Source organism: Microtus oregoni, unplaced genomic scaffold (assembly GCF_018167655.1).
Source record: "Microtus oregoni isolate MIOR12 unplaced genomic scaffold, Mior012 000036F_ref0000092, whole genome shotgun sequence".
Lineage (NCBI taxonomy): Eukaryota > Metazoa > Chordata > Mammalia > Rodentia > Cricetidae > Microtus > Microtus oregoni.
Window position 1 is genome coordinate 24,334,878 of NW_024543095.1, and position 60,948 is coordinate 24,395,825.

General features: G+C 43.5%; 1 protein-coding gene across 6 annotated transcripts; it reads left to right on the forward strand.

The window, feature by feature from the left end:
• The first annotated feature begins 7,463 nt into the window (after positions 1–7,463).
• Osmr (oncostatin M receptor) lies at positions 7,464–58,331 on the forward strand. 6 transcript variants are annotated; one of them, XM_041631330.1, is made up of 19 exons: positions 7,464–7,552; positions 16,036–16,205; positions 18,592–18,676; positions 25,088–25,257; positions 29,885–30,056; positions 32,719–32,997; positions 34,332–34,467; positions 35,148–35,299; positions 36,942–37,084; positions 37,629–37,782; positions 41,225–41,301; positions 42,478–42,700; positions 45,275–45,454; positions 46,459–46,563; positions 48,400–48,573; positions 49,978–50,145; positions 55,082–55,163; positions 55,598–55,670; positions 56,453–58,331. In XM_041631330.1, the coding sequence occupies exons 3-19, from the start codon at positions 18,604–18,606 to the stop codon at positions 57,008–57,010; spliced, it is 2,919 nt and encodes a 972-aa protein (XP_041487264.1). In that variant the 5' UTR covers positions 7,464–7,552; positions 16,036–16,205; positions 18,592–18,603; the 3' UTR covers positions 57,011–58,331. The 6 variants fall into 6 exon arrangements, with proteins under 6 accessions (XP_041487264.1, XP_041487268.1, XP_041487263.1 ...); XM_041631334.1 differs by lacking the exon at positions 16,036–16,205 and having other exon boundaries at positions 7,504–7,552; positions 56,453–56,579; positions 56,700–58,331; XM_041631329.1 differs by lacking the exon at positions 16,036–16,205 and having other exon boundaries at positions 7,504–7,552.
• Positions 58,332–60,948: the final 2,617 nt, after the last annotated feature.

Here is a 60,948-nt window from a genome sequence, read left to right on the forward strand (position 1 = left end):
ACAGACACCTTTGAAGTTGCCCTCCATAAGTCCTTAATCCAAGGAGAGATAAAAAGTTCAAATAGGACAATTTAGACTGAGAGCACTCACTGGATTATGCATCAATTCCCTTAAAACAGCCTATCTGGAAGAGAAATCTTGAACTCCTTCTTTGGAGAAACTAAGGGGACTTCCATGGGCAGTGATGGAATTACCCAGTCTCGGGGAGGGGGGGCTGGAAAGATGGCTACAATAGTTTAGTGTCTTTCTGCTACTGTAGAAGACCTGACTTTGGTTCCTGGCCCCCACTTCTGTGGTCTCACAAATGACTGTTACTCCAGCTTCAGGGGACTCAGTGCCCTCTTCTGGTCCCCACAGGTACCAGCCCCCATGTGGACATAGACACACATGGACACATAAATAAATAAAAAAAAAAACTTCTCAAATTGTTGGCTTTTAAAAACAGCAAAAACCAAAATGTTGCTTGAGAAGAAAGCTTATTCACTGCCCTCTCACCACCCCCCACAATACCTGGATTATTTAGCCAGGCTTGGGTTTGCCTCCCCCAGTAAACTCTGCTTCCATGAATTTGGCTTTTTCTCCAGGCCTGGAAAGGCTGCCCCTCTGGCTAAGAGTCAAAGAGAATTCTTCAAGTCTTCCATGGCTCTCAACAGCTGTGTGTTCCCCCACAACCCGCAACTATGGTTTGAGGTTCTATTACAAACACTGTTGTTCTGAGAACCCCCTGTGTGCGTGGGAAAACTGCGGTTTGGTGAGCATGAATGCTGTATGCCTAAAGCTCCAGTCACCTAAACAAATCTTTAGTTTTGTTCCCGAGAACAAGGACCATATTCAGAAGAAAACTATGCTTTTTGGAAACATTTATGTCTTATTTTCCAGGCTCATGCTTCAGTAGTTTCTAGGAAGACTTGTTCTTACTGTTAACAGGGAATTGGTGCTCCACTTTGTGGGTTCATGATCTCATAAATCAAAGAATTTAAAAACAGACTCAGAAGGAAGTTTGAGGGCCATTTTATTAGCAGTTGAGAGAGAAGCCACAGGACAAGCAAGCTATAAATCTCTGCAACTACTGGAAGGGGTATGGGTAAGAAGAGAAAAAGTTTCCTGAATATCAGCCAGCCAAGGTTATCAAGTCGAAGCTAGACTATGCACCTCTTCTTTTAGTAAGGCTGGATGAGGCAATCCAGTAGGGGGAATGGGTTCCAAAAGCAGACATCAGATCAGAGACAGCCCCTGGTCTCATGTTAGAAGTCTCATGAGAAGACCAAGTTACTCAAATGTAACATGTATGCAGAGGACCTAGGTCAGTCCCATGCAGACTCCATGGTTGTTGGTTCAGTCTCTATTTGCCTCTGTGAGCACAGGTTGTTGTGTTCTAGACCCCTCTGGTTCCTACAAGCTGCAGGAGGCCTGCCTGTATCTGAAGAGAAACAGTAGAGGTGGGGTTGAGGAGAGGTGGGATGGGGAGGAGTTGGGAGGAGGGAAACTTTGTTTGATATATATATATATATATCCATTCAATGGAAGAAGAAAAAGAAGGAGATGACAAAGAGGAAGAAGAAGAAGAAGAAGAAGAAGAAGAAGAAGAAGAAGGAGGAGGAGGAGGAGGAGGAGGAGGAGGAGGAGGAGGAGGAAGAAGAAGAAGAAGAAGAAGAAGAAGAAGAAGAAGAAGAAGAAGAAGAAGAAAGTTATACTGTTTTCAATTCAGATCCAAGGAAGACAGTTTCAGCAATGGAGGATGGAGGTCAACAAGAAGGGAGAAAGTACCTGGGTGGACTTTGGAGAAAGAGTGAGAATCTTGAGTGTAAGCATATGCAGGACTTCGTCTTGTGACCAAGAAGAAGGAGAAAGGGGTCAAAGGAAGACTTGCCCTTTTTGAGCTAGACCGCAGAGCAGGCAGCCTTACTGAAGATTGTGAGCAGCTGTATTGAAGGGGGAGTTTTAGGGTTGAAAGTAGGTTATCAAGTTCAGGGGATAACTATTCCTCACTTCCTTAGCATGTCTTCAGGTGAATGAGCTTCCCTGAGTGGTGGTCTCGGGTCAAGTGATTGACAGCCCCATTTGGATTAACTCTTAAGAGAGGGGATATAACTCTCTTGAGAGAGTTCAAAATGCTATTCCTCTTCCCAGGGCCAGAGGCAGAATTCAGAATACTTTTTCTTTTGATGAAGTAGCTTTCCCTTAAGGAGCCTCAAGGAAGCCTGATGTCTCCACTTTTTCATTTGGCCTCTGAAATCTCAAGGATGGGCAAAACTGATTACTAGGGAATGGGTCTACCTGCCATGCCCCCACCCCTAACTTCCTTCACTATGATTCCTTCAGTTTGCAAGAGCTAAGAAAATGGATGGCTTGACATTCCTCTTTCTTGGGTGTGTGCCTTTTTAGCCAGTTCCACACTAAATTCTAACCCTTCTCTCCAGCAGGTTTCCCACACACATCCCCTGAGAGTATGCAAATTACTCGAGGTCACACAGAGTTAAAAGCATCATCCCATGGCCATATTCCGTCCGCAGTGGACAAGAGTTGCTGCTGCACTCACATCATCATTCATGCTGATCAGCGCAGCAGAGAGGGGAGTAGCCTCAGAACGTTTGCATAGCAGCATACTTAGCTCAACCATAAGAATCACAAGGATCAGGTGTAGCTCGTTACTGCCTGAACACTGTTTAGCACTCGCACGGCGTTCAGTGGGGAAAGAAGGAACATGCTTGACTCCCCCCTTTCTTGTTTAAAGTACTTACCTTGTAGTGCTGTGCTAATAATGTTTATTCATCTTCCTTGTGGTGGGTTGTTTAGTCGTAATACACTGAACTTTATGTGATTTCAGCAGATTTTTTTTAAAATGTGGTTTGCTCTGATATACTTCCATGTTAAAGAAGAAGGTAAATATACTCTACTGTTTGAGAAAGAAAGTGAAAACTAGGCTTTTATTTCCTGCTACCATTTGGATATTGAATGCCGCCATGAATCATCAAGGCTCGAGTCCCACATTATCGGGGGTAGTGCTTCATAGAAACCTTTAGTTCATTGGGAACATGACCTTGAAGGGGTAGTGGGACTCTGTCCCCCCCGTCTCTCTCCAGAGAGATTTGTGCATTCCCACTGGAACTCGTGGCTTTGACACAGGCCTATCACCAATCAAGCTCAATGATGCTAAAATAAAGCAGCCAAATTATTTCTCTTTATAAGTTGACTATCTCAGATTTTTGTTACAGCAATAGGAAGCTAAGTCATACACACACACACACACACACACACACACACAACTGTTTTAGAGGAAAATCTAACCTAGAAGTGGAAAGAGCTAGAACTTCCTACTGAAAGATGCTTAGCAGGTCAAATTGCACATGTAGGGAGGGACACCCCAGTCACAGCTGAACGGCTCTGTTAAACTGACCATCCTATCATGGGTATACCCAGAAGCGTGGGAATGGGGGAGAGCCGAGATCTGATACTGCCCCTCACCTGGCCAGAGGAGAGTCAGCTGTGGTGGCTTGGATGCAGAAAAGCTGGCAGGCTGATCAACCGCAACTACCACCCAGGCCAAGATTCAGGGCTTTGAGGTGGCGCTCCCCAACATTTTCCCCATCTTGGAGCTGCTAGAGCACGGGAAGGGACTGGCTCTTCGGATCCATAGCTGCAGGATTCCCAGTTCTCAGGGCAACAGCAGGATATCTGAGAGTCTCTAACCTAACTCAGGTGGTGAGGGTTGGCATCAAGCCAAGCATCTTTACCCACTGAGCCATTTTATCTACCTCCTTCATTTTCTTTAAAAACTTACCCTGCTGTTTTATCTTGTCTGTAGATGTAACACACTTTATAGCTATGGTGTAAAGAAAATAGGCTATGAATAAATGCATTTATTTATATAGTACTTGCAATACTGTGTAAAGCACACAGTGAACATAAAGACTATATGTTTTAATCTGTAGAGAAAAAATAACATGATGTAGCAAGGCATATTGAAAAAGTTAAAGTGGAATTCTAAAAGAAAAAAATATTTTAATTCAAAATCTAAGAGAAGAAAAAAGGAAAGGATAGAAAAACAAAACTAGAGTGAGCCAAACAAATGAAAAAAAAATCAAAGAAGAGAAACACAATAGCAGGCACAATATAAGTGTACCTACAATGGCCTTAAATATGAGTAATAAAATCCTTATCAAATTAAATTGCTGGGTTATTAATAGATGTTTGTGAAAGCCCCAACTTCATGCTGTCTATAAGAGAAACAGACTCCAAAACTTCAGGTGTAGACCCGTTTCTGTTGCTGGTACAAAAATACCCGAGATGAACGACTCAAAAGAGAGAAACATTAATTTTGGTTCAAGACTTCAGAGGGATCAGTCATGAATTGGCCCTGTTAGTCTCGGGGCTCTGATGGCAACAGTGCATCATGTTACTGTGGTAACACATGGTGGAGAAGGTCAATGTCCATCTCACAGTGAAGCTGAGAGAGGAGAGAACTGAGCCTGGTTCCAATAGTCGAGGTGAGGGTGTGCACCAGTGACTTCATTTTCTTCAACTGATTCCAACTTCTAAAGCTTCCACTGTCTCTCCGTAGCCTAACTGGTGGGTAAGGGTCTTCAACACATGTTCTTTGGGGAATGATTAAGGTCAAAACCATAGCAGGGCATTTTTTTGATCAATTACAAATAACTTTCAAAAGTCCCCAAGTTCCCATCTAATTCTCTCAGAAGTGCTTCTTTCTGAGTGCCAGTGACCTGTCTTCCAGCTCTATAACTGAATCCAAGTTTAAGCCCCATAATCAAAGGGCTAGTGCATAGAAGCAGCCGCCTAAGCAAACATACAGTTGACATTTTTCTAAAGATCATGGGAGAAGAAAAGAAATAGATATCCAAAACAAGATATCATTCTCCATATGATCTTGTTTCCAGTGATCTCTAAAATAAGACGTAAGTGTGGTTACAACAGGAACTCTCTGAGAATTACAAAACGATGTTCTCCCTCATGTCAATTCACCTCTTCTCTGCTCAGCCCTCAGATGTGGTCCTCTGGGTTTCTGCAGGGAAGTTTTGGAAGAAGAACTAAAAGGTTCCATGTGGCCCTTTCCGATCCAACAGCTTCCCTAGTCGTGTGGAGTTCTTCTTTTAGGTATTTAGAAGGCTTAGATGTCCCTTAGCTAAAGCTTATGCCATATATTAAGATTTAAAAATTTGGAGAAAGCCTATTTTTTTCACTGTAAATTTTTTTACATTGATAAAATCATAATTTAAGTTACATTAAGTTTTATTATAAAAAAGTCAAGATCATCACTTATCATAATTTTAGATGCTTGCTTCACTGAAGGCCTAACGTGTGGAAGGACACTTAAAAGAAATCCCATACTAGCTCAGAATTGAGAAACAGATGGTTATTTGTTTAGGGGTAAATTCACAAATCAGAATCCTTGAACGGAAAACAGAAACCGAATTCAGGAGGCGGGGAGTCTGATTCCACGTGGGCGCCAAATGTGAAAGGAGGCTTAAAAAGAAATTCCACACCAGCTCAAAATTAAAAATTATATGGTTATTTATTTAGGGGTAAGCTCACAAATAAAAATCCTTTGCTTAAACGGAAAACAGAGAGCGAATCCAGCAACTAAAAAGAGCAGTCAAAAAGAGAGCGGATGCAGGCTCTGCATCAGCATATATAGTATAAGAGGCCTCGCCCCAGTAGGCGGGTAACCGCAAGCTGTAAGACTTCCTACGGCACTAAAGACAATCTATGTGAAATCTATGGCAAATATGAAAACAAAAAATTCTTATAGATGAAGGTAATTATCAAATGCTACCCATTGCTGAGTTATAAGTGTACTTTCTTCAGGAAAATCTCAGTTCCTTCCAATTTATCAGTGTGGTGATGCATCATCCAATGTGAAATTATAGCTATTTGCAGCAGTTGAAAAAATCATAGCTGTATTTTACATTTTACATGAAATTTCTCTATTATATCTTCATATTATATATGTATATATAAAAAGAAATACGCCTGGGTATATTATGATTTGTTAGTAGTGCATCCACTTTCCCTCTGAGAAGTTGAATATGGTAGCAGTCCATTCCACGCATGCGCTTCCCTTATAAAAGTTCCTCAGCCGTGACTCTCAACTCTCAACTCTTCCTGCGAAAGGAGATGCTGATACACTCACACACCGTTTGTATGCTTAGTGAAATAGATCAGAAAGCCTCTCCAGAGGGTGAGACTTGGCTCGAAGATATTCCTAAGGCTGTTCACGCGGCCACACTAATGGACTCTTTAAAGCTAAGGAATAAAAGGTGTGGCAAAGGACCACGCATTTATTCACTAGAATTGATGTAGTTTTTCCTAATTGTCTTCAAATATTTACTGTGCACGCCAGTCTTCGGGGCACCATTGGGTATTAGGTATTGAGAGGACTGGAATCTTTTCTTTAAAAAAAAATTTAAAAAAAACCGCTTCCCTGAAATGTCATTAGGAAAGATGAAAAAACATGCACAGACACGAAAGCGAAGATTTTTGCAATAACTAATTTTTCTGACATTGTTTTAAGGTGTCCCATTAACTCAATTTCAGATTCTAAGGCCTCATTCGTCGTCCGCACGTCCTGATCTATCACAATTCCCCCTCAGTTCCCTTCCCTTAGTGACTTTTAGGTGGTTTCCCAATGTGAACTGAACTTGGGTTTGCTGGCGGGGAGCAAGGTGTAACGTGCAGGTGGGCGGTTCTCCCAGCTTCTGGGCCTGGGCAGAAGGGAACGCGTTACAAAGCTTCATGCCAGTTCCTAAAGTCGGTTTGGCTAAGGGCATTCCGTCATAGAACCACAAAGAGAGGTCAAAAATGTCTTTCAAACGCCTGAGCACTAAAGACCAGACTGCATTTTAAGAAGAGAACGCAAATCGGCTCTCCGTGGACGAAGCAATCCGGTCTGAAGCGGCAGGAGGCGTGGTCAGACAGGGCGTTTCCAGGTTGTTCTGGAGAAACACGCAGGATAGACGACTGTTCCAACACGTTTGTCTTGCTCTCAAAGCCGAAAGTTAACACGATCATAAGTTTGACCCAAGAGTCTGTCCTTTGAAGCAACTTTCTGACAGAGCCCGCTGGGTTGGGTCTCCCAGACATCACAGGTGACTCCGTGCAGGAGTACCTGGCCCAGGGCACAGGGTCCTGGCTCCTCCCCTGTCCTTAGCAGAGTAGCGGGATGCTACTCTCTGGGCACAGCTTTTCCTTTCCAGGCCTCTCCCACTTCCCTTCCCACCGGTCCCGCCCGCCCTGTCCCGGGAACAGCGCCCTGTTGCAGGGTCCCGATCGTCCCCCCCTGGGACCAGAAGGCAAATTCCTGCGGGTCCCAGGAGTGCCAAAAGTGCTCAGCGAGACGGGAAATTGCAACAGTGCTGGCCCCTCGGGCCCCCCCTCCCCGAAGAAGCCTTCCCGTAACTCCCGCCCCTGGACTCCTGCCCCGCAGCTGATTCATAGCCGGGGCGCGGGGCCGCCTCCACACGCCGGGACAGACGTCCGCACCCGCGCCCCTGCCAGGCCGAAGAGCGGCCGGGCTCCGGAGCCGCTCGCCAGACTGGTGAGTACCGGAGCCCCGCACCCTCGCGGACCGTGCGCCGCCTCCTTCCGCTTCCCCGATGGGAGAGCTCCGCGCTTGGGTGCTCCGCAGACTCCTGGCTCTGCTCTGTCCCGCTTTGGTTTCGCCAACTCTCAAGCCACAAGAGGTGTGCCAGACAAGTGCCGCCTACCTAGTGGGTAATTCTAAAAGACCAGATCTTCTCGTAGTGCAAGTCGCTGGGGTATCTCGGAGTTCAGGCCTGCTTTGAGGATCGCCATTCTTTGAGTTCTCTTCAGTGGTTTGGGAAATGTTTACGGAGTTAGGATTTCCACTTGGGTCACATTGGCTCCTCTCTCAAAATAGCCTGTGGGAGTTGATGACTGCCCCATCCTCTTGCATCCAACCCTTCACTCCTACACAGCCCTGGTATTTCCTCTGGGAATGGGTGCTTCCCTTTCCAAGTAGAGAAGAGCACCCGGCTGAGATAGCGTGGGAGCAGCGCTTTTGCACAGGTGGAGAGAGCTGGTACCTCTTCTCAAGCTGCCTGGATGAAAGTGGTGCCCTTCACAGTCAACGATGCCCAGCTATACGCCCGGGTCGGTGTCCCTGAGGTAGCAGTGGGTGCCGAAATCAGAACGTGAGAACAGCGATTCCCTTTATCAGTTCTGCACTGGCCACTGGCCCACTCACTCATTCATGGATGCTTCCACCTGTCCTGCCGCAAGTAAGTGACCAGAAGAGAGGCACAGGGACAGGGATTGCTTTCAGACACCATTAAAAGAGGAACCTAGGCACCCACACACTGAGACAATGGGGATGTTCTATCGGGAACTCACCAAGGCCAGCTGGCCTGGGTCTGAAAAAGCCTGGGATAAATCCGGACTAGCTGAACATAGCGGACAATGAGGACTACTGAGAACTCAAGAACAATCGCAGTGGGTTTTTGATCCTACTGCACATACTGGCTTTGTGGGAGCCTAGGCAGTTTGGATGCTCACCTTACTAGACCTGGATAGAGGTGGGCGGTCCTTGGGCTTCCCACAGGTCAGGGAACCCTGATTGCTCTTCAAGCAGATGAGGGAGGGGGACTTGATGGGGGAGGGGGAGGGAAATGGGAGGCGGTGGTGGGGAGGAGGCAGAAATCCTTAATAAATAAATAAATTTTTTTTAAAAAAGAGGAACCTAGGTGCAGGCTAAAGCACTCTGCTGGAAAAAAAAAAAAGAAGGCGGGGGCTGGGAGGGGCAGCAACAGGTCCAAACCCTGATGTAAATAGACCTGGATCTAGGCCAGGTTACTTTTTATGGCTTAGTTTCACTTTTCTTGTTTACATCATAATAATGCTTCCTGCTACTTTTGACCGAGAACTGTGTACTTCATTTTATCAGTGAGATGGAGTGACTGGATGATGGGCCAGTAGTTAAGTGACAGAGACATGTCATATCGGAGTCTCACAGCCCCTCTGCTGCACTTCCAATTCTAGGGGTTTTTGGAGTGGATCTGGAGGTGACCAGAACCATCCTGTTTTCCTACCCTGGTCACCTGCCTCTTGCCATCCCCAGTGCACAGGAGGGCCATGGGTGCTGATGTTTTGTATGCCTCTGTCAGGAGAAAAGAACCGAGTTGGGAACATGGCTGTGGTTCTGAGTGACTGGGGACACTCACTGCCTTTAACAAGAGAAAGGTTTGTGGGACCTGGGCTGGGTGTTGCTGACTCTGGAAGGAAATCGCAGTGTGCATTCTCCGGCTCATTTATGGGAACAGTAGGTTTTGGCCCTCTTCTCTGGACAGGAAACCTTTCTGGGGGGTGGGGGGAAGCAAAACAAACAGAACACCGTTGTGAGTCGGAAACAAGGCGCACAGTTTATCAGAATCTTTTGAGAGCAAACCCCTTCCCTGAAACACACGTCCTTGTCCCTACTTGAGGTTTTCCTTCCCAGTGGCTGACCCCAGTTTCACAGTCTCCATCCCCACCCCCATTCTATGATCCTGACTCCCCAGGTTTCACTGACTTCGCATTACATTTGATAGGTGTAGTTTTGAAGTCACACAAACAGCAACCAACTGCTGTTATTCTAGCCTACTATCTAACTCAGATTAGCTTTGAGCTCACAACTGTCCTGTCCTCCTGACTGCTGGGATTTCAGGCATGTACCATCATTCAAGATGAAATTTGGGTTTTCATCATGAAATCAGTTCCCCTTCCTACAGGGTCCATCCCTGGACTGGGTTCTTTTCATTAGTTTTTTGGGGGGCCCCTTTCATGTCAATACTAGGTCATTAAGTACTGGAGTTTAAATAGTAGGTGTTTAGATTTACTTTGCCTGTAAAGTTTCTAACTTATCTAATGAAGTTCCATCAGATTTTTTCCTGAGTTCACAGTTACTAGCAATGGTGTTTTCCTCACTGTCCATTTTAATATGAACCACAGAAGAGGCAAGGCCAGATGGGAAGGGGTTGAACTTTAGTAACTCACTCACCTGGTTTCCAATACTGACTTTACAGCCAGTTAGTGGTGTCGCAAGGCAAGCTACCTTCAACCTATTTCACCCTTAGTGTTCTCTTTTGCCTCCAGGGATAGTAATAGACTCTTCCATGAGGCTCACTGGCCAGCTGTCCTAGCCTAAACCATTTAAACTCTGGTTCTAATGAGAGACCCTATCTAAAAATATAAGGTGGACAGTTTTCAAGGAATGACAACCAAGGCTGGCCTCCGCACACATGTGCAAATACATTCTCATAGGTAACCCTGAAAACATACACACAATTACATGCCAGATGACTAAACTAAAATGGTTTAGATTAATTAAATTTCACACATATAAATTCAGCATCTCTTCGTCAGAAGGTTGGTAATATGCATTTCTACTCAGGACACTGGCTACCTTTTGCATTGGGAATGCATTATTTTAGTACCTGCATCCAAGGATTAAGAGCTCACAAATATTAAACATAACAACTAACACCCTCCTAGGCTTATCCAGGTTATAAAATTTGCTAACCTCTTTCAGATCTTCTCAGTTGCCATGGATTAGAATAGAATCAGAAAACAAAGCCAACTAATCGATTCTCCTGGAGTATATAGTGCAAATGTAAAAAGAATAGAATTCTCACTGCTTTTGCAAGTATAAACACATGTGTGCACATCCGTATATACACATACACACACCTTAAAGAATGCTTTATGTTACAGGACCATGTAATTTGAAAAAGATATTTGTAGTTTCTGTCATCCCACTTCCTTCCTTCCATCCAAGCTCTACATTTGTAAGTGTGGCTAGGTAGGTGTTGCCCTTCGGGCCAGTTTGAATTCTTTAGTTAGAAGACCAAAAGATAGTAAAAAGTATACAGAGGTATTGTGGTGGCTTGAAAAAAATGGCCCTCAAAGGGAGTGGCACTATCAGGAGATATTTCTTTGTTGGAGTAGGTGTGGCCTTGTTGGAGGAAGTGTATGACTGTGGGGGTGGGCTTTGAGGTCCTGTATATCCTCAGTGTCATAGACCACTTCTCATTGCCTTCTAATCAAGATGTGGCCAGAACCATATCTGCCTACATGTCGCCATGCTTCTTGCCATGATAATAATGGACTGAGTCTCTAAAACTGTAAGTGAGCCACATCAACTAAATGTTTCCCTTTATAAGAGTTGCCTTACTCATGGTGTCTCTTCATAGCAATAGAAACCCTAACTAAGATAGGTTCTTATGAGGAACAAAACAGAATGGAGAAGGACTATCAGACCAGTGCCCACCTGGCACCTGTGCAAAGTGGGGAGGAGGAAAGGTGGGGAGGACCTCTTTATGCCACCAAGCAGTTCTGTAAATGGGAGTTTCTGCTCCACCCAGTCCTGCAGCCATTCCCAAAGAAACACATAGAGGCTTATATTAGTTATAATCTGTTCGGCTATTGCTCAGGCTTATTGCTAACTAGCTCTTACAACTTAAATTCACCCATAATTCTTATCTATGTTTAGCCATGTGGCTTGGAACCTTTTCTTTGTAAGGCTTTCTCATCTTGTTTCCTCTGTGTCTGGCTTGGGACTGTGTTCCTCTGCCTCTCCTCTTCCCAAAATTCTCCTAGTCTGGTTGTCCTGCATCAACTTCCTGCCTGGCTACTAACTGGTCAATCTGTGTTTTATTAAACCAATACAAGTGACAAATCTTTACAGAGTACAAGAGCATGATCCCACAGCATCTCCCTTTTTTTTCAAAACAAGACCCTAAATTTAATCTCCTTTATTTAGGTTTTTTTTTCCTGACCATTTATCCATAACAACTTGTAACTAATACACTAAACAAAGAAAAACTTCCATAATCCATTGTTGGGGAATGTGGGCGTAATTTTCTAGGCTACTTCCTGCTGATTGAGTGTGCTAATAATTTTATGAGACCCAAAGAAAATTTAGGATTATAGGTAAGTCCTGACTGGAGTATTCTGTGAGGCAGGATCATCTCAGTCTGCAGCCTTGAAGCTGTTCTGGATGTAGAACTCAGAGGAAACTTCAACAGAGGTGCTCTGAAATGTTGAGTCATCTGGGCCACAGATCTCAGGAAACTTTTGCTAGACTTGGGGGAGACACCTGTTGAAGTTGCTTTTCAGGGTAGTTCATTGGAGGGAAAGGCTTAGTAAGCTTCGTCATTGGCCAGGGTTGGCTGTGTGGATGCTGTCAGTCATGGTGTCCACATGTCAGGTCTGTTGGGAAGGAATTCTGGGCAGCCCCGTGGCACAGCTGCCATGTTTGTCCTGCAGAGATGCTCTGTGCAAACACTATTCTGAAATTCACCTTTCCACTCGGGATTTTTTTTAACATTTTTTCATGTCAACACCTGTGTCTAGTTTATCCCCCTCAAATACCATTTCGTTCCCCTTTGTGGAGATGCAGAGTAATTAAAATTTCTGGCTCCTTTGAGGGGGTATTTGATGTATTTATATTATCTGTAGGATAACCCTAATAATAGAATTATAGATTAGTTTTGAATTAAAGAAAATGCATACTAAAATTTAATAGATACAGTCAAACACACTTCTGCAGGGTCACCCTCTTTGATTCTTAATGAGTGGTGATGTTTATTTCCTTACCATTTAGTGGTATTGAGAGCATCTTTATTTCTGATAATTTGATGTTACACAGACATTTTCATATTCAGTGACTGCTTGGGTTTGTTTGTTGTGACGGTTCTGAGACAAGGTCTCAGTTCACAGTCTTGGCTGCTGTAGAGCTTGCTAGTTAGATCAGGCTGGCCTCACACTTGTGGTTCTCCTCCTGCCTCTGTCTCCCAATTGCTGGTGAAATAGGCATCGTTACTGTTTTAAACTGACTTCCATCAATCCGAGTAATCTTCCTCTATTTCTTTTTACTTTTTAGTATGTGGATTTTTTTTCTTTTTCTGAATTACATATTTCTATTTTTCAGTAGCTATTTTCCTTTTAATCTTACTTTGAGCAGATTTTTGCATATTGGGAACAATGACTCCTTGCCATATATTTTTAGTTGGTATTAATTTTTTCCATTTGGCTTGTTATGTTTGATTATTTGGCATTAATTCTTTGAAAATTACATAGTTGAGATAACAGCCTTTATCTTTACTGCATTGGGGTTTCATTTTATGACTGCTAGATTGCATAACATCGCAGCACTGTTTTTATTAAGGTGCTTTTTGTGGTTTGTATCTTGGATTTGTGACTATTTGGGATATATTTTGCTTGAAGGAGTAAAACAGTAACAATAAAGATAAGACTTACTATATTTACTATGTGTGGTCACTCTTAAGCCTACTAACCCCCCTACCTATTTACTAAGACAGGCTCTTCCATTCTCACAGAAGAGGCGGTCAAAGAGTTAGCGCTTGGTTATACAGCCACTAACTCCCAAAGTGGAGCGCGACCCTGAGTCCCCTACCACAGTTCAGGACATGCTTGATGCCCTATGATGTCCAGGTTATTGCTCCAGTATCACTTAAAGGAACAGTATCTCTTCCCAAATGATTCTACCACCTTTAGTATGTGTGAAATTTCTGCATTTTTGGATCAAGAACATTCTTTGCATTTGGTTTCATCATTCTTGTGGATTTACCTACCAATCAGAGAGTAAGTTTTAGCTGAAGTGAAGGTCACACGTCCCTGAAATAATCTTGTACAGGAACTAGTTCAGCTCCTTATGTCAGGATTTGATTATGAACTTGGTGGACACGTGTTATCCATTGGAGGGATGCAAAGTTAGGATGGAGAAGAAATGCTAGCACCTTCAGGAGGCGTTTGTCCTGGAGCCTAAGTCATCAGTCTTATACAGAAACAATGAGGACCCTTCAGAGGGGCGTGGCAATCCTACTGGCAGTGCCCTGGAAGAAGGGAACGATGGAGAACTGTCCCTCAATGCATGCCGCTCTGCACGTCAGCACAGAGCTCTTGGAACTGGTTTCCAGTTTGTCCTCATCGAGGTTGAAAATGTTGAGACAAGTGCTCTACCATATAACCTCTTGGAGCCTGTTCAATTCTAAAAACAGAACTTTTTCTTTTTCAAACGCACACACCACACACACACCATCCACCAACATCTTTAAATGGCATTTGAATATGATAGCCTTAGATCACCCAGCCAGTTTTGAATAATTTGGCAACACACCCAGGTTTTGGGGAAACAACCGACTGTTGGCTGTTGCAATGTCTCATGAGGATTCTCTGTGGTAGAGAAACTTCCCAGGAATACATACTTTAGTCCTGACTGAGCCAGAAATTCTGGTAAGGGAAGGCTCACCAGGAGTTCCTTAGAAGTGCACTTTATTACGCCTATAGCATTCACCCTGGACATTCAGAGGACCTTCGGGGAAAATAGGAGTTTGCACAGAAGATTTGAAGAGCAGGGAGGACATTCAAAGAACACAGTGAAGCGAGTAAGATTTTCACAGAGGGATGTTTGGTTGATCTACACTGAATGGGAGCCCAGAGATGGGGAAGATATGGAGAGACGGGAGTGGATGGATGAGTAGAGTGTAAATTACAAAAGAGATGGCAGCTTTCTCTCCACCCCACCCCCCACCCCGCCCAAACCCCAAGTGTGCCAAAGGTTACAAACTGGGAAAATGTGATGGCAGGAAAAAAGGCCTGAAAGGGAATCAATTTGTGTTTTCATTAAAAATAAGTTGAAAACAAAGAAGAGGAAGTAGGAGAAAAATGGTACCAATTTTTCTTCATTTCCCAGATGCTTTCTGGGTGGCAGGCATGTCCTGGGACTCTGGTGCACAGAGGGTGCTCTCTCTAGTGGCACACGTCTATTCAATGATGATAAAATGTGAGAAAGAACAGACTTGGAGAAGGACACAGGGCAAACAGACACACCCCTCTCTGCCTTCCTTCTCTTACTGGGAATCTGGAGCAGAACACTGCTCACTGAGAGCCGCAGCTTCTGAGGCTGCTGGGTGAATTTGAGGCTGGATGTCTGGACACCGTGTGCCCTGAGCAGTGGGAAATTTCTGCTCCTTAGGTAGGTACTGATCGACCGGCCCACTCACCCACTCACAGCGCTCATCCTTGAGAGTGCTGGAAAACCAAGTTACTCAGGGTTTTCATTTTTGTCTGTATGGTGCATGTGTGCCCCCGAAGATAGTGTAGGCTGTGGAGTATCCCAAGCTCTGGGCTTGCACTTGTCCTTTTTCTGTCTTTATTTACAATCACGTAGTCTCATGCACACCCGAAATTATTCTACTGATGGGCAGGAATTCCATGAGTTCAGCTGGCTGCTTAGGTAGATCAAACAAGCATCTTAAATTTCTCTCTGGAGCTGAGAGCTTTTGATAGAGACTCCCAATCCATCCAGCCCAGTCTTCTGCCTTGCTAAATGGTGATTCTTCAAAGCACTTGAGCCAAAATTCTTGATATTTCATTTGGTCACCACCCATGGTGCGTCAGCTCTGCCTCTGAAATCTCTTGCTGACCCCACCACACCTTGCTACCTCCACCATTCAAACTCTGTCCTCAAGTTTTCATCCAGACTGTTGACTTCGGCTTCATGTCTCCTTCCACTTCCGCTTCCTTCTTTCTTTCTGCATCTCTGAACTCTGTGCCCTGCGCATCAGCTCAGTATAGCTCTGTGAAATCTTTCCAGGGATTTTCCACGGCAGTTCAAGCTATGCAAATACAATGCCTACTCTTTCTCCTCTATGCTCCAAAAATGCTCAATCTCATCCCTGGGCTTCCTCTCACTCTTCCCCTCCCCTCAGCCACACCTGCCTCCTTTTGGTCCTTGAATCTTCTGGGTACTCTTCGTCTTCACGATCCCATCAAGAAACAGTTGACACTCGCAGGCTAGCCTAACTGGGGAAGGCACAATTACCCTGCATAAGGCTGTGTTCCAGGGTTTGCAAGGAAGTGGTGTCCATTTCTCCACACACTGTTAGCCTCAGGCTGTCGGACGATTATTCCTGTGTGGTTTCTGAAGAAACACTCCGTTGAGATGTTGCAGCTGCCAACTCCCTTTCTGCCAGTTTTCAAGAACTTTATTGATTTTTCCAGGAGGATTCCAGGCAACAGTGAAGACTTACAGTCCTGCGGCCCGTGGTCCTCGGGTTGATGGTGGCCGTCCAGGGAAGACACTGCAAACTATGCAGGGGTCCTCTATGTCTGCAGAGAGGGCATCCTAAGATCCCCAGAAGACAGCCCTAAGCAGTTGGGACCCACACTCTGTATGTGCTGTTGTTTTCTTGTGTTGTGCACGATTGTACAGTAAGACACTCGCAGCCCCAGCGACAGAGCAAGCGTAACAACAGTCTGAAGTAGAAGCCAACTGAAGCTCAATAGCTCAGTGGGCAGGAGCCCTGGCTGCCAAGCCTAAAAACCTCAGCTTGATCTGGGAGTCTGCATGGTGGAGCCACAGTGTGAGCATGTATGCACACACACACACACACACACACACATGCATACATACACACACACAACACAGCACACAGTCACTAAATAAATACTTATAAAAATATATAAACTTTCTAATTATTTCTGGAACTTTCCCAGTTGTATTGTCAGACAGTGGCTGGCTGAGGAAAGCCAAAGGATGATGATATGGCAGAAAGGGAGATTACAATAGCCACTGAACTCAGGTGAGGGCAGTGACCTCTGGGTCACAATTGCTACCTGTCTGGTGTGTATGAGACAGGGGGCCTCAGGTACGACAAGAAATCAGAAGCCCTGCTGTTGCTCTTTCTCAGGCTTCTCAGTCCAACAGGTAGAGAGAGCAGAGGGTGGGAGCTGCTGACCCCCTGCTGGGATTCCGACACTGTGACCTCCTGTGAATGCTGTGTTTTCCATTCGTCTTACCTGGTGACCTTTACCCCCTGATCTCTACTTACCATTACTTCGGGTTTTCTCTGGGCATTTCTCTGCCCATGATTTTAACGTCTTGAAGTAGCGTCATGTGTTTAGAAACATTTTTAATAGCCCAGTCATAGAGAAACCATTTGGTGTGCACATCAGCTCCAGAGCCTTCTTCTTTCAGACTGTGGCATGAGATTTCTTTCCCACCGTGGCCCCTTTGTGTCCCAAGAGTTAGTGGGAGGATACAGTGGCAAGTGCCTGGACCCAGGCTGCAGTCACTTTCAACAGAATGGTAGACACTTCCCAATGGGTCTCTTCCTATGCTCTCTTGGTGTGTACACACACACACACACACACACACGCACACATGGCTTCTCCTTGAATTAGTTCTCCTCCTGGCTCTGGCGTTTAGTCAGACTACGCAATTCTAAGTAGAGATCAGGTGTGAACGGATTGTTGTTTTGCCAAGAGTAGAAAACAGTGCAGAAAGGCTGCCTACGACTTCAGCGCACAGGCGTGGTTGACCACAGGCACAGTGACCACCATAGAGCCATTTGCTTTAGCCACCTCTTGTCTGTGTGGTGGCTCCTTATCTGTAAGACCCTGTTTGAAAATGAACGGAGACGGTGGCAGTGGGAACTCATAAGCAGACTCCCAGAATTTCTAGCTCTGGGTGAGCACTGGGCAACAGGACAAGGGCAGAAACGGGCTTTCTATGAACCGTTCTGACTCAGAGTCCTGAAGAGAAAAGTGAGGATTAATGCTTCCCCTGACTAATGGGTTTGCTATTAAATTAGGAAGGAATTGGTCTTTTTGAGGTCATCTAGCCTTCCTCTCTCTGCCCTCAGATTGTCCTCCGTTCAAATCATCTTATGAATCAGTGGAACTCGATTGGCCTGCTGCAATTTGCAATTCTTTTCAGAGGCAAAATACCAAAAAAAAAAAAAAAATTAAAAAGAAAAAAAAAAAACCCACCAGAACTGAAACAAAGCGGAAATAGTATTGAACAACGAGAATGACCATCGCCTAGAGTATGCTAACTTTTCCCAGGTTGAATTTCAGTGAGAGGAAAGGGGAAGTGTAAAGATGGCTTTGGGGGTGAATTCAGTTTTTTTTTTAAATTTATTGGTTAACATTTTTAATAAATTGCTTATTTTACTTTTTGTGTAGTTATTTTTGCCTGCACATATACCTGTGTACCATATGTGTCCGCAGAGGTCAGAACAGGGTGTTGGACCCCTGGAACTGGAGTTACAGATGGTTTTGAGCTACCGAGTGTGGGTGCTAGAAATGAAACCCAGGCCATCTGCAAGGGCAACAAGGGCTTCCAACCCCTGAGGCATTTCTCTAGCCCCTCACACGAGCCCTTTTGAGATTATATTTGTTCTTTTCAGTCAGCGTTTGCTTTGTTTGGTTTTTTTCATTTTTCACTTGGTTTTCTGCCTTGCTGGCTTTGCTTGGATGAGTCAAACGAACTGGCTGATCACTGAGCGCTTGCCACCCTGCCTCAGAAACCCACCACAGAGGAAGTCTTCAAGGCTCACACAGGTCTCTATCAGCTGTGCCTCACTTATGACTTGAGGAGCATTTCGTGAGACAGGAATATGAATTCTTGCTCCAAAGGCAGAGGACATGAATCCAAGGGGAGAAAAAGGAGAGATTTCAGTCCCATCCCTGACCACAGCTGGCACGAGAAACGAACTAGGAGTTAAAGATTAAAAAAAAAATAAAATTCCCTTTCTTGTAATTTCTCTTTTTCAGACAGTCAGACCAATGGCTTTCTCTGCGGTCCTTCATCCAGTCTTCCTCTTGGCAGTGCTGTCCCTGAGAGCATCCCTAACCGAAGGTAAGAAGCCGAAACAGAAGTAAAGAACATATAAGGATGAACCAACCGGTGCTTTGGAGAAAAGTTAAGCCATTTCTTTTCTCTTGGAGTTGGTGATTAGCTCACATGAGATGTGTTAAATCTCTGGAAGCCACAGTTGCCTTGGACATGGCCTCCCTCATCCTGAGGGCACCACTAGTAAGTCCACTACTTCGCCTTGGTTTCCTGCTCTGTGCTCTGTTCATTGGGGTGGTTGTCAGTTTATCTGAGATCACGGAGCTTTGGAATTGCTCTGTTTCATGGAGACCGTTGCCAGGGGGTTTCTTTCCAAGCCCTGCTGGGCAAGATGGAACAGCCCAGACTAGTTCTCATGGCTAGGTTAGAACAAGTTCCCATGCCCCTTAGTCATGCTTGCCGAGAGCTGTTAGGCTTATAAAATATGACTAAAAAGCAATCATAGCCTGGCAGGCAGTAGGAACTCTCTCAAGTATGTAATATCGGAAGTGCTGAAATCTGCTTTCTGCCAGAGAACTAGTGTTTGTCAATTAGCTCTCCCCAGAAGACCGCAGTTTAGAGTAAGTCAACTCCATAAATGCGCAAGCATGTGAATATTTTATCAAATGTATGTGGATACTTTATTACTTTGAACTCACTTAAACATAGATCCTTAGACTTGAGAAAGTTTCTATTGGCTCATAAATTTCCCCTGCATTTGTCCATATCGTATAAAACCTTGCATTTTTTTCTTCCTGTATTATTCTTTGCTGTATTTGCTTTTTAACAAAGAGCGCAGATATAATTCCGTGCACGGAAAAATGACATTCGCAAAGAATATGCATAGCATTCTTCATTTATCCTTAGAACTGCAAGAAAAGAAAAGGGGATATTTCAGTTCTGCCGATAGGCGCAAGTTCTGCCTCTCGTCGTTTAGAGCCAGGTTTGGTGTCAGCCTGTGGGAATATGCTATTTCTCCTGGTGTCTTACACAGCAGTTAGTGAAGTTCTTTTCCATATAAGCTGAGCTGCCAGGTGACGGGACTCTCTCACTGGTGGCTTGTGTAGCTCCCTCAGTCTGTCTGGCTCCTGGGGTCAAGCACACTGTAACTGATTAGAGAGGCTGAGCATGGAGAATGTCCAGGCTCAGGTCAGAGTCCCTGGTTCGGAGACAGCCTAACACACCACATCCTCATGGTGAGGCACCCCCCCCCCCACCTTCAGCGTTCGCAATGCTTTTGCCACAGTTTGTTCCCCCCAGCAGAGTCTCACGATGTGACCCAACTGTACATGGCGTGTCTTCTGCATGTGACATGTACTGTTCTCACGTCAGCCTTTGCGGCTCCGTTTCTATTGTTTAGATCAAACTTGTTTCCCTAAGTTCCTGGCAACCCGATTTCCATTTCTGCCTCCAACTTTCTTTACAAAACAGGTAGATCTTTGTCTTCATCAGAGCTGTGGGGATTTTCTTTAGTGTCTACTGCCCACTACACCTCCACTCACACTAGTGAGGACACCCCTCAATCAACTAACTAGGCTCAGGTCAGAGACCGCATTTCAAACAGCCTGAACCAACTTCTTCCAAGCAATAGGACATAGGTGAGACCGTTCAGTTAGCTCCAACCATGTTTCCATCAGCCAGAGGAGTTGACCACAGCATTCTGACGTGTTCTTCTCTCTTTGAGGTTATACATAAGAAAAATTATAAATATGTGGAGATTTTTAATTTTTTTTTGCATTTATTGAGGAGAACATGTGTGTCTATGTGTGTGCACGCATGCACATGTGCACACGCATATAGGAGTTATTTGCATATGCATGTCACAATACATGTGTGGAGGACAGAAGACAAATTGTGTGACTTGGTCTCTCCCTCCACCATGTGGGTTCCAGGGATAGAACTCAGGATATCAGGCTTGGCCGCAAGCTCCTAGTCTCACAGAGCTACATTGCTCTCCTCCAATACACGCTGTAAAAAAGGTTAAATCATGTTGTTCAGAGAAAAGCATAAATGCACATATGCATATATACAAGCAAAGAAAAATCTGTCTCCGGGGGATTTTTTTAAATTTAAGCCATTAAGTAGGACGAATGTTTCCTTCTGATATTAGATGCTTCTGGAATCATGTTGTTTTAAGAACTATTACGTGATATCTCTTTCTGGGAATTAACCACACAGTATTTCCTCCAGAAGTGTTAGGGCTGGTCAGAGAAACCATGGGGAAAATGGGACTGTGTTTATGACTAAGCCCAGAGGAGTCTCCAATGGTCTCCTGAGCCACACTTCCATGTCATGACATGGGAGTGGGCCTGGGAGCCAAAATCCCTGGGTCTGGTCTAATTTGAGCCTTGGCACAGGCATCCACCTCCACTTTTAACCTCAGCTAGCTTCTGTGAAATGTCAGCAAGATTGGATTTATTAATCTCCATGGTCCCTTTGACCTGCCTGGCTTCACCTCGGAGTTTTAGTTCCTCTTCCCCCACATTACTTCTCACTGCTGTTACTCAAGTACCTGAGTTGTTCCACATTTGCTGATAATGTACGCTAATTTCCAGAACTTCCCCTTTGTTGAAACAACGTGGGAGATCTGGGTAGAGCTTCCAGAAATAAGGTGAGACAGGAGCTGACTCATTCATGTGTCGATCAAATGTAGAATGTCTATACTCACCGTGTGTTGCTAATCTTGATTTCCCTGAGCTAAGTAAGACTTCATCACACTCTTGTTTCAGCCACAGCCCTCAGCAGAAAAGCAGCCTATGACAACCTGCTGCCATCAAGGGTGAGAAAGTCATGGGTTAGGCAGACAGAGAGAGAACATGGGAATTATTTACTTTCAAGTCACCATGACAAAACACTTGAAAAAGACAGCTGAAGGAAGGGTGAGACACAGCCCACCGAAGTGGGGAAGGAAGTGGAGGCAGGACTGTGATGCTTTGCATCGGTAGCCCTGGGAGGCAGCCTTCTAAAACCAGGTGTGATTTCCCTGCCTTTGAGTGGGCCTTAGCTCTGATCAGACAGCTACGGACTTCCACTAGCATGTTAGTTTGGCCCTACTTCTTAATAGTCTACCACCTTTGGCCATCCCCACACTAGAACCATATTTCTGAGAATCTCTGTTGGATACTCAAACCACACACAAACCACAGTGTAGGTGGAGGAGGGCCACTTGTTGGTTCCCGGCCATCCGGCTAGCTTAGATCTGAAATAATCACAGAAAAACTGTATTATTTAAATCATTGCTTGGCCCATTAGCTCTAACTTCTTATTGCCTAACTCTTGCATCTTAATTTATTCTATTTCTAGTAATCTGTGTGTCACCACTTTACCGAGTAAAGTTCCCAGCCTCTATTTGAGGTGGCAGCTCCATGGCTTCTCTCTGACTCTGTCCTTCTTTCTCCCAGCATTCAGCCTAGCTTTCCTTGCCTACCTAAGTTCTGCCTTGCTATAGGCAGTTTCTTTATTCATTAATGATAACCATAGCACACAGAGGGGACTCCCACATCACAGTGTGGAATAATTTAAATCAAAACACATGATTTAAGTTTGACAATTTAGTAACAATGGAGTTGACAGGATTCTAGAAGCTCAGCTTTTTATTGTTTCTTTATCATTACCATGTATCATGAAAATTTTTATTAAGTTAACAGTCATATAACATAAAACTAAATTAATAAATTAAATTAATTAATTAATAAAATTAATTATCTTTATGGTTACAGTGATTCAATCATCAGTGACATTTAATATTTCATAATATTACTGTAACTATCCTGGTGGGAGTTGAAGATATTTTAAATTTGTGCCCCTCCCTTATTCTGTCAGATTATTTATCATCCAAGGAATTGGAATTTCCCTGGGAGTCAGAGGGCAGAAGAAAGCAAATGCTGAAGCCCAGTGTCTTCCAGAGGAGGAGCTTTTTCCCAAGAAGAGGTTTCCCAATCCCCTTGCAGGAGAGACGGGTGTACCAGGTTTCTTCTTTTGGGCCAACAAACCAGCTCCCAAGTCATGACACAGAGACTTAGTTATGAATGCTTGGCCTAGCTTAGGCTCGTTTCTGACTAGCTTTTTTTTTTTCTTTAACTTAAATTAACCTTTATCTACCTTTTGCCTCGGGACTTTCCACCTTTCTTTCTTTCTTTCTTTCTTTCTTTCTTTCTTTCTTTCTATTTTACTTTCACTGCTTCTCATGTCAGACTGGCTGCCAGTTGCCTGGCTTCTTACCCTGGGCATATCCCTCTCTTTCTCCCTTGTTCTCTTCTCCTCCTTGTTCTTCTCTTGAGCCAAATTCCTCCTCCTGTTTATTCCCTCTGCCTTCCAGTGCTGCCTATCCCTCTCCTGCCTAGCTACAGGCCTTTCAGCTTCTTATTAGACCAATCGGGTGCCTTATGCAGGCAAGGTGAAACAAATGCAGCACATCTTTACATAGTTAAAGTAATATTCCTCAATGGGCAAGCTGCAGACAGTGATGGACAGGACCACACTTTGACTAGGGTTGCTTAATGATGACGATGCATGGTCCTGCCTTCTATTTAAACCTGTACTTCCCTTCAAGGAAGACTTAGAGAGTCACTGGGTCTCTTTGTTTCTCTTCCCAATGCAGATACACTAAATAAAACTGTTTTCTCTGTTGTATACTGTTATTTATTTATTTGGTTGGCCTATTGGGGATGAATGGTGGAGCCTTGCTTCTTAATACTGCTAGGGACCAGAAACACAGCCTCTGGATACTAGAAACATTAATATCGATTATATTAAAGTTCCTGATTCTTTGATTCCCAATGTTGGCAACTACCAGTCCACTTACTATTTCTATGGATTTACCTAGTCTGGATGTTTCACATAAGTGAACCCCTTTGTGGAAGGGAGAGGCTGCAGGGAAACTGAACTGGGGGCTTTATTTGTAGAATGATTAATAAAAACTGAGAGACAGAAATTGGAGTCCAACTTAAAGGTCAGAAAAGCCAAACAGCCAGCCACTGGCTCTTATCTCTACCTCAGTCTGAAATAGCGATGCTGCCTCCAGGAATTTCTGAATGAGACTGTGTGTGAGAGTGGTCTCCTCCCATTTTTATATTCCTCTCTGGTTCTGGGATAAAAGGCATGCGCCACTACCACCTGGTCTCTATGGCAAGCTAGTGTGCCTACTGGGGTTAAAGGCATGTGTTACTGCTGCCTGGTCTTCAGGGCTAGCCAGGGTGGCTTTTTACTTTTTTGATCTTCAAGTAAGTTTTATTTATTAAAATACAAATGAAATATCACTACACTTATCCATGCTAAGCGTGTGTTTAGTTGCCAAAGCTTCCTCCCTTAGAAGCTTTCTTGCCTTTTAAATGAAATACAAGAAGCTTTCAAGTCACCAGTTTCTAAAAAACTAGGGAAATGAAGGCCAAGAAGCAGATGTCTCTTATACATAGGTCAGCGGACACCAGCTGGTTTTATGAAGGGAGCCTTTATTGTTTCAAAACCCTTGTGAAGTCCCCAGTTTATTTCAGACCTCCTCCGTCCAACAGTTGAAACAGTTGAATCAGCAACAAATAATTCCTTTCAATTCTCTATGGTGTTTTCCTCTCTTAAGTGAAAGTCAACTGTTTATTCTCTGGAACTGACAGTAACCCAAGCAGATCTAGGCCCACAGTCTATCTTGTAGCAGAGTGTATTGCAGTTGTTGTCTCTGTGTACAAGCTATGCCTGTGGTTCTATGTAAGGTTTAACGACAGTCAGGGAAGAGACTGGGCACTTCCAGGGGCCAGTGATGCGCAGGAATCTGTCCATGTTTGAATTTCTGTTCCTTTGAGGAGTCATTCCAGTGCTCCAAGCTCACAATCACGACTGTTTCCATGATTGTGTTGTGTCTCTCCAATTAGGCTCTTTCTCTGCTTGGGGAATCTCGTCACCAGTGTTTTGTTTGTTATTAAGCGCCTATAATCATTGCTGTCTCATCCAAAGAGTTCAGCGAACCCTTGCTGGAGATATTGAAGCTCAGCACATTGAAATACATGGAACTGTGTCTATATAGGTGATACGCTTCCACTCTGGAACCTTCTAATAAGCCATGGAACTCAAAGTTTCCAAAAACTGATTTTTAGTATTAAATCAAAATATGAGATATTTTTTAAAAAATCGTATTGTCTGCATTATGAATTCACATCAGTTAGATTACTCAGGAAAGACACATATATCTAGTTGTTTACCAGCTCGGTAATATGCTGTGCATTGCTGAGCAAGTTTTCTGCTTCTTTGGGGTCTTAATTTTTTCCTTTGCTGATGTAACTTCTAATGCCTTCTCAGAGTCTCTCAGTACCTGAAGCTAGAACGTATATGCAAACACACTGTCCAAAGCTCGCTGGGGAGCACATGGAACAGCGTCTCTCTTGGGTGTGTGTCTATTCAATTGTACCCCCATTGAGGGTTATTTTATATCTGTGTTTGGTCTTTCAGTGCTGGGTGAGCCTTTCCAGTTGACGCCTGAGATACTTAATGTAACTGTTGAGTCTAAACTTCAGCAAGTGAATTTACAGTGGACTGTCCCCAACCTTACTCATCAAGAATTAGACATGGTATTTCAAATAGAGATCAGTAGAATGAAAACATCCAACATCATCTGGGTGGTAAGCATCTTGATTTGTCTTTTATATCATTCAAGAAATCTTATTATTCCACAACAATTCCTTCTCAATACAGGTTTCCTAAACAATTGCTTCCCTGCGTTTTTAGTTAAGACAGGTGGTTCTCAGCCTTCCTCATGCTGTAACCCTTTAATACGGTTCCTCATGTTTTGGTGAGCCCTAACCATAAATTCATTTTCATTGCTACTTTCTGACTGTAATTTTACTTCTGCTGTGAATTGTAATGCAAATATCTGTGTTTTCTGATGGTCTTAGGCGACACCAGTGAAAGGGTCATTTGACCCCCCAGGTTGAGAACCGCTGAGTTAAAACAAAGTAATATGTCCCATTGGGTTTGACGGATTAATTAAGAAAATAGATTCTGTCTGTTTTGCTGTTTGTCCCAAGATAGTCACTGGGTCTGTCCCTGCAAATACTGGGTCTGCATGGTGCCTGCAGATCCGTTATCTCACTCTCTCCTCTCTTCTCTGTGCACGCAGCATCACCAGGAAAGCTGGATGGTCCGGAATAAGATATAATGACTTACTGAAACTTTTCTCACAGTGAGGATTATCGGGGTCCTTTTACTTACCCTGTGCTGAGGGCACAGGGGAGCAAGTCCCAGCACTTACGGTCTGGCCAACACAGGAGGTGTCCATGGACTGCATTGGACAATAACTTAGTGTCCTCTGTTTCCTAGAATGTGGGTTTGCTAATAGATAAATTAATTGATGAAATCCTTCTTGAGAGGTAGAAGCTGGAGGAACAGGAGTTCAAGACACCCTGTGCTATAGAATAAGTTCAAGGCCAACATGGGCTACATGAACCCTTGCATCAAACCAAATGAAAGAAAATCTTCAACTTTTTTCTGCTCTGAATTATTTGGGGGTAGATTTTCACTCATCTTGATTCAGGTAATGGATGTGTCTACTGTGTCCAACACAGTCTCATCTAAGGGCACTTTGGTCAGAGACATTAGATACTGTTATGAGAAGTTCAAGGACAATCTTAGACATCTTCTGGAGGTAAAGGACACAGAAGACTGGGATGAGGACCCATCAACCCCACTGAGGTCCCCTTTCTTTCAGGCAGCAAATGCCTGGCATTTAGGGATCAAGAATGTCTGTCCTTCCAGTTAAGCCTGTCACTAATGTTAAAGTCTTCAGTTCTTTCCCATATCCATTACAAAATATGAGGTCTGAGCAAGGAGCCTAAAGTAAATAAAATCTGACTCAGTCCACTTGGGTTTATAGCAAGTCTGTTGCTTGGCTGTCTTTTTAAAGGGCAGTTTCCCACAATTGTCGCTGTTGAATATGTGATGTCAGCTCACACGCTATGACTTGTCTGACTCTTCTGGTACATGAAGTTGAGGAGGGATATTAGATCTTTTTTCCTTCTGGAAGTTCTTCTTTGCTTGGGCAGTTTCTTGGAGTGCAAGCTAGGAACCCCATCTCTACTTGTGCTGAGGGAGAACAGCTTCCAGTGTGCTTCCAACAAGCCAGACGACCTAGGTGCTCATAGCTAGAGCAGGACGCTTCCCTAACAGTGCTGGCCACACAGAGCCTTGCTGACAGCCACACTACATGGCGCTGCCCCAGGCCAAACTTTGCTTTTTCTTCTAGGACATTTTCTGTATTTCTTTTTCAACAGCAAGAGAAGGCAGAATAGCATCTCAAGCTTGGAAAGATGCCAGGGGTGGGAATCATCGAGGGGTAGGATTCATGCTTCTGCCATGAGTCATTGACCTCAGATACATTTCTATGCCTGTATGTCTGCCAATTTCTGTACCTGCAAGGTCTGTATTCAAATTGCCGCTTCAATGACTAAAAAATAAGAAATCAAATTCATCACATTTCTTAATCACTAATTTGACTGACATAGTCAAAGTTTATCTTCTTCCTTGGCAAGGCTATAAAGATCACAGAGCATAATCTGAGGTTAGAGAGACTCCACACAGTGTCTAGGAAAACATGACACACTGCATATTAATCAGGTGATGACATTAGTTAGCTCAGAATGTTGGGCTGTGGGCCTGCATCGGGGTTTGGGCAAGGTGTGGGGATTTAAAGGCCGAGAACACAATGGGATGTTCTAAGAGTGTGGGGGGTGTAAGGGTCACTTGTAAATGCTGGGACCAGGCCTAATTTTCTTCCACAATTTAAATAAAAGATTCTTCAAGGCAAGATCCGAAAGAAAAGTTGGAGTTAATTTAGTGTAAAAGATGGGAACAAGATCTCTGGGAAAACCCAACGGGAGCGATCAGAGGCCTTCAGAAAGGGTGTGGGTTAGCGATCAGATTTGAAAGCAGGATGCAGTGTGTGGGCTTAGAGCACATGGAGACAGATTGGGGCAGGCAGGTGCAGGACAAGACCACCCAGGGCCATGGGGAGAATGATCAGATGTGTTTACCTCAAGAGCAGTAGGAAGAAGGGGTGTGGCAAGATATGAGAGTTGGCTGCCGGGGAGTACCAGGGCAGGAATGGGTGGCTGTAGGGAGAGCCACAGGGGAACCCCAACTCTGTGGCCTGCTGACTGCATAATGAGTTTACTATTATTGCCTAGTTTAGTTTTCTTTTCTCTTTTGTTGTCTAGTGTTTATATTTAACGATATTCAAATACGATGTCTTAAGGGTATTCATTAAATAACGAAAGTTTCATGAATCAGGATATCAAAATAGGCAGACAAAAATATATTTTGTCATCTAAGGAAAAAGCAAAATAATAAAGCGATATAAAATAGTAACACTTTTAAAGAATCTGTTCTGTATAGAGTACAATTAAATGTACCCAGGTGGATCACAGTGTTCTTGGTCCCCGGCAGTGTGAATCTGTTGTCTCCATGATTTAAGATTGGTGATCTGAACAGGGTAAAGATGTAAGAGCTGTGGCCTACAAGCATGGCGTGCGGCTACTGGGCTCCACATCCTGAGGACTTGCCATTTGTGCTAAGGTACACGGTACAGACTCACACTGGCTTCCCCAGGAAATTCAAGGATCTGTAAGGATTGCATCTTAGTTAGGGTTTCTATTGATGTGATGAAACACTGTGACTCAAAGCAACTTAGGGAGGAAAGAGTTTTGTTTATTGTGTTTGGTTTTGTTTGCTACCCTTCCATGTAACAGTTAACAGTTCATCATCAAAAGAAGTCAGGACAGGAACTCATGCAGAGTAGGAACCTGGAGGCAGGAGCTTATGTAGAGACCGTAGAGTTCAGCTTCCCTGCTTGTTCAGCTCTCTTTCTTACTGATCCCAGGACCATCAGACCAGGGACAGTACCACTCACAGTGGGCTGGACCCACCTCCATCAATCACTAATTAAGAAGATACCCTACAGGCTTGCCTACAGACTGATCTTATGGAGTAATTTTCTTAACTGGGGTTCCCTCTTTTCAGATGACTCTAGCTTGTGTCAAGCTGATGTAAAACTATCCAGCACAGACTTGGGGTTAAGGCAGGGGTGCTGGAGGGGCACGCAAAGAAAATGAGTTCCTGAAACTATGGGGGACTCAGAGAAAAAGAAAACATAATCTCTGCCCTCTTAGACCCATACCAGAGTCACAGGTAAATTCCAGGAAGGCTTTGTGGTGTTTGGAGATGGGAAAAAATTAAATAAAAGAGCAGAGAATTCTCACAGTCACTTGAGGTGCAGCTATGCAGAGTTCTCCCTACCCACGCATGTGTGAGGCCCTGGGTTCCATCTACAGCACGGAGATATTTTGTGAAGGCTTTCATGAAGGAGATGGAGTATGACCTGGGCTTCCATAACGCAGCTGATTCCTAATGCAGAGGGAAGTGGAGGACACTAAGCCAGCAATGCTTCATGAGCAGATACTGAAATGCCAGAAAAACCTACAAAAGTATTGGGCAGACTATTGGGTCCAGAGAGAACATACCTTCAGACTAGTGAAACCAGACTGTGGGAACCTTGTAAGGTAGAGAAAGATGTCATGGCACCATTGAAGTTGAACAAATTTGAGACTAGAGATGCCAACATCTTAGAAAGATTCAGTTCACCTTGAGTAGGGTCCTCAGAGAACAGTATGAGGAACGTTGTCTTATTGGTTACTGTAGGGCCTAAGGTTCTGACAAAGGGGGATTCTTGGAGAGATGTGGTCCATCTGACTGCCACATTTGAGAAGACAAGAGAGAAAAACAAGGACCACTTCTGGAGATCTTGGTGTTCCCATGGTGTTTTCTCAACTTTAGCTAGTCTGCTCTAACCCTGGCTAAAATGAATATTTAAAAATACCAATATATATACTGCTTACTTCTAAAAGAACCATGCAATTAATTAGATTTCTAGAATTTTCTTAGCAGGGTCTAAGTGACCAGCATGGTTGAATATCTTCTCAAATCTTTGATTCAAGGCTTGAATGGCTTCTCTTTTCTCTCACTTGATCTGCCCAGGCCTCTGGGCAATGTGACAGTCATGAGGATTGAGGAGACAGGAGATCATAGCTTCCGATGCTGAGACATCAGAACAAGGGAGTGATGAACTAGGAGTGGACTTGGCTTAGGAGCATGGTGGAGTCAAAGTGGGGTAGGAGCTTGACCTTAGGAATAATTCAGGTTGGCCTATTTTCCAGGATGTAATGACTGTGTGTCTCCAGACATTTCCTTTATTTTTAGGAGAATTACAGCGCCCCTGTGAAGTGGAACCAAGTTCTGCACTGGAACTGGAAGTCTGAGATCCCTTTGGAATGTGTAGCACATTTCATCCGAATAAGGGCAATGGTAGATGATGCCAAGTACCCTCCGCAGCGTTCCTGGAGCAGCTGGACTCCCTGGGAAGAAGTTAGTGGTAAGAAGTGAAGTGGATACATGAAGTGGTCACAGGAATATCCAGAGTCAGTTATAACTCAGGGGTCAGTAGTCAATTGTAGTATGTCCCATTCCCTTTGAAAACCCTGAGTAGACACTGTCATTATTTTTATTCGGTCATAATAGAACTAAAAAGTGGTTTTGAAATTTCCCATGGAGCTCTAGATATCTGAAGTCTTACCTCAAATACCTTCATTGATTTAATTATATGATTCAGATAATTTTGTATTCATTTTCCAAATATGCAAAATATGTTTACTTTAGATTTGCATGTGCATTTTTATTAAAGCAGCACATACATATATATAAATATGTGTATATCTATCTATATATACATATATATGCACACACACATATATCTGGAACAGGTATTGTAAACGTTTCTGTAAAGGGCCCAACAGTTTCTTTGGAGACTATGGCACTTAAGTCTTCAGAAAGCAGCCTTAGACAATGTATGAACAAATTAGGGCAGTTGTGTGTCAATAAAACTTTACTTACAAAAGAGATGGTAGACATGACTTGGCTCATGGACTGTGGTTTGCCGATCCTCAATTTAGAGGCAGGGAGCAATACGGGGAGAAGGAAATCAGCTTTTCACTACAGTGATAGAATTGTAGACAAATAACTTTAACTATCCTTTAATTTTGATCACTGAACATTGTTGTAGGTCAAATTTAGACTGGATTTTACCATAGCTTCTCATGTTCCACTTGGCTGCAGGCCAGCTCTACAGCAATAGTATCTTTATTCCTCACTATATGTCCTGACATATTATATGAAATTATACTAATATAATCATTCCTTTGCCAAGCTTTGGTGCAAATTTATTAACTGAAACTAGCAACTTATTAACCCAGGAATAACTTAATGCACCCATTGATAGTAATAAAATGAAGTATACATTCTGCCATTTTAAACTTTAGACACTGGTTTAGTTATCACTTTAACCCTAAGAAATAGGCTTTATTTTCATTCCCACTTAACAGATATAGAAAATGAGGACCAGGGAAAGTAAAGAACCTACATAAGCCTCGTACTTCACAACTGTTTATTACCGCTGAGAGATTATACACACACACACATATATATATATACATACACATACATACATACACATGCATATATACACATACATATATGTCTGTGTATATGTGTATGTGAATGTATATATGTGTTGCTGTGTATATACATGCATATATGTATATATGTGTATGTACATATATGTATATATGTGCAGAAAGAAAATAGAAATGCAGGAGAATAGTAAAAATAAAAAGCCATGCATGTAAGCACATAATCACTGCTCAGTAAATGAGTCAGAGGTGAACATAAACTCACTGAATAAATTGAATGTACTGTATAGTGAGTTCAAGGCTGACCAAGAATATATAATGAGATCTCACCTCAGAACGAGCTAACAACAGCAAGAGAAAAAGAAATAAGTGTATTATAAACAACTCTGGTATAATGGACTAGACTTCTTAAAACTGTAACCATAAAATTTATATAAGAATAAATGAAAACCTGACCCTCAGATCCCTCAGAGGGCTGTTTTTCACCCATAGCTGTTCAGCAGAATCATCAAGAGGTCTTAAAAGCCCTCAGAAAAGCTATGCCCAGGGCACTTGTCACAGGTGAGATCGGTAACAGCAATATCTAGTGGCCTGATAGGTGACCAGCCAGGCTACGTCAGCCTGGAGATAGAGGGAGAAATGACGCTGGAGAAGGTGGTGACAGGGAGGAAGGAAGTTCCTTCAAAGAGGGAGCGTCCTAAGGATTTTAACATGCCTGAGGTCACAGGGAAGAAAAGACTGGAGCAGAAGGGGATGAAATTGAGGGAGCAACATCTCTGGGAAGGGGGAGGGAGTGATTCAGCATGATGGAGACAGACATGGCTTAGGGGCTGGGCAAGCTTTAGTGGTGTTTAGGCAGTTCAAGAGAGACTGTGTGGCTCTCAGTTCAGGGGTGCAGTCCGTGATGGCATGGATGGCCAGGTTGGGAAAGGCTTGCAGCAGCTGATCACATCTCACCGACAATCAGGAAACAGCCACGCCAGCGCTCAGCTTACATTCTCCTCTTCACATGGTCCAGGATCCCAGCCAGGGACTGCTGCCTCCCACAGGGACAACATCTCCTAACCTTGACTAACCTAATCAATGTGATCACTCATAGACCTGCCCAGAGACTCATCTCCCAAGATTCTGAATCTCAAGTTGGCACTCACAGAGGCCCAGGAGATCTGAATAAGGCCTTTCTAATGACAAGCTGAACAAACTTAGCTCAGAGTTCCTGCTTACTCCACTGTTGAGAAGTTCTGAGGATGAGTTGAGATAAGGAACCGGAATGCTTCATGTTGCGCCTCCTGCATGATGGAGGCTCTACAGAGAGCAGCCGCAGACAACAGCAACATCACAGTAACCGGAAGTGATGATAGTGACGCTGTTTTAGCTGGAACAGTCTGACAAAGGGTGGTGTGGTGGAAAGGGTTGGTTTGGATCTCCCAAAAGATTCAGGAATCATGTGGAAGCTTAGGTTGTTCTTTTCCCAAGAAAGTAGAATAAAATTATATTAACTACAGGGAGTAGGAGGGGATTTGTCTTGAAATCTGAGTAAGACTCTAACAGAGGCGTTTTGTCTTGCAGTACAGGTTTCAGTTGAACCTAATACGTTCTTAATATTTCCTGAAGACAAACTGTTGGAAGAAGGCTCCAATGTCACCATGTGTTTGATGTATGGACAGTATGTATATAATATATCCTGTAAGTTGCAAGAAAAGCCAATCCATAGAGAACAACTTGATTCACGCGTATCATTAATGAAGTTGAATAACGTTGTTTTCCGTAACATCAGAGGGACAAACATCAATTGTCAAGCCATGAATGCTACTAAAAAACTGCTTGGTACTGTTCTCTTTGTCTCAAGTAAGTATTAACAATAGTGGGTCTCAACCCTCCTAATGCTGTGACCCTTTAATACAGTTCCTCATGTTGTTGTCACTCCCAGCCATTAAATCATTTCTTTGCTACTTTGTAGCTGTATTGTAATGTAAATACCTGATATGCAGGATATCTGATATATGCAGGATATGCAGGGCATCTTGACCCACAGGTTGAGAACAACTGTATTAGCATGTGAGGTCTCCTTCTTTTTTATTTCCTATGGTACACCTTGGATCTCATGTACCAGAAGGCAAAGAAATATGTTCACATGTGGTTTTAGTTTTCTTCACCTTTACAAGTTGTCCAAAAGAGTTTTTGAAAATAATACCCAAAGCAATACTCCCAGGGTTTTCTATTGTTCTTATTTTATTGTTAACAGTTTTATTCCTAGAACCAACAGTATTAAAGGAAAGTGATTTCAGGATATGACCTGTTCCTCTGAGAAAATATTCTTTGCCTCAACCCAGATGACCTGGAATTCTGTCTGAACCATGGAGAGAGGGGTGGTGCTGTAGGCCAGCCAATCACGGAAGGGTGGTGCCCAGAAGTGCAAAGACCTATGCTGACCCCATCTACGGGCTAGGCCTGTTCTCTTGGTCATTTCCGTGAATAGGCATAGTGACGGTTTAGAGAATCTATGAATATGGGCGGATTCCAGCCCTGGCGTATTAGCTCAACAACAGTGGCCATTTGTCTTCTTAACTAAATGGAAAATTAACTCCTTGGCCTGTCTCAGTGGGGTGGGAGCATGCAGACTTTTCTGTAGGCTGCAATGTGCCTGTACTATAACCTTCTACGTCTACTCTCAAGTTTCCGTCACTCTAAACCATAGGAAGCATCTCTCTCTCTATTGACAAAGAAGGCACTTCCAGTCCTGGATGCTTCCATCATCTGATCCCTTACTGTAGGCCCTGGGAACAGAAGGGGCTCCACATTTCAAGGAGCTTTGCCCTGCCTGGGACTTTCTGCTCCCCACTGCAGAACTGAACCCGTTCACAGTCTAGCTGGCAGCCCTAGGGTTTAATGCAAGCCACAGAATCAAAATGGAGCTCCAACCCCGTTTTCAGATAGACAGAGTTGCCAATCCCATGCACTATTTTGACTACTCATCCCCAAGGTACCCCAGAATGGGGGAGTATAGCATGGGGAAGCTCCTGAAATGTGCCTCTTTGAGGCTTTGGTCTACTACTTCCACCTCCTGATTCCTTCTTGGTTTGAGGGACTGTGTGTTAAGACCCCAAGCAGAACCTCCTTTTGACTTGCCATGTAATGAAAGGGGTTAATTAGATCTTTCATCTTTCCTTTCGTATGGACAGAAATACTCGAGGAGCCCAAGAATTTTTCCTGTGAAACCCAAGACTTTAAGACTTTGACATGTTCGTGGGAACCTGGGGTAGACACTGCTTTGGCTTGGAATCAACAAGATTCTCAAATCTACAGTTTATATGAATCGTGAGTCTGCTCTAGTTACATCATCTGCAGGTTCTTCCTTGTTTAATCAACACGTGGCAAGTGGTTCTCACTTAGAGAAGAGACACATACTCTTGAATGTGTCTTCTTTCCTCTGGATGGACTTCTTTCTCCTACCCTGGATAGTTAAACTTATACTAAAGTGTCTGTAGAAAAAGTCCAACTCCACTTCACAAAAAACACATTGGGACACAAGGAGAGCTATACCCAGACATTGCAGAAAATGTGTCCAAATATTTCAGAACCACTTGCTGGAATCACAAGAAAATCTTTCATTGTCTACAGAGGTGTAGGACCTTCTACCTGATTGTTCGGAAAGAATGTGTACAATAAAAATATTAATAGTTGATTGTGTATCTTTGTAATAAAATAGTCTTATCTGTTGATATAACTTTCCCTAATTTTTCTAAATTGTTAAGAATATTCAACTAGATTGATTGATGTCTATACCACCCACAAGAAAATTTCATCACATACAGAAAATTCATTGAAATGTTTTTATTTTTTTTCATTGAAAAATAAATACATAACGATGTATTTATTTATTCTTTGAAATGTTTCATATATTGGTGACAGAAAATTCCAAGGGATCCGTATCCATCTGATTTGATGGAAGTGTTTAAACCCTGTCTTTGCTGTCTTGTTTTATTCCATTTTTTAAGGTTCTCTGGGAGACAGGAGCTTTCTGACCACAGAAACTCGCATACCTGGCAAATCACCGAAGATTCACAGGAAACATATAACTTCACACTCACAGCCAAAAACAACCTGAGAAAAAGAAGTGTCAACCTAATTTTTAATCTGACCCATAGAGGTGAGACTGCAATGCCGTGGCCCATGATGGCCATTAGCATGGTATTTTATACAGCGAGACCCAGTGAGTACATTGTAGACCCTGGTCTAGTTCACAACCATTGGAAAGCTAAGTTTTGTAAAGGGAGACTTTTTTCTGTCTCGCGCGGTCACACTGGACCTGTTTCTCTCTGCCTGCAAGTCCTACAGTTGCTTATAAGATAACCACTCAGAGCCTAATATTAATTGTAATTTAATTAATTATATTTGGCCAATAGCTCAGGCTATTTTTGCCTAACTCTCTCTTATAAATTAAACCACTTCTACTGCCCCCATATATCACCACAAGGCTGTGCCGTTACCTCTGGCATGTTTCTCCTTAAGCTGCTGCTGGCGTCTCTCTTCTCTGGTGGCTACATGACATCTCTTTGACTCAGCCTTCCTTTTCTCCGCATCTTTGTTTTGATTTCCTGCCTATCTATTTTCTGCCATCATCAACCAATATAAACAACACACGTTTGCAGCATACAGAAAGACACCCCTGATCAAACCCCTGTACTTCTATTCGCTCACACTTACCCTCATGGATGCGTGCGTTCTCAAGCTCCTGTTTTGATCTTATCTCAAGTCTCACTGAGCTCTCTAACAAACTTGAAAACTAGCATTCCGACGTATACTTACTGCACAGTCTATTCTAGAACCTCTCTCTCTGTCCTTCTTTAGCCAAAATTGTCTGTTACTTTAAACTATGTGTAGCTCAAATCCGAAAGTGAGAAAAATCTGAGGATAGAGACCGAGAAACCCCAGAGAATTGTAATTAATCACTCTTCCCTGTGGCAAATAGACCATCGGGGCAGTTTTCAGCCCCAGCCCCAGTTCCCACCCCTATCCTCATATAGTAAGAAAGGAAGGCAGGGACAGACCATGTAACCATCACCGCAACATGTAGTTTGGTCTTTTTCCATACTGTACTTTCCAGCTCTAAAACTTTAAATTAATTCTTTATTTCCTTTCTGCAGTAACTATCTAGTTTGCCTTTCAATCTGCACACTCTTCCCCCTTCCTTTCCCCCCTTATTAGTTTCAGTTTCTCTGCTGAGAACTGTTCTCCGTCTACGCATTTCATCTGTTTGGCCCTGGCTCATGGACCAGTTTCAAGCTCTTGTGTAGCAGATGTATCCTATAGGTCACTGGCGACATCTGTTGATGATCGTTTCCCTTGGCAATTTGGTGATATCACTCTGGGATGTTTTGTAGATTGGATTGTTTAGGGTTGTTTCCTTGACACTGTTAATATTATTTTAGTTAGATTCAGGCTGCATTATAACCTTCCTCCATTGGCTGTCTTCTTTAAATTTTGACTCTTCCTCCATAACCTTACTGATCATATTTAATTTTAAGAGTCTACACATAGTTACTTTTTGTATTTTACCTCCATGTCTACTACAATATAACATACATAAGGCCATTAGTGAGTGAAAAGGATTGCATACTGGACGCACTACATTCTGTCAGCAAGCCCAGCGCTGTTTCTCTTTTCTTAAACATAAACAAAAAGTACTGGTGACCAGACTAGAGATGAAATGAATTGCCTGCTTATTGAACTCTGGTTTCGATCTGCTTGAATTCTCTTTTTTTGTTTGTTCCTTTTTCTCTTGTTAACAGTTCATCAAAAGCCTCCCCATGATGTCACCTTTGAAACACTAAGTGCTACAGAAGCCAACATGACCTGGAAGGTGTACTCCCATGGGGACAACTACATGCTCCTGTGTCAGCTTGAACTCCAGCACGAAAGAGAAGTGATACACGTAAGAACACTCCATTATTTCCTGTTTTAAAAAATTTTTAACCTTGGGTGTCACACACCTGGAATCCTAGCATTCAGGAGGCTAACTGGGAGATCACAAGTTTGAAGCTAGCTTTAGTTTACATAATGAGACTCTATCTGTGAGAACAGCCAAAATACAAACAAACATGTCTTATTTCAGGCCAAACATACTGGGCACACCTGTAATCTTAGCTTTCAGAGACAGAGGCAGGAGGATTACTAAAAGTTGGAGGCCAGCCTAATGTATACAGTGAGTTCCGCGCTAGCCAGGGCTACATTACAAGACCTTACCCAAGGCGAAAAAGAACATCCTAAAAATAAGAAAAATCAATCAGTCAGGCCTTTATTTCAACATTAGTTCATAGTGTGGATTATCTGTTGAAAGGGGTCATGAAATGGGAAAAAAGCCTTCACCTTGAAGAAGACCCAGTCTTGCTCCAAAGCAGAGATGCCACCCTTCTGATTTGGCTTTGCAACACAAATGCACACATAGCCTTTGTTTTTCCCTTGTCTTCTTGATGCAGGCACACAATGTTTCTGTCCACGTGAGTGGGAACTACCTCTTCAGTGATCTGGAGCCAGACACAGAGTACAAGGCTCGTGTGCGCTGTGCGGATGCCAACCACTTCTGGAAATGGAGTGACTGGGCTCAAAAGGAGTTCACCACACCCGAGGCTGGTACGTGGGGCTCCCTGGCATAGAACTCACAGACTAAATCTCATGATATGCTTGGGTCAACTTCATTCAGCTCTCTCATTTGTACCGAATGCTGAGAAAGTATTGAAGGAAAGGGAAAGTCATACTCTAAAACTAGATTAAATGCGTAAAGAGCAAAGGCATTTGATAACAATGTTATTTCTAGTGTACGCTTTCTCAAGTAGTTTCATTGCTATTCCTGGTCTCACACTGGATTTGAATATGGATCTTATCTTGAAGTTTTGTATGAAGTATCAGGAAGTAAATGAGACAATGATCTGATTGCTGATTGCAGTCAACCATTGTTTTCTAATAGAGATAGATTTTTTTGTGTTCTGTGTCCCATTATGGCCCTTCTTTCATAAAGATATTTTGCATCACATCACTGTCCCCTCAAACATAAAAATAAAGAACATAAAGAAGATGAAACAGCTTCATTTTGCTAAAATTTATGAATGTGTGACAATTGATGTAACACGACCATGTTACACATAGACAAAAGGTTGAGGAAGAATTTCCTTGAAAAAGTTGATATTCAATGAGAGTAGCTGTAGTTTTCCTTCCCAACTCAGCTGAGATTGGATTCCAGCCCATTCACAGGCTAATTGTAAAGATGTCTTGAGAACGCATTTGAGTATGAATTGTGCCTTTAAGGCCTCACTGGAGAACGGAGCCACCCATACCTATGAGTCTCCATGAACGAGCTAAAAAGATGCCAAGGGCCAATATCTGCTCTCAGCCCTTGTATCCTGCCAATATCCTGGCAGCCCTTGTAGCGGAGGAAGCCTGCATGTTCTCTTTGATTATAATTGGTCAGTTCTCCCATTTATGTCCAAGTATGACCACAAAAACACAACGGAAATTTTGGTTCTTTGTAGAATACACAGTGTGACGCAAGTCTCAAGCAAAATGAACTGGGAACTAAAAACTACATAGCCATCTTGGTAGCACTTCCATCCATTTTTTTTTTTTTTTTGGTTAACATTCCAAACATGTTCAACCAACCAACCAACATGGCCTAGTTTTTTTTTATTGGTATTCACTTCAGTAACTTGAATCCACAGATATAAGCAGTATATAACCAGAGAGTTACAAGTAAACACAGATTATACATACAAAGTTCTGCTCACAAAGGTCACATGTGCAGGTACATGAATTAGAAGCGTGCGTAAAAGTAAAAGGCAACAAAGATGCATTTCGTTAAAGCTTTAAAGTTTATCACATCGGTGTTATTATTTTCTATCTAAAGACATGCTTATGAGCATCTTTGTTGAACTCAGGCCTGTGACTTAAGCCTGAAAGTGACCATCAGTTTCTTGAATAATGGCATGGCTGAGAACCTGTCAGTCATAAGTTCCAGTGGCTTCACCCCCGTTTCTGCAGATTTTGAGCACTTAGCTTAGTCTCTCTGATCCTCATTTCCCTTATTGGGAGAATGGAGTGAATAAGAACGCCTACACTACAGGAAATCAGATGAGCAAATGTATATAAAATAGTTGGAGTGGGCATGACACCTAGTTACCTTTCTATGCATTTACCTACTGTTTTATGTACATTAAATCTGCCCCCAAATAGTTTTAAAGGGAAGTACCCAGAGTGTTCTTGGGTTAAGACACTGGTTCATCTGACTGGGGGAGTATAGCTCAGTAGTATAACTCTTGCCTAGAATGCTCAAGGACCTGGGTTCAATCTCTAGCACTAAAAAAAATATACAGATAGATGACTGATAGATAGATACATACATAGATAGATAGATAGATAGATAGATAGATAGATAGATGATAGAAGACAGACAGATTGAAGATAGATAAATACATAGAAGATGGATAAATGATGCAAGATAGACAAATGGATAGATAGATAGATAGATAGATAGATAGATAGATACATAGATACATAGATACATAGATACATAGATGATAGAAGATGGACAGATTGAAGATAGATAAATACATAGAAGATGGATAGATATGAGATAGATAGATAGATACATAGATACATAGATACATAGATGATAGATACATAGATGATAGAAGATAGACAGATTGAAGATAGATAAATACATAGAAGATGGATGAATGACGCAAGATAGAGAGACGGATGGATAGATAGATAGATAGATAGATAGATAGATACATACATACATACATAGATGATAGAAGATAGACAGATTGAAGATAGATAAATACATAGAAGATGGATAGATGATACAAGATAGATAGAAAGATAGATAGATAGATAGATAGATAGATAGATAGATAGATAGACAAACAGATATGAAAAGAGGGTGATTCCTCCTTCTATAATCAATGGATTAAGTACAGGTGTAGTGCGAATCAATTCTCAGTTTACATAAATTTCTAAATGAAGTACAGAGAGAAGAGACTGTGACTTCTGAGCAGATTGCTTTCTGGGCTTCTAGTCCACTGCTCACTCTTCAAGCAGTGTTTCTGGAGCTCACCCTAAGGCCTAGGCCCAGAGCCTGATGCTAGGGTTTCAAAGTCAGATGAGCCAAGACCTGGCTGCTGTGATTCCATCTTCTAGTTTATTTGCAGAGGGACCATAAAGTGGACTCTTGGAAGCAGTACTTGGTGCCATGACTTGAGGACCGGGCATGAGGTTCCCTGTGCGTCCACAGGAGACAGTTGGCAGGATCAGGAACAAAGAAGCATTTCCAGGTTGTGACTCTAGTGAGGGGCAGCTGGAGGACATCCTGAAAGCCAACCAGAAACCCTGGGCTTTGCGTCCCCAGAGACCTAGGTCAGTGTGTCTCTGTCTTAGCCTTGCACGTGACAATGAAAAATTCTTTGGTGGCTTCCAGATGCTCTGGAGCCGACTTGTAAGTTTCAAGTTTGGAATTGCATCCAAGGGCAATTGACCTTTAATTTTAGAGCACCTACTATAAACTTACACAGAAATGTTCTCAGTGTATCATGGTATCATGTGCAATGAATAGAGACAGTGAGAATATTTAAAGCCCACCCTATGAGTGCTTATTGTGCAGTATGGCTGTGGACCCATGGGCGGAAGTCACAGAAAGGGAGAGGGTTGACTAGCAAGCCCCAGAGAAGACAGGTAACAGCCATGTCTTAGAAGAGCAGCTCTCAATGTGTGGATCAAGACCCCTGTAATGGCGTAAACGAATGCAGACAGATTTTAAAAATATATATACAGCTTTAATGGAGAAATAGACTTACAGAACCACTGTTCCCGTGGAGACCAGGAAAGCAGAAGCAGCGACTGGGAGCACGCTCGCCAAATTTATAGGCAAACCTTAGCCCGAGCCCCCTTAGGGGTGGGACTTATCCCTACAGACCCCCACAGGGCTTGCGTAGTACTTGAAAGGTTGAGAACCACTGTGTTAGAAGAACAGGGGAAACATGGCACGGATATGACCCGGGGACTTTTCTTTGCTTAATTTCAGCTCCCTCACAGGCTCCTGATGCGTGGAGACACATTCGGTCAGAGAATGGAAGTCATGTTGTGACCTTGTTCTGGAAGGTAAGGTGTGCAGCTTCAGGAGCGACTTGTGGCCGCTGCACAGCAGTGTAACCCCAGCTGGAAGAAACGGTGATGTCAGTCTCACGGGGCTGGTCATCAGGTAGAAGGACTGCTAGAACCTTTTCTGTATATTCAACTCAGGCCCACTATAACGTTTCCAAGAATCAAGACGAGGAACTATGCCTAGAGTCACATACCCTACTCCTAATTGTATGTAAATACCATAGTTACAAATCAAGCTATTGATTTATAATGGAAGATCAGCATTATCCTTCTGCCTGACCCAATATACTGCATGACAACCTGGAAGGTCAGCTTTGCATTCAGGGCTCTGAGATTCCTCGGTGTCTCATACCAAAACATGGTGATAAGGAGACGGTTGGTCCCTTGTCACAACCCCTTCAGCTTTTCTTCTGCCCTTGAGTTGGGCACAGTTTTCCGGGCCTCTGCATATACAGGTATGACTCTGCTAAACCTATGTCTGAGTTCTCTCCATACCCCTAAGGGGACAGCTGCAGCTTGATCTGAGATCTGGGGTACACAGAGCAGGACACAGACTGTCCCAGGGAAAGCAGACCTCAGGAACCACTGACAGATGCTGGCCTGGGACTGTAAAGGCAAGGACTTCTCTGTAACCATGAGTGTCTTCTAAAAGAGGGAGTCTATGGTAGGTGGCAGGGGTCAGGGTGAGAAAAGACTAGGTACAGGGAGGCCAGAATGCAGGCTTTTCTTACAAGGACCCTGGGTGCTGGTTCCACTACTGCATCTTCTCTAAGGTGACTTCCAAATTTTATTTCCTCCAGATCTAAGGAGTCTATATTCCTCTTGACTTTTGACTCAGTCCCTGCTATCTGGACATACAATAACTTTTTAATATCATCTCTAAATGATTTTTGTCTCTGTTTTCTTTAGTTAGATTGAAAGGCCTGATTCTAAGCTTGGTGTTGAGACAATGTCTCTGTTTAAATGTGCAAACTGCATTTGTTCTAATATCTTTATATGTGTGACTTACTAATATGTGTCTGTGCATGTGTGTGCACACATAGGCATGTGCATGAGTGGATATGTTCTTAGGTATATGTGGACTGGGCAGCTGATGGATGGAAGATACGAAAAAGTAATAATAGAGTAATTTCAGAGTGAAGCTCATTTTAAAAGGATTATCGTTTTTTTCAGCCACTATTAAAATCACAGGCCAATGGCAAAATCGTATTCTATGATATAGTTGTAGAAAATCAAGATAGACCAACTGAGTCAAAGCACTACCGTGTTGAGGCACCAGCCCTTGGCACACAACTGAGCCTTGACCTGAGTTCTTACAAGATTCACCTCACAGCCAACAACAGCGTGGGTGCGTCGCCTGAGTCAGTGATGGTCCTCTCTAACGATTCTGGACATGGTGAGTCGGCATTGGTCAACTTGGCTTCCATTCTCAAGGAAAATATTGGAGATATTTCCAGGTAGTGACATATTACATAAATAAAACCATAACTTGAGGCAACCATGTGCAGTTAGGCACTTCCTTTGAAGCTGGGTGTAAGCACAGGTTGAAATGTAACGGTGTCTTCACAGTGACCCAGCCCACTCTCTCCCTGGATGCTTCTGAGCACTTAAGAGATGATCTAAAATTCATTTGTGTAAATCCCACAGCAGTCCTCTCTGAGAGCTAAGACAGTGCCCAGGGATTTGTGACTTATGGGATTTGCACCATATTTTCTGCGTGTTAACAAATATCTTCCGGCCGGGCGGTGGTGGCACATGCCCTTTAATCCCAGCACTCGGGAAGCAGAGGCAGGTGGATCTCTGTGAGTTCGAGGCCAGCCTGGTCTACAAGAGCTAGTTCCAGGACAGGAACCAAAAAGCTGCAGAGAAACCCTGTCTCGAAAAATCCAAAAAAAACAAAAAAACAAAACAAATATCTTCCACTGTTTTAGAACTGCCATGCTGATAGAGCATGCCTGTATTCACAACGCTCAGGAGGCTGAGGCAGGAGGTTCATGAGTTTGAGGCCAGCCTGTACTACATAGTGAGACAACCTTGAGGGAGAACTATGGTGGGGAAAAGGAGCCCACGGACACCCTAAGGAGAGCAGATGTACTCTTCCATGAGACACTGTAATTTGGCCAAGTTTGTAGAATAGCAACAGATGATTAGCTACCAATCTCTCGGCCAACTGAAGAATGAGCCACTGGGAAGTGATCGCACATCTAAACCCAAGAATGACAGCAATGTCCTTCTTGACCGAGCCGCAGAAAAATCCTGGCATAGCAAATCCCCAGTTCCCTGCTGTGATACAGTGCACATGTGGACAAAAGGCAAAAGGAACTGAAACGCTGAGATCATTCATGTACCTTGCAACAATGCCATCCTTCAGTTCTTGCTGTTAAAGGTGCCAGGTTGGTGAGGCCATGAAAGATTGTGTGGTTCCATTTTGATTCAGTTTAAATTTAAGCTAAGTGAACCAGATCAGAAGGTGTCTTAATTTTAAAGAGAACTGTCCTGTGTGAAGTCAATTCTATTGCTTTGGAGTAGGTCCGCACTTTGGCCCAGAGGCTGAAGAACTTCACCATTTTCACAGAATCCCACTAAAGCCTGCAGTTCAGAGTCTCTGGGTGTCCTGTGTCACCCGGCAGTTCTAATGACCAGTTAACATTGGCATGACACTAAGGTGCTGTTCATCTTTCTGGGCCATGACATTGTTACATAGCAGGAGCCCCCACCCGGCAGGGTGTACAGCTCTAGGTACAAGGTAAAGGTCATTGAGATGGTTTCCTTGGGGTGTTGGCTCCCAGTCAAAGTTGACCCACATGGCTTCCTCGCCTTCCTCCATCAAAGAAACCAATCCATCTCACACTGCAACTGACATTTCCCCTTTGCTTATGCATAGACATGAGAAAAGTGCTTGGTAAGAGGAGCACTGAAAACTCAGAATGGTGGGAACAAGGCAGTTTATTTCAGGACTTTACAAAACCAGGTGTGAACCCAGAACAGCCATTGATGGAGCCTGCAAAACAGTTTTTGTTAACCTAATACAAGTCTTCTCTTCTGCTGAACAAGCAGGAGAATGCGACCCTACACGTCCATCCGGGTCTTACTTTTCCCTCTGTCATTTTGCCAACAAAATCTGTACTGGATTCATCCGGATGTTTTATATACTGTTCATTTAAAATGTACCAGGCAAGCTTGGCTCTTAGTAATTTGGGCTCTATGCTTTTCATTTGGCCGGTGGCAGGGAGGGCTGTCTTCAGCCAGCTGTCAGCAATGTTCCAGTGTTTTCTGTTCATTGTAGTTGTGCCTAAGCTTGCTGGAGGACCTTTGAAGATGAGCCACACAAATATATTACAAATGAACCATTTAGAGCAGACATTCCAAACCTAGGGTCCTAACACTAACATGCTGTGTCCTAGAGCTGCAAATGTGATTTGAAGAATGGAAATAGTGAGGAACACCTGCCCTCAATCCTGTGCAGCAATTAGAGGCTCTCACTTCTGAGATACTGAGTCAACCTCCCATGGTTAGGACAAAGTACCTGGGGGACACAACCTTTACGAAGATAAAGTTGGTTCAAGTTCATAGTTGGAGAGACGGATATCGTGGTTGGTTAGCTTGGTGCTTTTGGGTTGCAGAGATTTCATGGTAGTTAGCTTCCAGTAGAGCAAAAGCAGCTCACCTCAAGGTGCCCTTGAAGCAAAAAGATGTTAGAACCAGAGTACCAATATCTCCTTTTATAGCATGCCCAGTGATCAAACTTCCATCTTCCACTATTGACATCTGAAAGGTTTCCCTACTTCCAGACAGTGCCAGAATCTGGGGACCAAAGTTTTAGGTACGGAAGCCTTTAAGAGACATTTTAAACCAAAACTATAAAAAAAAAAACATTGCAAGTGTTTGTTAGTTTATTTTCTTCCTTGGAAGTTGTCAAAGAAACCCAGTGAGCAGAATAAGAAGTATTATTCTATTTGTTTCTCTACAGAAGAGGTCCGTGAAAAAAGGATTGAAGGCACAAAGGATGGATTCCATATTTCTTGGGAGCCCTCATCTGGAGATGCTTTAGGCTATGTTGTGGACTGGTGTGAACATTCCCGGGACCGGCACTGTGACTTGCAGTGGAAGAAGCTCGGTCTCAATACCACGAGCACCACGGTCACCTCAGGTGAGAACTCAGCCCTCCTGCTTGCATGTCCCCCTTGCAGCCAGTTAAACTCAGACTTCTGTTCTAACCTACAGATATGGTACACTAGGCTAAAAACTTTGAAATGACAGATCCAGAGTGGTTGCTTTGGAGATTAGATGTCATGAGAATAGGTTCTGACCTTTGATCTGAAAGTCTACTGCAGCAGAGTATGAAAATGTAGACAGAGTATAGATTTTAATATTTTGCCCTTCTAAATTAGAGGGACATTGGAACTGTGTGCAGGAAGTTTCTACAGATGCAGAGAACAGCACATACTTGGGCCATGTTTAGGGTACAAAGTTGATGCAACCAAAGTATCAGCTTTTAGTTTCAAGAAGCTTGTAGGCATGAACGCTTACCTCCCTTACCAAATCTGTAGCTTGAAGATTCCTGCTCTTTCAGGGGAGTCAAGGTTGCTCCAGTGAGTGGTATAAGCAGGAGGCATAGGTGTGTACCATCTATTAGGCTGAGGGCTGATGTGGGAATCGTCTAGTTCCAGAAAGTGGTGGAGTCACCTGCAAGATTCAGGGGCTCAAGAACTTTGCAGCCAGACTTCAGGGTTACAGGGGAAAGAGGAAGAACGGAAGGGAAAGGCAGGCTTTCCAGATTCTGAGTTTTAGCGGGAGGACGGCAGGTAAATACTGTATGGACTTTCTATGTCAAATGTTGGAGTAGGTGGTGAGTCTGGCTGCTTCTGCACCACTTCTATGCGCATAGGTGAGGCCAGGCTGAGGGTCCTGGCTCCAGAGTGAATGACAGTCTTATGGAACTTTCCAGACAGCACTGTGTTCACAACATGGAAGATTCTGAGGCCTAGTAGAAGGAGGGAAATAGGAAAGATCTTGAAAAAGAAACTACTAGAGGAGTGCTCACTCAGTGGTCATCCTTTCCACTGGAGGAGTGCTCACTCAGTGGTCAGCCTTTCTTCCCAACTCAGATGACGTCATTCTGTCTTGTTAAAATCCTTGACTTCTCTCCTCCAGATGCTTTTAAACCAGGGGTCCGTTACAACTTCAGAATTTTTGAAAGATCTTTGCAACACGATGCCCAGCTAATAGGGAGACAAACAGGATACACGCAGGAACAGGGTAAGTAGACAGCGTTTGCAGGCCTTGTGGAGACTTCCTTGTTCTGAGCCATCCACCTACTCGTAGCTTTGTGTTTGGAAGACTCCCTCCCCAAGCTTAATTTTATGGTCCCACTTATTTTAGAAATTACATTAAATTTTTAAAACCCTATAAATGAAACATCTTTATTAAAGGTGATTTATGAAATGCTACATGAAAGACGATGTAATTATTGCTAATTTTAACACCCAAAAGGCCAATATCCACTTAGTATTTTATTATACACTGATACCTACTTCTCTATATGGATAAATGCTTTTAAATAAAAATGGGATCTCACTCTACAAAGTCTGTTAACTGCTTTTCTTGATTAACGCCACAAAATACTAACTGCCCACAGTGCTCCTTCTGTGATTGGAAAGTAAACCCTCTCTGCGTATGCCACGTCATACGCAGGTATATCATAGGTGTATCATCAGACAATTTAGGATGATTACAGAGATTTTTCATTGAGAAACTGTAAATTTTATCTCCAAACATCTTGTAGCTCCAAGTTGTAAACCTTTCTTTTTGTGTCCATACTTTTGTGCCAATCTGAATTGCTTTCATTTTAGCTAAGTCTTTGCCTATATCCATAAGTGTGTGTACTTACGTGTGTGCATGTGTGCGTGTGTGTGCACATGTGTGCAGATACAGATCAAGTGGAGGCCAAACAGTGCCTCTATCATTCTTCGGGTGCCATATACCAAGCTTTTTGCATCTATCTCTCGCTGGCCCCGAGCTCATCAAGTAGGCTACACTGACTGGCCAGCAAGCCCCAGGCATCAACCTGTCTCCCCTCCTACACATCCTGGGCTTTCAAGCAAACACCACCACTCTCAGCTTTTTTCATGTGTTCAAACTCAGGCTCTCATGCTTAAAAGGCAAACACTTAGCAAGTGAGGTATCACCTCATGCCGGCAATGATGGTTTTTAAATGAATCCTAGAAACAGAATCCTGGGGTCAAAGGACTTAGGCTTCTGAAATAAGCTTCTCATTTCTTGTAGAATTGCTGTGAAATCAGTTTCTCTGAGTATTACTCCATCTTACCACCAGAATGAGGCTGCTCACTCTCCCCACTGGAATGCTTGGCATTCAAGTCTCTGGACGCTGAAGATTTTGGTTGTCTCAGCAATTAGACTGACTCTAAAATTTTTCATTTGGGAGAGCTGATCCAGTATTCACGACTGGTGGAGAGAAAAGGAGGAGGCATGACATTTGTGAATGTATCTCTGTTCAGACAGTATGCGAAAATGTGCATGCGTGCATATGTGTGTGTGCAAGTGTGCGTGTGTGCATGTATGTGTGTGTATGTGTGTGTGTACGTGCGTGTGTGCATATATGTGTGTGTGGTCACGTGAGTGACAGGGCCAGGATTCACCCCGTGCATTTTCAGAGTGTCTGATAACATGCGTTGCCTTGTCCTGATAACCGGATTCTTCAAATCCCCCTCACATCTTTGAACCCATCTTGTCTCTCCTGTTCCTTCCTCTTCATATCTGTACATTCTCTGATTCAGAAAATACTGTTGAGACTTCACGGACAGAGTCAAGACCTTTATTTTCCCTCCCCTCTCCCATGACGTCTCTACAAATTATTTACTCTCTCTGGGTATTTATGAAAGGTTTGAAGGAGACAATTACCCAACTCCTTCCCAGTTCTCTTAACCATGTCTGTGTTTATTATGGGGGGAAGACAAGACTCTTTAACTTGACACAAGCTCTTAGTGTCCAGAACTGCCTGTGGTCTGTTTAGTTTACATACATGCTCTGAGACCCCAAATCATAACGTGTTCTTATCCCATCTTCCTTTCCTAGCTCCTCTGGAGAACCCACAAGTGAGCGTTAGTAACACCACCTCCAATTCCTTCATTCTGAACTGGCCGGCTTATGCCAGCGATTTCCAGTCTGCATTTATAGAAGGCTACCGTGTGTACTTGAAATCCAAGGACATGCAGTGTCATCCAAAAGGGAGAAGGACGATTCTTTCAGGTAATGCTTGCTCTTGTTCACCTAGGCTCATCGCACTGTTCAGAAAGCAATGAAATTGATGCCGAATCAGAGCCCTCATGTGACCGGGCTAAGATAGTGACCAAGCTAGGGACCAGGCCATGTTCTCCCCATGTCATTTTAGAATCAATAGGCAAACAAAGGGGGGTGTGAGTATAGGAAGAGACTGAGAATCTTGGGTACAGGATAGGCAGAGATGAGTTATTATCTAAAAACAGAGGAAGAAAGATAAGAATGCCTTACTGAACAAAGGTACCAAGCCACATGACTAAACATAGACAAGAATTATGGGTTAACTTAAAGTATAAGAGCTAGTTAATAATAAGCCTGAGCTAATAGGTCAACTATAAGCCTCTGTGTGTTTCTTTGGAGATGAACAGGGTCAAATGTGGTCAGGGTGGCCAGGCAGTAGGTGCGCATGGGCACAGTAGCCATGGGAAGCGGCAGTAGCTGCATGTGGTAGCCACACGAGGGGTTAGCAGCAAGCCGCTGGAACCATGGGAGCCAACCACAGAAAGCTGGGGTGGGTGAACAGGAAGTTGTGAGCAGATGGGTGGGGTGCTAGTTTCTCTCCTGAACCCAGGTTTCTAGGTTTTGGTCCAGTTCTGGCCTGTGTAGCTAAAAAGCCTCAGGCAAATGGCTTTTTCATGAAGTCATACCCCAAATGTTGGGCACCAAATGTAGCATGAATAATAAAAACCCAGAAACAGATATTGGGGTTCAACCTAAAGACCAGAAAAGCAAAGCAGTCAGTCACTGGCTCTTACCTCTACCTCGGTTTGAAATAGCGATCCTGCCTCCAGGAATCCCAGAATGAGACTGAGCCTGAAACCTGTCTCCTCCGGTCTTACATTCCAATCTAGTGCTGGGATTAATGGCATACACCACTACCATCTGGTTTCTATGACAAACTAGTTTAGCTGCTGGGATTAAGGGTGTGTGCCACCACTGCCTGGTCTGTATGGCTGATCAATGCAGCTGTTGTATTCTCTGATCTTCAGGCGAGCTTTATTTATTAAAATACAAATGAAATATCCCTACAAGAGTTTGGTTTAAAAATGCTGATGGTTCCAAGACAGCTGGGGCATCTGTGCCCAGCTCTCCTATGAGGTCTCTGCCATATGCTTTTCCCTCTTTTTCATAATAAGTTAGGGTTCCATTTATCCCAGACTGGCTTGAACTCACTACGTAACTGAAGATGACCTTGAACTGCCCTTCCTGCTGGGATCACAGACCTGTGTCTTCCTGTCCAGTGTGGGTGGTGTTGGGGATTAAACGCAGGGCCCATGCATGCTACGCAAACACTCCACTAATTGACCACACACAGGCCCTCTCCTACACTCTTCATAAGATTTTGTTGATAACAACACTGCTTTTCAATCACAGATAAGTCAGTGCTCTGTGAATATGACATTGAAGACCCCGAGCAGAAGACATTCACGGTGGAAAACCTTCGGCCAGAATCCACCTATGAGTATTTGGTCGTTCCATACACCAGTGCTGGCCTGGGTCCCAATGAAACATTTGCACGGGTCACAACTCCGGATGAGAACTGTGAGTTTCTCCAAATCAAATGTTTCCCTCAAGATTGAGTTCCCATGTGTTGTCTAGATCAAGTTTCAATAATTTCTTCTCCCCAACCCTTCCTCCTCCACACGTAAGTGTTATTTAGAACCCCTGTTCCAAACCCCTGGGAAAAGCGGCAGTAACCTGACCAATTATGATCTAGAACCTTCTTCTCATCTTTCTCGTTGACCCAGGATGTCTGTCTCTAGGAGTCAGTCTCAGGGTGACTTGAAAATCACAGTATATTTTAGAGTTGACATCAGGAGATCTGACAGCTTCTCTCCTCAACATGGCTGGTCGTGGGCTGCCTCCTGCTTCAGCCTTGCTTCTGCCTGGTTTTCTGGACTGACTGGTGGCTTTTTGCTCTTCTAGGGTCTAAGGGTAGCTCGAGTCTGGCGGTAGATGGGGCTGGTACATCACCAGCTCTGTGGTAGTGAATTCTGTTGGGGAAGGGGTCAAGTGAAGAGATATGTTCTTCTAACTAAAATGCATTTGACTTGAGAGGTACAGGAAGGAAAGAGGAAGGGACATGGAAGGAGCTGCATTTCCATCTCAGTCTCTGGCAAGCACTGACAGAAGGTGGGGACAGAGTATATATGATAGAGGACTCAGGGGAGAATGTCTTGGGATGACTCTCCTTAGAGAAGCCCACACCAACATTCTGGAGAGTCTCTTACTTTCTTCCTGAATGCCTTTCTTTCTTTTCATCCCAACGCTTAAAGTCGATAATAAAGACACCGGAAAAGCTTCAACTCTGCTTCAATTGGCTCGTGCTGAAATTCTTTTCGGGTGTGAAATCAAGACCACCTTTGAGGGGTCCTTCGGGATGAAGGGAAGTCTCGCCGGAGGCGCTTCTAGGCTCCCTCTGACTGCACCGCAGTTGCCAGCAGGATCTGGAGCTTTTGACGAGTGTGTGTGCTGGCAGGGTGGGGGTGGGGTTCCACTAAAGAATCCACAGAAGAGCAGGCCCAAGAGGCCTTGAAGACACTAGTCTTAGGAACGAGATAGGTTCAAGCTGGAAATTCCCAGCATCCTCCACGCAACATCCAGTCACTGAAACCCAAGTTGTTCAGATGGGACGGCCACACTAGTTTACGACGGTAGGCCTGGGATGCCCTGATTGGTGTCACAGGCACACACAGCTGCAGCTGCAGATGGTAGTGATAACTGCCTGAGAGACTAAAACATGATCTGTTGTCTCCAAACCTATCAGATTAAGATTTGAGTCAATGGTTTACAGTATATGAGCACTGTTGTCACTTTGAAGTAATTTCATTGAAGGAAGAGGTGATTTTTTTTTGTTGTTGTTGTTGTTTTGATTTTGTTCGTTTGTTTGTTTTTGAGATTGGGGTATCATGTAGCCCAGGCTACATAGCTAAGGATGAACTTGAATTCATGGTCCTCCTGTCTCCGCCTTCCCAGTGCTGGAATTGTGGGCATGCTTTGCCATGACCAACTCTTAGTGTTTTAATTTTTTTCTGTATTAATTTTTCTTCCACACTTTGAATTTATTTGATTTGTGCACACACATGTGCATACACGTGCACACAAACTGATAATTTTATATTTTCAAGATTTTATTAATTTCTGTGGTAAGCCTTATGACCTTAGCTTTATTAGTGATATTGATTGTTATTAATAAGAAAGTATTTCAGTTATTCACAACTTCCCTGACAGACACTTTGTACATTTTAAAACAGAATGTTATATGATTCTGCTAACTGCACCTCAGTCCTTGTTAAATGGGAATGGGAAAAATTTACATTTGCTAGGAGGCGACTGGTTTGTCGAAACAATAAAAATGAACAAAACCACTTTTAAAATGCACTGCTGAAATTGCGTAGCAGTTTTGCTCATTTTGTGGTATCTTTTAACAACAGGACCCTTTCTTTGTGAGTTGGTACTTTCTCTTTGAACAATGGCTAGTTTACTAAATAAAGACAGAGAGGTCAGGAAGCCTGCTTCGAGACCTCCCGGGTCTGCTATCTTTCTGCCTCTGCTTCTGGACATTGGAACTATGTTTGCTCTGGATTTAACAAGCACACTGGCTTCAGGTGTTTCCCTACCAAATGATGGCTCCACTTAAGATTCCTTTGGGTTGATGAGGTGTAGAAGTAGGACAAACTCAGAAGAAGGTGTTCCTTGCGTTTTGATCTTTTTCCTAGGCTGGTGAAATGCTGGATGGTGGCACAAGCCGCAGCTCCAACAGCCAGGGCCATTCTGAGGGGGCCCAGGGGCAGTCTGCGCAGCTGCTGTGAAGCCCGGCTGTTACAGGCTGGGTGCGTGGGCTGCATCTTCTGTAGCACTTAGAACTCAGGTCTGCTTGTCAGGATGTAGGTCTGCGAGCACCTTTGCAGCCCTCAGTATAGAAGGAGGTTATGTTCTGAAGGTTTGTTTTCAAAACTGACCTGAAAGTAGTTGAACTGAAACAAATAGAAAAAAATCTAATCCATTATCTCTTCTCTTCTCTTCTCTCTCTCTCTCTCTCTCTCTCTCTCTCTCTCTCTTCTCTCCTACCTCCTCACACACACAGGTTAAATACGTTAAATTTGAAATTCCACATTTCAAATTCCAAATCAAAGCATTTTGAGGGAAGCATGCCACAGAAGAAAACTTAGCTTCTGGCCACGTGTAATGGGACACTGAATATACTGCATAAAATTACCTTCAGGCTACACAATGCAGATGTATGGGTTTTGTAATTAGACTCTCTTCATACATCTTACCATGAATATGTAAATATTCCCCAGTTCAAAGCAATCTGAAATGCTAAAAATCTCTGGCTCCAAGCATTTCTGATAATAGATACTTGTGCTCTGTTTATTCTCCAATAAAAATACATAAATCCATACTTTTACCAAATTTTAAAACTGAGTGTTAACACTTAAAGGGCTGGTCTTGAGAGCAGGTATCCGCACCCCAATAGTGTGGGTCTCTACCCAGGGCAGTAGTCCTTCCAAAACTCAGTCTCTACCCAACACCCAGTACCCAAACCAACACCCAGTATCCCCAAACTAGCACCCAATGCCCCAAACCAACACCCAGTATCCCCAAACTAGCACCCAATGCCCCAAACCAACACCCAGTGTCCCCAAACCAAGATATTTTTTTCTTATGCTGTGAGTCCCGGATGAGGAATGAGAAGGGCAGGAGAGGCCCACACATAGAACAGGACCATGTGTCCGTGGACACTGTCCTCAGAGCCTTCCTAGTCATTTGCTCAGGAATTTGTTTACATGTAGCTGAGTGACTGATTAGTTGAACTGAAACAAGGAGAGTATTTTAGAAAATAGTCATGTTGGATACATTTGAGAAATAAAGCAGATTATTAAAGGAAGCTAAGATGAACACGAGTAATTTAATGTAAGACTAACTAGAAGTCTCGTCTCCATGTCCAGTCTGCAACCCACAAGTCACATGTGTAGTTGGCTGGTTTTTCTTTTTTTTTTTCTTTTTTTTTTTTTAACTCTTTGGGAACCCTCCACACAGCTCCCAAATAAATACATTTAGATTTAATCTTATTTATGAATGCCCAGCCTTAGCTTGGCTTGTTTCTAGCTAGCTTTTCCAACTTAAATTATCCCAGCTACCTTTGGCCTCTGGGCTTTTACTTTTCCTTATTCTGCATCTCTTCCTTTCCTTCTTATTCTCTGGTTGGCTGTGTGGATAGGTGGCTGGCCCCTGGTATCCTCCTCTCCTTTTCTCATTTCTCCCTTTCTCTTGTCTTTGGAATTTTATCTCTCCTATTTATTCTCTCTCCCAGCTTGCCCAGCCTATCCTTTCTTCTGCCTTGCTGTTGGTTGTTCAGTTCTTTATTAAACCAATCAGGTGTGTTAAGCAGGCAAAGTAACACAGCTTCACAGTGTCAAACAAATACAAACATAAAAAATGCAACACATCTTTGCATTATTAAACTAATATCCCACAGCATAAACGAATGTAACACATCTCAAGTATTCCACAACGCATATGTTCTCCAGGACATTTCCAAATGTAGCCCAATTTACTTAAAATATTATGACTTTTTAATGTGCGGGTTTTCTTGGTAACTTCAAAAAAAAATAGTTCCTGAGTATGAACTGTGTAGGTGACAGTGTTGTCACAATATCAAAAGGTAGGACCTCCTGAACTCAGCCAGTTTTTAATGGATGATAAGCAGCCGTAGAACCTCAGTGGCAAACAAGTATTGGTCTTCTGATCAGGAGTCTGGCATCAGCATGATTTGGCTGTCTGGGTCACCCTGACTTCCAGGCTTGTGTCTGAGGCAGGAATAGTTCATATAAAGTCACGCACACTCTGGTTACAGGGCAGCAGTACCCTGGGCATGTTCTTTCCATGGTGAAAGAAGAGAATGACTATGCAAGCATAATGCAGCTCCTGCCTGGACCACAGCTCTGATCCATTGATGAGCATACCAGCTGAACCCCCAGGCAGGAACCTACCACAGAGCTAGGGTGGGGAGTGAGCGACTGGGCAGTCATGCTCTATTCGGTCAGACTTGATGAATTTAAACTATGGAGCGCTGGCTGACCGCAAAAGGCTCCCTGCAGTGGTTTTTGTCTTATACAGCCCAGGCTGGCCTTGAACTTATTATGTTGTAGAAGGTGACTTTGAACTCCTGGGTGTTAGGAGTGTTAAAGTATGCACCACTATATCTATCTTAATTGGTCTTTTTCCTTCTGAGTCAGGCAGAAGTCAGAATAAATTTTCCCTTTAAGTTTCACTCAGTTAAATTTCTATCAGTCTAATAAGTAAGACCTATTTATTTGTGAGAAGTGATTTTTCAGAGTTAAACCCATTTTCAAAACTCATATTGAATCTTGCATAAATACATATATTGAAGGAGCAGTAAACATGGAAAGGGCCTCACACTCATAACCGTTTATTCTTTGCGGAAACGATTCCTTCCCTTTGTCTTCTTTAGCCCACAGGCTGCTGCAGATCATATTACCCATGACTCTCTGCGTCGTGCTCATCATCATTGTGTGCTACTGGAAAAGCCAGTGGTAAGTGCAGAGGAAGCCTTTATCCCAAAGCTAAAAGTAAACCGTGAGCTAGGAATGATATGGGAAAATGTGGGGAAAGAACCATGAAAGGGGGGGGGGGGGGGCTAAAGAAATGTAGGCGAGAGTCTGTAATTCAGTTGACAGTAGTGCCTTCGGGGTCAGCAGGCAGGGAAAAGAACCACTTCAAAAGTTCCTCTGTGGCTGTAGCTACTATTTATGCCACTTTATGCTTGGCAGCTTTCTACATGCTTTCTCTGAATGAGCCATGGAGTGCCTGCAGTGAGGCTGTAGGTACCGTAGTTACGTCCATGCAGCCCAGGATACGGTAATAAAAGCAAGGAACGGTTAAGTCATTTGCTTCATAGAGGATACTCCGGAGCTCTCACTCCTAATTCCATTGAATTGCTCATCCAGTCTGAATTTCACTGTTCTAGGGTGAAGGAGAAGTGCTACCCTGACATTCCGAATCCATACAAGAGCAGCATCCTGTCACTGATAAAATCCAAGGTAAATGCGGGATGCTGTACGTGTAACATGTGAAGGACTAATCCAGCCAGGCACGGGGACACCCGTTTGCCATCCCTACCTTTGTGAGGTTAAGGGTAAGGGGATCCTTATGAGTTTGAGGCCAGTCTGGTTTATATAGTTATATAGTTAGTTCTAATCCTTCCATGCTACATAGTGAGATTCTCTTAAAAATAAAGTGTGAATGTGTGTGTGTGTGAGAGAGAGAGAGAGAGAGAGAGAGAGAGAGAGAGAGAGAGACAGACAGACAAAGAGAGAGAGAGAGAGAGGGAGGAAGGGAGGGAGGGAGGGAAAGAGGGGGGGAGGGAGGGAGAGAGAAGGATCAAATTTTGTGTTTGGGGCTTCACTGATCAAGTTTTCTTATACCTCTTCAGGAAAAGATAATAAATTACAGACACACACACAGCCATGAGTCGGGCAGCTGGATGAACGAGGGTTTAGTTCAGTGACAGAGTGCTTGCTTGCCTAGCATGGGTGAGGCCCTGTTTTGTTCCCAACATAGGCCAAACAAACAAATGTGATTGAGTCTTGTTCATCGTGGGCTATTAGAAGCCAGTGGTGAGAGGGGAAGGCTTCATCCGACTGGGAGTCAGACAAGCACTCTTAGGATAGAAATAATCTGTCCTGTCCTGGTGAATCCTCTGCCTGTTGTCACACCATGTGACCAGGAAGGAAGGGGAAGCTCTCGGTGCACACGCCATACACGGTCCATTTGGCTACTCCCACAAGTGCACTGATATTACATATACTTGATTCCTTTGCAGAAGAACCCGCACTTAATAATGCATGTCAAAGACTGCATTCCAGACGTCCTTGAAGTCATAAACAAGGTAGAAGGCCCCAAGACACAGCTCATAGGCTCTGGGAAAGCACACGCTGAAGATGTACCCAGTAAGCCTCTCTCTGTGCCAACAGAAAACAGTTCCTCTGACCCCGTGCCCTGTGTCTTCTTTGAGAATTTTACTTACGATCAGTCAGCTTTTGACGCTGGTTCCCATGGCCTCGTTCCAGGACCCCTGAAAGACACACCACTTCAACTTGGACTATTGACCCCACCTGACAAGTTACTAAATGTTCTAGGGAAAGACTACATGAAGTCCCTGGCAGAAAGCCCGACGGAAGAAACTAGCTTGATCTATGTGTCTCAGTTGGCTTCACCCATGTGTGGAGACAAGGACAACCTTGCCACAAATCCACCCATGCCAGTGCACTGTTCGGAGTATAAAATGCAAATGGCTGTTCTGGAAAGACTCGCCTCACCTGCTCTGAGTGAGAATAACAACCCCACCTCAAGGACCCTTTCAGGTCAAGGTGAACAGTAAAGCTACCCAGCACCAACCCAGTTCATACACTACAGGCACTTTTGGGGATGTGGCTGGTACCAGGCCAACATCACATGTCCTGGCCCCTGACCCCAGGAGCATCCGCTATCTGTAGCACTAATTTAGTCTGTATCATTACAGGCTGACAGACTCAAGACCAGAGCTATACAGCCTGGCATTTGCCCTGAAGGCTTCCTTAGAAATGGTGCATGATGACCTTGTTGTTATTTGTTCCGGGCTCACCCTTATCACAGCACCCCTGACATTGACACAGGACACTCATAAGAGTTCACTGACCCTGTCTACTCAAGACCACACAAAGTGGCCGTGGTTCTTGGATTTTGGCTTGCAGTGAGGAAACATCTTCATGTCAACTTGAGCTGATGTTGAGTATTTCCAGGGTAAAGCAGCTGGATCAAATGTCTCGATTAATGCCACAAGAGAAGACTTATTACTTTTATTGTGTAGGCTCATCACATTTAATGGAAAGGTTACAAGCTAGATATTTGCCTTACCTTGGAATAAGAATTTGTAGTCACTAATAAAGCAAAAGTAACACTGTTGGTGCCTACACTGACCTAGCAGGTAGGGCGTACAAATGGGACAGGAAGAGGCTCCACAGGTCTCCTGCTGTGAAGCTTACTATAATAAAACAGGATTGCAAAGAGCTCTAGACTCAGTGTTCAGTGACAGCAGCCTGTTCCGTAGACTCCAGTCTTCCTCCTTAATTTTTGACTACCTCGGAATAGAAAAAGACATTTCATTGAGTGATTCCTTTCATATTTAATGCCTCCATCCCAAAGTTGTATCTACGTGACCTATTTCCACAATTGTGTGCTTCAAGAGAATTCTGGCTCACTTAACATTCCTGTCTAAAGTCTCAGTGTTGGGTATAATTTAGCTCTAACTTTAAAATGTCCCATGGACTTTGAAGTTAGTTCAGCGTTGGCCTCAAAGCATGTCCTTTGAGACAATGCCCTGGGTTCTAACTGTGGGCCCCACGTCAGGATCCAACCAACTCCAGGAAGAATGTGTATCAAACTCATACCGATTTTTATTTGTTATTCCTTAAATACAGTATTAGAAATTTCCATAGCACTTACACACATATGGTAATAGGACATGGCACACAAGAATACCCACTATACACAAATATTTTTAGGTAAAGCATGAACACCCATGGATCTTGGTAGCACCATAGCTCCTGTAAACCATGTCTGGAAGGGGCTATATGAAATAGCCAGACACACAAAGGTGTTCAATACCTTAGTTTCTTCCTCTTGAAACTTGTCACATTGTAAAATAAAACAAAGAGAGGTTCCTTGCGACTTGCTTGCTGTGCATACGGTGAGAAGGACGACTTTGTGTACACGCATGGCTGTTACCAGTACTATAGCCATATCCACATGGTATGTGGTCTCAGAACATAGTAACGCCAATCATGAATGTTCTGCTAAAGCAGTCCAATCTTTTCTTTACATCTAACCAAGCCTTTTGATAGAGAAAATGGTTAGGACCTAACCTGGTACCAGGCAGTATCTTGAACAGCCTACTTGGGAGACGACTTTGGTCAGTCCTGCCGACACCCTGTCTATGATTTTCTGTCAATGTATTCCCTGCTGGACATTTGTACCCAGAAATGTTAATGACATTGATTTCTAAATGTTTTCCTTCGTTTTGATGTTATTTAAAAAAGATTCCACAAAACATGCTCGTTCAGTCCCAGTCCAGCTGGATTTGGTGAGCTCCCATTAGATCAGGCACACTGTCTCAGTGGGTGGACCAACCCCTCATGGTCCAGACTTCCTTTTTCATCCTCTCCCTCCTCCTGCCCTTCAACTGGACTTTGGGAACTCAGTCCATTGCTCTGATGAGGGTCTCTGTCTCTATCTCCATCCATCGCAGGACAGGACGAAGATTCTATGGTGATATTCGAGATAATCATCAGTGTGATAGTGGGGGCAAGGACAGTTCAGGCACCCTCTCCTCTGCTGCCCAAGGACCTAGCTGGGGACATCCCCATGGACACCTGGGATCCCCTCTAGAGCCAAGTCTCTCGTCAGCCCTAAAATGGCTCCCTTAATGTAGATATTGTCTTCTCTGCTCCTATATCTATCCTTCCTCCATCTTCACCCTCCCACTCCCCCAAGCTCTTGCCAGTCTTTCCCTTCTCCCTTCCCTCTCCCCCCTCCCCTTCCCCCAACCTTACTCCCATCCCTACCCCACCCCCATGCTCCCAACTTTTGCTTGGCAATCTTGTTTGCTCCCAATTTTCAGGAGGATCTATATGTTTTTCTTTGGGTTCACCTTGTCATTTGGCTTCTTTCTCTAAGGCTTGTGAACATTAAGGATATTAAGGGTTAATGTCCTTGATTTATGGCTAGAGTCCACTAATGAGTGAGTACATACCATATTCATCTTTTTGGGTCTGGGTTATCTCACTCAGGATAGTGTTTTCTATTTCCATCCATTTACATGCAAAATCCAAGATGCCATTGTTTTTTACTGCTGAGTAGTACTCTAATGCGTATATATTCCACACTTTCTTTATCCATTCTTCCATTGAAGGGCATCTAGGTTGTTTCTTGGTTCTGGCTATTACAAATAATGCTGCTATGAACATAGCTGAACAAATGATTTTGTAGTATGATTGGGCATCTCTTGGGTATATTCCCAAGAGTGGTATTGCTAGATCCTGAGGTAGGTTGATTCCCAATTTCCTGAGAGCTGGACCGTGTCGTGGGAGCTGTGGGGCTGCATTCTGCCACCCAGATCCCGCCACCGGCTAGCTTATGCCTGAAATAACAACACACAAACTGTATTCTTTTAAACACTGCTTGGCCCATTTCTATCTAGCCTCTTCTAGGCTAATTCTCGCACCTGGACTAGCCCATATCTAATATCGTTTGTAGCACCCCAAGGTGCGCTTACCGGGAAGATTCTAGCCTATGTCCATCCTGGGTCGGAGCTTCATCACATGTGTCTGCCCAGGAGCAGGGAGCATGGCGTCTCTGAGCTCGCTTCCTCTTCCTCCCAGCATTCTGTTCTGTTTACTCCTCCCACCTATGTTCTAAGCTATGAGCCCAAGCAGTTTGTTTATTACTTAGCCAATGAAATCAACAGATTGATATATGACACTCCCACATCAGGACTGGGACTGAACGAGCATGTGATCACACCGGACTCTGAACGTGGCTGGCAATGGGGGCTGACTGAGAAGCCATTGATAAAGGCACTGGGACTTGTTTTTACAGCATGTTCTGGCTTTTTGAGACCCTATTCTATATGGATGCACAGCTTCCTAGGCCTGGATGTAGGGAGGAGGGCCTTGAACTTCCCACAGGGCAGGGTTCCCTGCCCTCTCTCAAGCGGGGAGGGGGAGAGGAGGAGGGTGAGTGGTGGAGCAGGAGGGAATTGGGAGGAGGGGAGGAAGTGTAAATTTTTGAATGGAAAAAAATGGATTAGAACCTCAAGCAAAAAAATAAAAAGGATCCACAAAACCTTCAAGTTATCTTTACTGTTTCTATAAGGCTGACTGTTGATATTAAAAGATATTAATGACCAGTGATTGTTAGTACCTGTTATTTCGGCTTTGCTGTTGTTGGTGGTAATGTGTGTGTGTCCGTGTTTCCCTTCTTTGGGATTTGCTGGTGTAAGATTGCCTGTTTTTGCTAGCGTCTTTGAATTTGAGTTTTCCTTCTAGTACTTTCTGTAGGGCTAAATTTGTGGATAGATATTGTCTAAATCTGGTTTTGTCATGGAATATCTTATTTTCTCAGTCTATGGTGAGTGAAAGCTTTGCTGGGTATAGTCTGAGTTGGTATCCAAGGACCCTTAAGTCTGCAGAACGTCTATCCAGGACCTTCTGACTTTCAGTTTCCTATTGAGAAGTCAGGTATAATTGTGATATGTCTGCCTTTACATGTTACTTGGCCTTT

Excerpts from the sequence above, each read along its gene's own strand:
- Osmr (XM_041631330.1), top strand. The coding sequence starts at position 18,604 with ATGGCTTTCTCTGCGGTCCTTCATCCAGTCTTCCTCTTGGCAGTGCTG. Across the intron at positions 25,258-29,884 it reads CATCCAACATCATCTGGGTG|GAGAATTACAGCGCCCCTGT; the intron begins GTAAGCATCTTG and ends CTTTATTTTTAG. Across the intron at positions 46,564-48,399 it reads AGGATACACGCAGGAACAGG|CTCCTCTGGAGAACCCACAA; the intron begins GTAAGTAGACAG and ends TTCCTTTCCTAG.